Here is a 72,089-nt window from a genome sequence, read left to right as displayed (position 1 = left end):
TGGGCCCCATATCTAAGGAAGAATGTGCTGGCCTTGGAAAGGGTCCAGAGGAGGTTCATACACTTGCAAATCCCCCTGACCCGAGAAACAAAATGGCCACAATAAAAGGACCTCCATAAGCTCCGGAGATAGATGTTAGACATTTATCTCCTCATTAACCCTTACTGATGGAGCGCCCGAATCGCACCTTGACGGAGCATATCTGTTTTGGACCGAATTTGGGATTGGCGAACGTGGTTGTAAAGGGAGATGACCCGTTAAGTCTGTTGAAATGTGTTCAAATGCATTTAAATGACCATTGTGATTGTTACGGCTGTGGTCCAGATCACAGCCATTTTCAGGCCTTGGTAAAGGGGGAACCGGTGCGGAGGCAGTCATGGATCACGCTACTCACCTCACGCCCAACACTACCAAGTTTACGTGCCTGAAAATGGCTGCAGCTCAATGGTAAAATTGGGCCATAAGAAGAAATTTAGCATGGCCAATTCACCTAACCTATACATCTTTGGGCAGTGGGGGGAAATTGGGAGAAATCCGGGCAGACACGGGGAGAATGTGCAAACTCCACACAGACAGTCACCCAAGGCTGGAATCGAACCCGGGTCCTTAGCTCTGTGAGGCAGCTATACTCCTTTTCTTCTTTTCTTGCCTCTCCTTCCTATGGAAATATACATTTTTCCATTTTCCCACTCGACAAGGAATTTAGCTCAAAGGTCAAATGCTTCAAGAATAGTGCATGCGCGTAAGCCACCCCCACATGCTCTCAATGATAGTACATTTATTTAACTGGAATGTCAGTTTAAATGTACCCTTGCAGTTATCAGATTGTTTCATAATAATTCCTTTTGCTGTACACTATTAAATACGAATAATGTTCCTTGAATAATCCAGCTGTTGTCAGCCTATGCCATTAAAATTAACTAATGTTTCTGGAAAATATGGAAAAACAGGTTTTACCAGTTTGTGGGTTGGGGTGTTAAATTGAGTTTCTTGGCAAGTAATCTTTTCTCATAGTTTTCTAATGTTCTTAAGCAAAGAGTTGCAGATTATACAAATTAGAAGGGAGGGTGTTAAGGGAAGGGGGGGGGGAATCATATTAACAAAGTCATTAAGTCAATGATTAGATGGAAAAAAGCACAAGAAGGAATTACATTTTTCTTGCAAGAGTTGACAGCTTTGCCAAAATTCCCTCTGATGAGAGAGTTTGTGCAGAATGCAGTCCTCTGCTGTTTCACAAATATTCCCAGAGAACTGAGCAAACTGCACAGCTAAAATTACAATAGCATAGATACCAAAGTGAAAGAAATGGTTAAAGTTTCAAATATATAAATAATAAAAATACACATGCTTAATGTCACACGTATCTCTGAAATGTTTAATACTTTTAAGTTTGGATGTAATGAAAACATCTACATTTGATCATGAAATCCAAAGCTACAGAGATAATGGCTCCGATACTAATGGGAGGGTTTTGTAAAGCACATTGGTAATAAGTGAACCTGACAAGGCTGGTGATGTGGAGGCTCAGCCTATTGTAACCCACTGCAATTGGGTGTAGGAGACCTGCCTGCGATCAAGGTGAAGGAGCATGAGTTGCGCTTGCTAGGGACACAACCTGGCCAAACTCAGGGGAGAATGGGATCAGGCAGTGAACAGCAAATGAGGATCTGGCTATGATTGAGACACAGAGGGATCTGGCTGTGTTCAGGAGAGGGGGGGATCTTGTTGTGTTCAGGAGAGGAGTATATGGATGTGCTTGGGGGAGGGGGGATATTATGTTTACAGGGAGGTGATATGGCAATGTTCAGGTGAGGCGAGTCTTGTTTTATTTAGAGGAAAGAAGAATTGGCAGTGTCGGGGGAGTGGGGTCTGGCTCTGCTGGGTTTGGGGGTTAGTGATTTGATTTATTATTGTCACATGTACAGTGAAAAGTATTGTTTCTCCTGTGCTGTACAGACAAAGCATACCATTCATAGTGAAGGAGAAGAAAGAGTATAGAATGTGGTGTTACAGTCATAGCTAGGGTGCAGAGAAAGATCAACTTAATGCAAGGTAGATCCATTTAAAAGTTTGATGGCAGCAGAGAAGAAGCTGTTCTTGAGTCGGTTGTTATGTGATTTCAGACTTTTGTCTCTTTCTCCCGATGGAAGAAGGTGAAAGAGAGAATGACCGGGGTATGTGGGGTCTTCAATTATGCTGGCTGCATTGCCAAGGCAGTGGGAAGTATCAATGGTTAGGAGGTTGGTTTGCATGATGGATTGGGCTACATTCACAACTTTTTGTAGCTTCTTGTGGTCTTGAGCAGAGCAGGAGCCATACCAAGCTGTGATGCAATGAGAAAGAATGCTTTCCATGGTGCATCTGTAAAAATTGTTGAGTCATAGCGGACATGTCAAATTTCCTTAGACATCTGAGAAAGTAAAGATGTTGGTAGGCTTTCTTAACTATAGTGTTGGCATGGGAGGGCCAGGACAGGTTGTCGGTGATCTGGACACCTAAAAACTTGAAGATTTTGACCATTTCTATTTTGTCCCTGTTGACGTAGGCAGGAATATGTAGCTGTGCTCAGTGAGGGGGGATCTTGTGTTCAGGGGATTGGAGCTCAGACTGGCTTCAAGGACAGTAGATCTGGCTGTGTTCTGGGAGAATGGATTTGGCTGGGTTCCAGAGAGGGACATTGAAAATATAACTTCTGGGCATATTCTGGCCCAGAACCAGGCTCTCAGCAGATTATACCTGACAGGGAACCTGATACTGTGTCCACCAACCCCGTCCTTGCCCAGTGCCACACTACAACCCACTCCTTCCCCACCCACTGCCACACTTCGACCCCCACCCCCGTCCACTCACACACTACCACCCTCCCCCTCCCCATTGCCACACTATAACCCATCCCTTCCCTGTCCACTGCCCACTGCCACACTACCATCTCTGCCTCCCCCTGCCCACTGCCACACTACCACCTTCCCCTTCTGTCTGCCCACTGCCACACTACCACACACCCCCTCCATTTTGCCCACTGCCACACTACCACCCACCCCCACCCCCTGCCCATTGTCAGAGTACCATTCCTTCCTTCCCCTTTATCACCCCTCCCAACCTACCTTACGCTGTACTCTTAGAATCTTCAAATCAAATTGACTGATTTAAAACAGGAGTTTGATTTATTCCTGTAGCTGCCCTGCTGACCCGCTCAAACAGCAGGTCAATGTGAAGACTAATTGAACAGGGTAAGTGAATGTCATATTGTAACTGTGTTTATTTCTAAGTTTCCTGCAGTGGGAAACAGTTAAAATTGGCCTTGAGCATCCACAGGCCATGATCTTAACCATTATGCCAAAAGCATGCACAACATTGCCTTTCATGGGGCCAGTGGACATTGACACCACTGTAGGTGCAACTATGCGGTTGAAAGCTCTGGTACTTGGTTGCCCTTTGATGGGGTATTGGGGGAAGAGTAGAAAGATGCTCAGAGCTGCCCTCTCCCAGAGGCTCTACAATTCTCCACCCTATCCCTGTGTATTACAATAGCCTTGTTTAGTTTAGTTTTTAATGAATTTATTAGTGTCACAAGTAGGATTACATTAACACTGCAATGGAATTATGGTGAAAATCCTGAGTCGCCACACTCCAATGCCTGTTCGGGTACACTGAGGGAGAATTTAGCATGGCCAATGCACCTAAGAAACATGTCTTTCGGACTGTGGGAAAAAAGCACCTGGAGGAAATCCACGCAGACACGGGAGAAGGTGCAGACTCCGCACAGATAATCACCTAAGCCGGGACTCAAATCCTGGCCTCTGGCGCCGTGAGGCAGCAGTGCTATCTGTTATCTCCTGGTAAAATAAATGCTAATTAAACTGCAGGCATCTCGGTCCCTTCCCAGGTTCGGACTTACCCAGTCAAGGCCACTTATGCCCACCTTTGGCACCAGTCCTTTTTTGCAAAGCCATCATCCCTTGGAAAGCTGGATAGTGTTGCTGAAGGTATTTAGGCCGCAATTCTTCCAGAAAGAAAATGAGGAAGTATTCTGTGACTTTTGTGCAGAAAGTTCAGTACGGGCTATTGAATTAGCAAAGCTCTTAAAAGAAAATTAATTATGGAACGGGCTAATGGGAGATTATCCCTGCAATATAATGGCCCTTTCTATCCTTGGGTATTGAGGATGCTGAGTTCTCAAACCAAAGAACTAATCCTGAGGGCAGACATGGTAAAATGTGATCCAGTCTGGCAGTGACTCTATATGTAGGTTATTGGAGCAGAGTAAAACTTACGATCAGGTTTAGGCAGCAAGGCTGAAATACAAGATTCATTTCTAGGATATCTGTGCAAGTGAGTTAGCTATTAATCATCCTGCTTAAAATGTCCTGAAACCTCAGTGGAATTGAAACTCTGCTGAGTGCTACTTTTTGCCCGTTTATGTAAGACGCTTGCATAAAATTCCAATGTGTGTTATTGTAATTAAATCGCTAATCCACTTTAAACAAGACTGGTTCAGCAAAACAACCACGCTCATTTAAATTTTAAATCGGAACTTCTTCAACAAAAGCACTGAGTCCAGATAACCATCGTGGTTAGTGCCAGGGCTGTAACCCTGAGAAGTTGGATGCAGTGTGACAAGAAGTTCAATAACCTCACATGAGTGGTCAAGATCAAATGGCTTTATAAATCCATATCTTACCAATTGCTCTATGATCATTGTGTGACACCCATATCACTCATCCACCAACAATCTCAATCAATCACAATCATGGACGATATGGTGGCACAGTGTTTAGCACTGTTGCCTCAAAACACCAGGGACTTGGGTTCAATTCTGTCCCTGAGTGACTCTCTGTGCGGAGTTTGCACATTCTCCCCATGTCTGTTAGGTTTCCTCCAGGTGCTCTGGTTTCCTCTCACAGCCCAAAGATGAGCAAGTTAGGTGGATTGGCCATGCTAAGTTGTCCCTTAGTGTTCCAAGATGTGCAGGTTAGGTGGAATAACTATGGTAAGTGTGTGGGGTTACGGGGATAGGGCAGGGGAAGGGTCTGGCTGTGATACTCTGTCAGAGAGCGGTGAAGACTAGACGGACTGATTGGCCTCCTTCTGCACTGTAAGGAATCTGTGATTGCCTCAGATCCATAGCTTCATCTCGACTTCACACACTTAACACTGTTGCAAGCCTCTTACACACATCTCACAGATTGAAGACACTGTCTGCTATTCAGCTTGGACAACTGCACATCACAAGCACATTATGCCACTGCCACTGACATAATTTCCACTCTTTTATAGGACAAGGTGGCACATAACTGAAGGGACAGGCATGGTTGCATGTACCCAAAGGCAGCAATATCTCACTGGTGAGAGCAGGTATGGTAACGTGCATTGATCCCAATGGTGGAGAGGGGCGCAGGGCCTGATTAGGATATTATAACCATGGCCAGTTGTGGGGCTGAAATTATCGAAGGTGATATTATGCTTATAACTAATCCTCTTTCTCACACCTCATTTCACCCTGATCCCCTAACCTCTTTGATTTACAAGTTGCAATGGGGAAAGAATGCACATCTTGCTTTTCTGCCACTCTCCTCACCACAAGCTTTCTTCTGTGTTTTCTCCTTTCTGATACCCAAGAAAAGCAACCTGGTTGGGGAGTGCTGGAAAAGTAAGACATGGTAGTGGGGGAAGACAAAACAAGATGCGGCAGGCCTTCTGGAAAAGAGACAATGCATGGCTCTTTAGTTGAGACTCCCCTCACCTCCACAAGACTCTACCTCTTATTTGAGTTTACTGCAGCATAACTTGTGCAAACTTACCTGTAGCAGAGTTGACACCTGTGCTATAATGTCCTCCTGGCCAGGCTGCAGGTCACTTACCACATGCAGATTTTCCCTCTACGTTACTCCCGGAAGTATACACAGTGCCATTATCTGAATTGGTGGCTATAATTGTCCAATCAACAATGGTGTTATTTTCTTCCTCAGTCTCTTTTCTTTAATCAACTTCATTCTTTTGCAACACTGCCTGGCCAGGATGTAGTTTTTGGGTATCTGAAAGGATAGAGGTACAACGATGAAGGTGAGGGAAAAAGGTAAAAGGAGGAGGTGCATGCGCTTACGCCATCTGCAGAGATTGTGGGGTGTGAGAAGTTGATTTGGGTAGGAACATCCCCTATGACTTCAGCACCACTTCTAGCCACAGATTATTATGGGAGGCCATGGTTGAGTGGTATTATCGCTAGACTGTTAATCCACGAACTCAGCTAATGTTCTGGGGATCTGGGTTCAAATTCCGCCACAGCCAATGACAGAATTTGAACCCAAGAAAAAAATATCTGGCATTAAGAATCTACTGATGACCATGAAACCATTGTTGATTGTCCGAAAACCCCATCTAGTTCACTAATATCCTTTACGGAAGGAAATCTGCCATCCTTACCTGGTCTGGCCTACGTGTGACTCCAGAGCCACAGCAATGTGGTTGACTCTCAACTGCCCTCTGAAATAGCCTAGCAAGCCACTCAGTTCAAGAGCAACAGGGGATGGGCAATAAATGCTGGCCAGCTCGTGATGCCTATGTCCAACAAATGAATATAAAACTTAGTAGCCAATCCAATGATGGCTAGCAGTGCCTTCTCCATGGGGTGAGGGCATGCTATTGTGCCTGTGTCTACAAAATAAGTCCTGCTGCCCTAATTATGGACCATCCTCCCCTGCAAGAGAAAGAGAAATGTGCCTGTGAGTGTGGGAAATGTGTTTGGGTGACATGGCTGTCATAGTTGAATAGCTGTCAATGTGTACAGGCTTTGAGATGTGGGTGTGAGTCTCGTAACAGTATTAAGAATGAGGTGGGGTGAAGCTATGATGCAAGATTGTGCTTGTTAGATATTATTGGTATATGAATGAAGCAGTTGTGATAAATGGAGCAATGTGTGAAACTAGTGGTTCACTTGTAAGGACTTTGTAAGGAAATGCATTCACCGATCTTGACCCCTTATGTGAGATCATTGAATTTTTCAAGCCACTACATCTAGGTCTGTAGGGGCTAGACTAATGACCTTGACTGTGAAGGTTATGTACTCCTGCTGTCATTATAATGTCTGTCTTCACCCTTAAGGGAAGCAGACCTCTCTCCATCTGTTTACTTCCTGCACTGATGTATTGAAGAAGCTTGGGATATATTCTCCGGCCTGTTGCAACATTTCCAATTCTCTTTCAGCTCAGAGACTCCATCGTAACCAGTCCCAGCATCTGCTGCAGCCAGAACGCATGTTATGGGTTGGCTTTAGGTGATACCAACATTGCATAATCCCGTGCCTTTGCTGAGGCGTGCACATATTCAGCAGCATGTTTAGCATTTGGCTACATGCTATTAGTTCTTAGCAATTCCCACGAAATTTACAACCACTGTGCCTATCCAACCCAATCTGACTTCTGCCACTTTATGTCTATAAGGTTTTCCTTCAAATTAACCATAAAGAATTGTAGCCCTTCCCATTTCCCAAAATTTAAAAAAACTCCTCAAGTCTGATGCAGCTGTCAACCAAATGCATTTAGCAAAAACAGAGGATGTCAAATGCACAGGATGTTTTCTGGTCAACAAAATCTCTGCCAATCCTTTAAGCTTGAGAGAGCTGTGATTGCAGGAAATGAATACCTATTCAGAGAGCCGTCAAAGCTCTGCTTAGACAGAATAGTGCTAAAGGCTCTGCAATTCACCGATGATTAATCTGTCTTTTGATCAACAGGAACAAGCTGCAGACACATTTAAATGCCAACTTATTTCCCTCGGTTTGTTGAATCATTTAATTCTGCTGAATGTTAATACTCTGTATATTGAGATCATGATGTGCAGATGCTGGTGTTGGACTGGGGTAAGCGTAGTAAGAAGTTTCACAACACCAGTTAAAGTGCAACAGGTTTATTTGGTAGCACAAGCTTTCGGAAGGTTGCTCTTTCCTCAGGTGAGTGAAGAGTTGCTTTCACAAACAGGGCATACGTAGACACAGGCTCAATTTACAAGATAATGGTTGGAATGCGGGTCTTTACAAGTAATCAAGTCTTTAAAGTACAGGCAATGTGAGAGGAGAGAAGGTTAAGCACAGTTAAAGAGGTGTGAATTGTCTCCAGCCAGGCCAGTTAGTAAGATTTTTTTAAGCCCAGGCAAGTCGTGAGGGTTACAGATAGTGTGACATGAACCCAAGATCCCAATTGAGTCTGACCTCATGTATGTGGAACTTGGCTATCAGTTTCTGCTCAGCGGCTCTGCATTGTCGTGTGTGGTGAAGGCAGCCTTGAAGATCACTTACCCGAAGATCAGAGGCTGAATGCCCGTGACTGCTGAAGTGTTCCCCGACAGTAGAGAACACTCCTGCCTGGTGATTGTTGACCGGTGTTCATTGATCCATTGTCGTAGTGTCATCATTGTCTCGTCAATGTACCATGCCTTGGGACAGCCTTTCCTGCAGCGTATTGGGTAGACAATGTTGGCCGAGTCACAGGATTATGTACTGTATACCTGGTGTTCTCATGAGAGATGATGGCACCCATGTTGACGATCCGGCACATCTTGCAGAGGTTGCTATGGCAGGGTTGTGTGGTGTCGGACAATGGTCCATTTGAGGTTGTGCGGTTGTCTGAAGGCAAGAAGTGGGGGTGTGGGGATGGCCTTGGTGAGGTGTTCATCTTCAGCGATGACATGTTGAAGGCTCCAGAGAAGATGTTGTAGCTTCTATGTATGTAAATGATTTGGAGGAAAAAGTAACTGGTTTGATTAGTAAGTTTGCAGATGACACAAAGTTTGGTGGATTTGCAGATAGTGATGAGGAACATCAAAGGATACAGCAGGAGACTTGGGCGGAGAGATGGGAAATGGAGTTTAATCTGGACAAATGCTTTGTGAGTTCAAAATCATGTCTCACAAATTTGATTGAGTCTTTTGAAGGAGTAACCAAGAAAGTAAATGAGGGCAGTGCAGTTGATGTTGCCTACATGGACTTTAGCAAGGCCTTTGATAAGGTACCGCATGGTAGGTTGTTGCATAAGGTTAAATCTCATGGGACCCAGGTTGAGGGATCTCAATGGATACAAAATTAGCTTTTTGACAGGAGCTAGGGGTGGTTGTAGAGGATTGTTTTTCAGACTGGAGGCCTGTGACCGGTGGTGTGCCTCAGGGATCAGTGCTGGATCTATTGTTAATATCATTTATATTAATGGGTTGGATGAGAATATAGGAATCATGGTTAGTAAGTTTGCAGATGACACTAAGATTGGTGGCGTAGTAGACATGAAGAAAGTTATCTCCAATTGCAAGGGGATCTTGATCAACTGGGCCAGTGGGCTGATGAATGGCAGATGGAGTTTATTTAGACAAATGCGAGGTTATGCAGTTTGGTAGATTGAACCAGGGCAGTACTTACTCAGTCAATGATAGGGTGTTAGGGAGAATTACAGAACAAAGAGATCTAGGGGTTCATGTTCATAGCTCCTTGAAAGTGGAGTCACAGGTGAACAGAGTGGTGAAGGAGGCATTCGGCATGCTTGGTTTCATCGGTCAGAACATTGAATACAGGAGTTGGGACATTTTGTTGAAATTGTACAAGACGTTGGTAAGGCCACACTTGGAATACTGTGTGCAATTCTGGTCACTCTGTTATAGAAGGGATATTATTAAACTAGAAAGAGTGCAGAAAAGATTTACTAGGATGCTACCGGGACTTGATGGATTCAGTTATAAGGAGGTGCTGGGTAGACTGGGACTTTTTCTCTGGAGCATAGGAGGTTGAGGAGTGATCTTGTAGAGATGTATAAAATAATGATCAGCTAGATAGTCAATATCTTTTCCCAAAGGTAGGGGAGTCTAAAGCTAGAAGGCATAGGCTTAAGATGAGAGGGGAAAGTGACAAAAGTGTCCAGAGGGGCAATTTTTTCACACAGAGGTTGGTTAGTGTCTGGAACAAGCTGCCAGAGATAGTAGTAGAGGCGGGTACAATTTTGTCTTTTAAAAAGCATTTAGCTAGTTACATGAGTACGATGGGTATAGAGGGATATGGGCGAAATGCGGGCAATTAGGATGAGCTTAGGGGTTTTAAAAAAGAAAGGGCGGCATGGAAAAGTTGGGCTGAAGGGCCTGTTTCCATGCTGTAAACCTCTATGACTCTATGGCTCTAAATGTGAGGTAATGCATTTTGGAAGCTCTAATACAGATAGGAAATATACAGTAAATAGCAGAACCCTTAAGAGTATTGATAGGCAAAGGGATCTGGGTGTACTGGTACACAGGTCACTGAAAGTGGCAATGCAGGCAGAGAAGCTAGTCAGGATGGCATATGGCATGTTTGCCTTATAGGCCAGGGCACCGAATGTGCTACCAAATAAATCTGGAGATAAAATTGGACTTTAACCTAGTATTGTGAGACTTCTTACTATATTGTGATCAACAGGAAATAATTCAATAAACAATCCATTGTAGACTAAAATGCTTCACATTTGTCACACCCTATATGGAACAAGAGTTAACTTGTATGCAATGATGGGTGTACACTAACCTCAGCATGTCACGTGAAGAGACCAAATTTCTTCTCCATGTGCTCCCAGTGGAATAGATCTGGGGAGATAGAGCATTCATTTTCACTCATGCAACTTGAATCTTTGTTTTAATGGGTTAGTATGATGTGGAAATGCTGGTGTTGGACTGGGTTGGGCACAGTAACAGGTCTCGCAAAACCAGGTTAAAGTTCAACAGTTTTATTTGGTATCATGAGCTTTCACAGCACTCTGAAAGTTTCCAAATGAACATGTTGGACTTTAACCTGGTCTTGTGAGACTTCTTAATGGATGGAAGGCTTGCAGCTTCAAGGAGAGGCTCCTTTGCTGCACTTCTTTCATCAGAACTTCAAAGTACTTATTACAAAATGTGGAAATCTTCTCCACTTTAACACATCAAATCAAGGCAACAAGTGGAGCAGAATGGGATTAGCAATTTAAATGTGGACCAATTGTAAAATAAAACATGATTATTCTGCTCTGAGAAATGGTAGTGGATAGCAACTGGTTCATTTGTCGCTCTGTTTTTAAACTTATTTGCATTAAAAAATAAAAGGATGCCACCTAATAGGATTGGATGCTTTCCTTAACTTGGGGATAGATTGGAATATCAAAAACATTCAATCAAAATTATGTATTATATAGAATAATGACATTACACAATGGAGAAAGAGGCCATCCAGCCTATCTTTGCCGTGGTGACTCTCTGTAAATGTTACCAATTAGCTCCCACTCCTCTGTCCTTTTTCCTTAACCATGCATTTTTTTTTCCCTTTTAAAGTGAAGATTTAATTCCCTGTTGAGAGTTGTAACTGAATCTACTTCCACCTCAGGCAATGTAATCTAGGTGACAACTCATTGTGTAAAACATTGGCTGAAAATTTCCCATCTAGCCTGCCGTGGGAATCATAGCATGAGACAGAAAATTCAGCAAACTGTTGAAAGGTCCTATGAGCTCGCATGGGAATTTTTAGTTTTCAGGAGCCCATGGCCAGAAAATCCCACTTTGATTTGATTTGATTTACTATTGTCACATGTATTAGTACATAATGAAAAGTATTATTACTTATGTGCTATATAGACAAAGCATACTGTACGTAGAGAAGGGAAGGAGAGAGTGCAGGAGGTAGTGTTGTAGTCAAAGTAGGGTGTAAAGAAATTAATGCAAGGTAAGTCCATTCAAAACTCTGACAGCAGCAGGGAAGAAGCCGTTTTTGAGTAGATTGTGCGACCACAGACTTTTGTATCTTTTTCCCAATGGAAGAAGGTGGAAGAATGTATGTTTGGGATGCGTGGAGACTTTAATTATGCTGGCTGCTTTTCTGAGGCAACAGGAAGCGTAGACAGTGTCAATGGATGGGAGGCTGGTTTGAGTGATGAACTGGGCTTCATTTATGACCCTTTGTAATTTCTTGTGAGCAGAGCAGGAACCATACCAAGCTGTGAAACAACCAGATACAATGCATTCTATGGTGCACTGTAGAGGTTGGTAAAAATTGTAGCGGACATGCCAAATTTCCTTAGTCTCCCGAGAAAGTAGAGGCGTTGATGGGCTTTCTTAATTCTTGTGTCTGCATAGAGTGGCCAGGACAGGTTGTTGGTGATCTAGACACAAAAGAATTAAAGCTTTCGACCATTTCTTCTCTATTGATGTAGAGAGGGGCATGCCCCCCACTATGCTTCCTGAAGTCAATGATTTTCTCCTTCATTTTTTTGACATTGAGGGAAAGATTATTGTCGTTGCACCAGTTCACCAGATTCTCCATCTCTTTCCTGTACTCCGTCTCATCATTGTTTGGGATCCGACCCAAAACAGTGTTGTCATCAGCAAACCTGAAAATTGAGTTGGAGGGGAATTTAGCCATACAGTCATGGGCGTATAAGGAGTGCAGTAAGGGGCTGAGGACACAGTCATGCGGAGCACTAACGTTGAGGATGATTGTGAAAGAAATATTGTTGCCCATACTTACTGATTGCGGTTTGCGGGTTAGGTTGTCTAGGATCCAATTGCAGAGCGAAGAGCCGAAACCCAGGTTACAGAATTTGGAGATGACTCTCATAGGAATAATGGTGTTGAAGGCTGAGATGTAGCTCGATGCATCCACTATCTTCTCATTTTTCTCCTGACTTTGTATCAATTATTTTAAATCCTTTTCCTTTGCTGCCAATCCTTCTCGAGTGGAAATGGTTTCTCCCTATCTTATTCCATAAAATCCCTTCGTAATTTGGAACATATATGATAAATCTCCTTCAATCTACTCTGGTCTAGGAAGAATGGTTACAGCTTTGAGAGATAATTAAAACACACTATCCATGATGTAATTGTAGTAAATCTCCCCTACACTCTAAAGCCATTGCATTCTTCTCAAAGTCATGATGCTCAGTTGGAGAGCTGGTGCAGACATAATGGGCCAAATGGCCAACTTCTGTACTGTAACCGTTCTATGATTCTGAGAAAGTGTGGTGTCTACAATACTCCAGCTCAGGCCTAATCAGTGACTTACAAATATTTAGTAAAAGTGCCTTGTTTTTGGATAAATTAAGTTCTATTGTCTTTCATAATTATTTTTCTCAAAGTGCACCACTGCATAGCTTTGTGTTAAATTTCATTGTCAATGTGTTTGCCCATTTTATCTGGCTACCTATGTTCTACTGAAGCGTAAAAACATCATCCTCATCGTTCACTACACGTGGAATTCTCCCATCCAGGACTAGGTTCTGTGGCAGGGCAGGGACAGGGAGTGATTCCATGACATAGGCCAATGAAAAACCATGACAGATCTTCCGGCCCCGACCTCATTAGTTATGCATCTGGGTGTTTTGTCCTTGTAAAAAGTCTGACAACACCAGGTTTTAGTCCAACCTATTTATTTGATAATATACTCACTAGCTTTCGGGGTTACCCCCTTCGTCAGGTGAATGGAGAGTTCTGGCCTCAGACAGAGCATATAAAGCACAGACAGTTTAGAGATTACTGATTAAAATGCGAATCCTTACACCTAACCTGCTGTTCAAGACCTGAAGTGGCTGATAATGTGAGTGGAAGGAGCACTGATCACAGTTTAAAGAGATGTGTATTGTCTCCAGACAGTACAGTAAGTGAGGTTTTGCAAACCCAGGCAAGTCATGGGGGTTACAGATAGTGCAACATGAACCCAAGATCCCTGTTGAGACCGTCCTTGGGTTCATGTCGCACTATCTGTAACCCCCATGACTTGCCTGGGTTTGCAAAACCTCACTTACTGTACTGTCTGGAGACAATACACATCTCTTTAAACTGTGATCAGTGCTCCTTCCACTCACATTATCAGCCACTTCAGGTCTTGAACAGCAGGTTAGGTGTAAGGATTCGCATTTTAATCAGTAATCTCTAAACTTTATATGGTCTGTCTGAGGCCAGAACTCTCCATTCACCTGACGAAGGGGGTAACCCCGAAAGCTAGTGAGTATATTATCAAATAAATAGGTTGGACTAAAACCTGGTGTTGTCAGACTTTTTACTGTGTTTACGCCAGTCCAACGCCGGCATACCCACATCATGTTTTGTCCTTGGCAGGATAAGCTTGGTGGCATGGGTCACACCATCATATTTGGCTGCCATGCTTAAAAAGCGGCTGGAATCCTTACTGGCAGCACTTCTCTTTTGAGAGATGGCGGGAGGGGAGGTGAATGTTCGGCGCCCAAGTTTAGTAACACTTCCCTGCACGCCCTCCTTGACCATCTCGAGGTCAGGAGGGATATCCTCTACCAAGCTGGTGATAGCAGAAAATCCAACAGGGAGTCAAATGCAGCAAGGGCACAGGTGGCTGATGCCATAAGTGACCAGGAGATGCACAAAAGGTTGGCAAAACAGTGCCAACAGAGAATGACAAACCCTATTCGCTCCACCAGTATAAGTCTGATCGATGGTTGCACACAATGCCAGGGTCCAAGGACTGGTGACAATGGCATGTCCTGCCTCACAGCCCCACTTCTGTGCACCCAAACTGACCACTGAGTTTCCTTCACTCTTCAGCAGACATGTTCTCCGCAAGAAGTGGGAGCTGGGAATAAATATTGTTGGGGAAGAGGGGGAAGTAGGAGTGGGGGTGCCTGGTGTAAACGTAGAGGGAATTAGCGACCCCCCTTCATAAATCATATGCGCCCCTGAACTTTCACAAATCATATGCATGTCTGAACCTTCCCATTGCATGTGGCTTGAGTTGGCTGGTATGTGACCTCAGACTTTTGTATCTTCTTCCCGAAGGAAGAAGGTGGAAAGAGAATGTCCCAGATGCATGGGGTCCTTAATTACGCTGGCTGCTTTGCCAAAGCTGCGGGAAGTGTAGACAGAGTCAATGGATAAGAGGCTGGTTTGTGTGATGGATTGAGCTACTATCCAATCATCGGTTCAGTGCAACCCTGAGGGTTGAACCTTGGAGGCAGCTGCTGCTGTCATTTGCACACAAATCTTACTCACTTACAGATGCCTCCAGAAGACCTGAAGAGGAGGAGCGCTCCTTTTCCAGCCCCGGCTGCAGCTTAAGATGCAGTGGGGCCAGGGTAAAATGAGAGCTCTAAACCGTTCAAGGCATCACCCTCTGTTCAACTGCACGCTCCACCAGCTCAGGTACAAACATCTCGGTGGGGATTAATGGTAGTTTAGGTAGAGTCATACAATCCGGTGTACACGGCATGGACACTCGTCCACAGCAGGAGGGAGCAAATTCAGCTGGGCTCCTCAGCTCTCGGAGGACAGTTGGGGAAGATGAATCTATGATCTCCAATTCCGCTGGTGAGCTTCTGGAATTGGCCGTTATGGAGCAGAGTCAGCAAGAGGCCGGGGAATGTCAGGCAGAGCTGTTGGAAGCCCTCAGCAGAACAACATGTGAGTTGGGGCTGTCCTTCTGCTGCAGTCTGTGGAAGTGGTGCCGACATGTGCACATCTCCAGATCTCCATGGAGAGGATGGAGACTCTCGTCCAGCAGAGCACCCAGTTTCTGCCAGAGATGCATGCACTCCAGCACCATTGCCGTGGATTAGTTCATGCAGTGGCAATGCGAGAGGTGAACAGGGCACCTTGACATCCCTCCCAATGCCTCTTCCTTTCAAGGAGTCAAGCTGGCACCTCAATCACCCAGCGGGTGGAGGAGTTTGATATCCCTGGGTCATCCACTCAGGACTCAGGTTGTTTGCTCCCTCTGAATCCTCTTGGCCTGTGACTCCTTTGGCCTCATCCTCTGTCACTGCAGAGGAAGCAGTGGGCCCAATGGTGGGAAGCCAAAGTCAGCTGGGACCCTCCAAGCATCAGCTCACAGAGGACAGCCACCAAAGTCATCGAAGGCAACAGGGCCAGGGGTTCCTCCACCCCTGCTGCAGCTGTCCTGACAGCTCTTAGACAAAGCAGTAGGTCACAAAAAATTCAGAAATTTTGATCACAAGTGGTTGCACAAGTAAACAATGTCACGGTATATTCACATCCACAGCATTTATTGCCCATCTTTAGTTGTCCTTGTTCAGAGGGCAGTTCAGAGTAAACCACATTGCTCTGGCTCTGGAGTCACACGTAGGCCAGGTAAGGATGGCAGATTTCCTCCCCTAAAGGACATTAGTGAACCAGATGAGTTTTTCTGACAATCGGCAATAGTTTTATGGTCATCATTAGATTCTTACTTCCAGGCTTTTTTTTATTGCGTTCAAATCCTCCCAATCTGCCATGGCAGGATTTGAACGAGTCCCCAGAATACTGGCGGAGTTTCTCAATTAAAAAACCAGCGATAGGACTACAAGACCACTCGGCTATCGCCTCACCTTTGGCCCCCTCACTCACCAGACCTTCCTTCCATGCCCACCCTCAGTTTGCTTCCCAGGAAGCCATCATTGACATGACAAACCCTTCCCTCAAACATCACATGGATATTATTCCCTCCTCCACCCTTACCCCTTCAACTCTCCAAATCCCCTCCCAGTTTCAACCCCTCCAATATTCAGACCCCCCCATCTTCGCCCCTCTCCCATTTTCACCCTTCTCCCATCTTCACCCTCCTCTCCGCATCACCCTCCTTCCATCTTAACCCCCATCCCAACTTCACCCTCCTCATTGCTTCACCCTCCTCTCTGCTTCACTCTTTCCCATCTTCACCCTCCTTTCTGCTTCACCTTCGTCCACCCTCCTCCCTGCTTCACCCTCCTCCCCTCTTCACCCTCCTCCCTGCTTCACACTCCTCCTCACTTCACCCCCCCTTCCCATCTTTATCTCCCTCCCTGCATCACCATCCTCCCAGCTACAACCTGCCTGATACCTTAACCCTCTCCTTCAGCTTCACCCACCCACCACATCCATCTCCCGCTTCCCAGCTTCACCTGCCTCTTCCAAAGAACTTCCTATTCCTCCCCCCCACTTCTTATCCTTACCAGCGCAAGGTGAAGAGCCTGAAATTCCAAAGCTAGACTGACATTAGTGAGGAAGCTGTTGAGCGGGGACCTCTCCCTTTAGAGAGCTGTTTTACACCAGTGCCATTAACATGAATCCACTATTGAAAGGGTTATGTGTCCTTCCAGGGACACATGGTCAGTAAGAATCTAATGATGACCATAAGGTGCTGCCCTCCAGCTTCCTCCTATCCTTGGATATCCATGATATGAGCTGGGTCCTGAAGGTAAGACCCAACTTCTGCACATCATGCTGGTCCAGACATTTTCTGGCCTGGCATATATTACCGTTGGAGTACGGACGAGCTGAGCATGATGGATAATTCCTGGTGCACCTTCATTTGCAGCCAATTAGCAATATGCAAATCTGTTTCAAGCTGGCAACCAACAGGATTTCTGCCCTGCCGTGCCGGGCACCAGCAGAAGATCCTGTGGGAAATTCACATTGGCGCAAAACTGATGTTTGGGGCCTCCCCTCTCCCACTGCCTACCACTAATGAGCCTGCCAGTGGGAACATGGAAGAATTCCGCCCTCCATTTCCAAAATATCTTGGTAAATTAAGGAGGAATAAATGAAAAATTCCACTTTCAAAGGAAATTTTTGCATTGTGGTTTTTGTATTTGCTCTACCTTTATAAATTTGACTTTGATGAACAACCCTGAATTGGGGGCATTTTGCAATCAGACTATCCATTGTGTGACTGGTACCTTTCCCATAGCTCACGAGTCAATGACCCTGAAAGTTCAGGGAGAGATGTTCCAGCCAAAAAGTCAGCTGTCTCTCCAAATTCATTTCTATTAATGTTTATTGTATATTGATTTCTTCCTGAAAGAGAAACACTGTTGGTCTACATGCAGAAAATACCATTAAAATCTCAGTAAACAGTGTAGAGTTTTCCCTGCTACCATCAGATTTTTGAATGGACCTACTTCATATTAAGTTGATCTTTCTCTATATCTTAGCTATGACTGTAACCTTACATTCTGCACTCCCTCCTTTCCTTCTATATGTATGGTATGCTTTGCCTGTATAGCATGTAAGAAACAGTGCTTTTCACTGAATACCAATAGGACAATAATACCAATGTGACAATAATAAATGAAATGAAATCAAATAAGCTCTGTTGGATAATGTCAAATCTAAATTCTAATATTTGTTAAATGCTTATCTCATCATATTAACCAGGATATTTCTCAGCAACATAGCCAGTAAAAGAATATACATAAGCCAAAGTTATTCATTACTCTATTCTTTTGTTGACAATAAAAGTATGAATCAAGACAAACAAGAAATTTTGCAAGTTAGTTTCATGTGGCACTGGGTTGTTACATGAAGCTTGAGGTGGGATAACAAATTATTGAATAGCTAAGGGGCCCAGTGGTTTGCAATGCTGCCTCACAGTACCAGGGACCCAGGTTCAATTCTGGCTTGGGGTGACTGTCCGTATGGAGTTTTAATGTTCTCCCTGTATCTGTGCAGGTTTCCTTCTGGTGCTCCATATCCTCCCACACTTCAAAGACGTGCAAGTTAGATAGATTGGCCATACTAGTTCGCCACCCAAGATGTGTAGGCTGGGATGATTAGTGGGGTTAAAGTGTGGTCTTATGGGGATAGGGTAGGGGGTGGGCCTGAGTAAGATGCTCTATGGGAGAGTTGGTGCAGACTCAATGGGCTGAATGGCCTTCTTCTGCATCGTAGGGATTCTATTTTGAAGGCTGGAGAGGGAGATATCTGTGCATTTCAGTAATTTTCAGTTGTTTGTTTAATGTTGAGAGCAATGTTTAGTTTAATAAAGCTTCAGTGTAAGCTTATAGCGTTCCATTCCAATGATGTTTGGGCCTGTTGACCACCATGATGATGATATCAATACAGCAAGAGTTCTAAATGAAATGTTTTCCTTCCAAACTCTTTTTGGCCACAGGAGTGAAAGCATTAAACACAGCAACAAAGAGAAACTGAACAATATTGAACAATTATACACGTCTCCCATTCAGGAATTTGTGACAATTCCGTATGCTACCTTTCATTAACTTATTTTAAAAACCAAAAGGAAATCACTGGTTTGTAAAGTTTCAAGATTATATTTTGAGAGAATCAAGGGTGACATTAAATTTTAGACACTGGAGACCTAAGTGCATGTTACCTCTACTGTAAATCACCTTTTCGTGTGTGCGTGTGTGCGTGCATGTGTGTGTGTGTGTGCGTGTGTGTGTGTGTGTGTGAGAGAGAGAGGGAGTGAGAGAGAGAGAGAGAAAGGGTGATGTCGCAAGTATATCTGGGAGTTGAGGAATGAACATTTATTGAGTATTTCAAACTTATGAGAAAGCATGTCTTTTGTTTGTTCTGAGAGTTATGGCCCTTCAGGGTTTAAAGTACTTTCTTTTCTCTCTTTAAAACATTTTTTTTGGATAGCTGGAAATAGGAGGAACCATCTCTCCTTAATCTCTAACAAAAGACTTAAAGTCACCGTGAGGGAAAGTTTCCTCTGTGCATTTTATGGGCTGAAATGATAAATTCATCCTTTGTATAAACAGGTTGACAATTTTGTTGCATATGGTGTATAAACAAAAATTCTCTCCTAGCTAGTGAATCAGGGACACATGTCATTCCAGGATGTATTGTGCTTTACTGAGACTCCAGCATGTCCTCTTTGGGACAGTCCATTTTTACAAATGTTAGCAATAATAAACAATTCTACGGATTTGTGTGAGTAAAATCACACACCCAAGGTATTAAATTTACTGAAACTTCAATGGTAAGAAAATGTTTGTTGTATATTTTATATTATGGAACTATGCAGTGATGATACCAGTTCCCATGAATGACATCTTTTGGAGGGTTTTGAGGGCATCATCAACTGGCTGGAAAGTTGACAAGAGATCTCTGCTACCTCCTTTGGGAAGGCCCGCTGAATACAAGCCAATTGGCAATAACAAGGCTAATGGAGGAACTCTTCCTGGAATCAAAACTCTTGGATCAAAGTCTTGTCAACTAAGAGCCACCAACCAATTAGAGGCCAGCACCTCTTGTGCTCAGCAGCTCCAGTGGCTGCACTTGAAAGGACAGGCACTGCAATCCCCAGATTTGAAGCAACCCAGCCACAGGAAAGTAAAAGTAGAGAGGGTGGTTGTGAGGCTACTTATGCAATCTTTGGGAGAGGTGGAGTGAGTTGCAGGGAGAGTGATGCAGGGGCTTGGCAGCAAGCTAAAGGTAAAGGGATATTTCTGTTGGACACCCCTTCCAGATGTTCAGTCCCTCCATCAAGAATTGAATGCCTTTGATCGAGGGACCCACCCCAGAGGTGACATACTAACCATGCATGCAACATGGCGATAAGTCCATCTGCATTTGTGATAACACTAGCAGTGGTGAGGTGAGGCCCTTAAGTGGCATTAATTAACCAGTTAAGGGCTTTGATTAATGACAGAGCTGGAAGGTCGAACATGGGCCTTCCTATGCAGAACTTAATTCTGCCAGAGGTAAGAAGGCAGCAGGTCTGGTATGCCACCACCCCACTTAATTACATCATTCCTGCCACCAAGCTGGCCTGATGTGGAGACGCCGGCGTTCGACTGGGGTAAACACAGTAAGAAGCCTGACAACACCAGGTTTAAGTCCAACCGATTTATTTGATAGTAAACTTATAAGTTTTCAAGGTTTACCTCTGTAAACCTCGAAAGCTTGTGAGTTTACTATCAAATAAATCAGAGGTAAACCTTGAAACCTTATGAGTTTACTATCAAATAAATTGATTGGACTTAAACCTGGTGTTGTCAGGCTTCTTACTGTGTCCAAGCTGGTCACCAGGGGAGTAGGAGATTTTGCCCTGTGTCTGTAACAGGTTTTATAGACAGTGTTTTAAAAAGTTTGCTCCATGCTTCCAGCTCTTCCAGCAACTTCTACAAGTTGTTTCTACACCCAGTTTTAACAAATCTAGCATTTGAGCATCAATAATAAATAGACACACATTAACCAAACACAGAACAATTGGACAACTGGATATCACAATGTTGTAGCAGAAAGCAACTAGAATGAACTCCTCTGTTAAACTGAAGCAAGGCCATATCTGTTGCAGCAGGAATTACTTTCACTTGTAATAGAGTTTTAATGAAAGGACCACACTTATTCATTCTCTGAACATCAACAATTCTACCTGAACTGAGAAAGGGAGTAAGCTGTTGGAATCCACTTCTAATGTATCACAAACTTGTTGATATAGCTGGTATTTAGCAGCAGTCTTGTGATGACAAAAACTTCAATTCCTGGTGGTTATTGCCAAACTTTATAATAGTCTCTCATCAAATCGATTCTCTGAGAGAGGGTTTAAATTAGCCAGGTCAGGCAAATTTTAGTATTTATCTAAGTTGAATTAAGTTTATTCATTAAATTGTTTGAGAAAGTATTAAGATGGGTAAATGAGGCTTTGATGTGGATTTTAGCATGGTTTTTGCCAAGGTCCAATATTGTAGACTAGTCAGAAAATTAAAAACTTGTGGTGATTCTAATGATTGTTCCTTTAAGGGTAACACAGATTAAGAGAATCACCTAGCTTGAGGGACCATCTGAGACTGAGGGTAGGCCTTTATCTCAAGGATGGAGTCTTCTCTTAGGCAGAAGACTGATAGAGGACATGCAAGGCTTGGGACAGCCAAGTGGGCTGCCAGCCTCTGTACAATTCTTCCTAGTTAATAAATATCTTCTGTTCTCCTGACAAAGTCTGTGCACGTGCATCATTACATTGGTGATAAAGATAGGATAGATTATGAGAACACTCCCTGTGGCCCGACACCTTTGAATATCCTGTTTTAATCAAAGTATGAAGGAAACAAATACTCACCTGAACACCTGTCTTTTGGCAAACAGGCTCAGTGACATGTTAAGATATTGCCAAACCCTGAGGAGTGGATGCGGAACAAGCTTGGATTGGCTGCCACAGTCAAAAGTTTAGAAATATATACAAAAAATATGAAGACAAAATGACCCTCAGAAGGAAGTGTCGTGATTTTGCAGTTAAGGAAACAATAGAACTTAAGAAAGAAAGGCAGTGGCTGCAGAGTTTTTTTGTCGAGGGACAGTAAAGAGAATATGGAGCAGCTTTTGGGTGTAAAGCGAAAAATGTCCCAAGGAGCTGCAGGACCTGTCCTGGAAGTGGGGAAAATGAAGAGGCCGAGATTGCCAGGCTCCCAATCTGAGCGAATCCTGCACGGAGCCCGAGTAATGGCCCCTGTATTGAGGGACTGCAGGCAGCGAGGTTTCAAAGTTCTGGGAAGAAGTCCCCAAACTGTTTGAAAGAAAGAAGTTAAAAAGTAAAAAAAGGTTCAAAAAGAAGCAGTCAGGATTCATGCCAAGACTCCAAAAGCACAGGGAAAACATACAGAGAAGCTGCTGAAAGCTCGGTGAAAAAATATGACAGTCTTAAAACAGTAATGTATTTAAAGCAGTAATGCATTTAAAAAGGTAATGCATTTAAAGCAGCAGCCACGAGAAAAAGCAATGAACAATGTCCATAAGCAATGAAGACCTCAAGGAAGAGGCAAGGAAAGATCTCATAGCAGGTAACAAAGACCTCAGGAAAGACACGAATGCCCCAGTAGGAGGGCAATGAAAGACTGCAAAGGAAACACAACAAGCAAATTGCAGAACTGAAATAAGTCAACACTGTGCCAGGGGCATACCTGACCAACAGTGAAGCCAGAAAGGGTTTGTCTGAAATTAACAAAGCAGAAATGAAGGTTCTACCTGTGAAGTGTTTATATCTCTTAAGATCATAATTGAATTTCCTTCGGAAGAAATGCAGAAATTAAAGACTTCAAAAGAAACTATTGAACACTAACATTAACATTTGAACACAAAGTAGAATCAACAAAATGAATTAAAGCTTGAGAAAAGACATTAAAATAGCACGATGAAATGCCTGACAGCAAACTTGGGGAATAAGAAGTTGCAAAAAGTTACAAAATGAAGTGAAGAAGCACGAGAACTTAATGAGACAATGGAGGATAAGCTGAACTCCATGAAAAAGCAACCAGGAAAAAACAGCAAGTCCAGTGGAGAATTGAATGAGGAGAATAAGAATTTGAGGAAGGGAAGCTTGGCAATGAGAAATTAACTGAAGAGGTATAAACATTGAAATTGACAGCAGAATCGGCAATTCAAAGTGAGAAAGAAACAGATTAGGTGCCAGAACATGATTGCTGAAATGGTCACACAAATAGAAAAGCACAAGAAAAAATACAATAAAATGGTCGATGAAAAAGATGCTGAATTGAAATACTGGAAAGAGGAGAAATTTTACCATACAACCTAAGTACCCGAAACAGAATACCTGACCATTCCTTCACAGATGACAGACAAAGATTGTGAAAGAACTGTCAGGATATTAGTTTTTGTTTGTATTGTGATGACATGTGTCTGCATGAATTATAATGTAAGATGCTCAACTGCGCAAAGTTCAACATGGCACTGCCCACAGAGTGAATGGTACCACAATATGAAACTTTGATAGCGGATCAAGTTAAGTTCCTGAAATTAATTGTCTCCTGCCATACCCAGTAGACATGGAGGGATGGATCATTCGCAAACGTATGGATCACTTGAGGATTCGAGAGAAATGTTCCAGCAGTCAGTATTGCCATCAAGAAATGTTTTTGAACCCATAAGTACTCAAGAATTGGATCAACCTGTGATGAACATATCTGGTATCTTTGTGAAAGCAAATAGCAATGAATTGCCTGTACCAGTTTTTCCTTGTTAATAAATACCTTTTATGTTCCTGACGAAATCTGTGCGCGTACATCGTTACAAAGCTTCTTTGTGAAAAGTGGCAAGTTGGATGTACAATTGACTTAGTGGCAGGAGGCAAAGGGCTCTGGTTAATAGGTGATTTAGTTACAGGAAGGCTGTTTTCAGTGAAGTGTGATGAGCCCCAGCTTTGGGGCCCATGCTGTTTGTTGTACATACCAATGATTTAGACTTTTATATACAAGTGTGATAGAGAAAATTTGCAAATCATACAAAAATTGGACGTAAGGTTGTGGAAGGGTGGTGTAAACTGCAGGAAGAATTCAGGAAATGGTTGAATGAGCAGCAAAGCAGCAAAGGAAATTCAATTCAGAGGTAATGCATTTGGGGAGGAAAGACAGGGAAAAGGGAATACACGATAAATAATAAGATTATGTCAAATATAGAGGAACAGAGAAGCCTTGGAGTGTGTGTTTATATAATATTGAAGGTAGAATGTAGCTAGGTCAAGAAGGTATATAAGATACGTTCCTTAATTAGATGAGACCTAAGGTATGAGTAAGTGGAAATAATGCTAGCGCTACATAAAACACTCATTAGATTGGAGTACTCTCTACAGTTCTGGTCACCGCATTACAACAAGAATATTGTTGGGGATAGTATATTAGCATGGATAGAAGATTGGCTAACAAATAGAAGACAGAGAGTTGAGATAAGAGGGGATTTTTCAGGGTGCCAACCCATCACTAGAGGACTGCCACAGGGATCAATGCTAGGGCCACTATTATTTACAATGTATAATCAATTACTTGGATGAGAGGAGTGAATTTATTATTGCCAAGTTTGTGGATGGCACAAAAATAGATGGGAAGACAAGTGGTGAGGATAACACAAAGGGGTGGAATTTTCCCATCCCTCCCACCAAGGGAGTCAGTGGGGGGGCGGGGGGGGTGGGGGGAGGGTGCGGGGCAGGCCATGCAAAGATCCATTGACCTTGGGAGAGATTTTTTTCAATCTTGGGCCGAGCGCAGCCAGAATATAGACAAGTTAGGTGGATGGCAGATGAGATATGATGTACAAAAATATGAAGTTATGTAGTTTGGTAGGGAGAATAAAGGAGCTGAATATTGTTTAAATGGAGAAAGATAACAGCACAGTGGGATTTGAATATTGCACATAAATCACAAAAAGCTAGCATGCAAGTTCAGCAGTTAATTGGGAAGGCAAATGGAATGTTGGCCTTTATTTCAAAGGGAATGGAGTATTAAACTAGGGAAATTTTGCCGAAACTATACAAGACACTAGTTAGACCACACCTGGATTAGCGTGAACAGTTTTGCTCCCATACTGACATTGGAAGAAGTCCAGAGAAGGTTCACTAGGCTGATCCTGAGTACAGAGGGATTTTCTTATGAGGAAAAGCTGAATGGGTTGTGTTTATACTCATTGGAGTTCAAAAGAATGAGACATGATCTTACTGAGACATTAAGATTCCCAGAGAGTTTGACAGGGTAGATGCTGAGAGATTGTTTGCCCTTGTTGGACAGTCTAGAACCAGGGGGCATAATCTCAGAATAAGGTGTTGCCCATTTAAAACAGAAATGAGGACACTTGCAAAAGATGTCTTTCATCCAGAAAAAGGATATATCTCACTTCAGCCATGATGCCCTCTCTGCCTTGATCACAGCAATGAGGGCACGTAGGAATGTGTTATATCCTAGTGAGAATTCCAGGAAGCACACCAGCCTCACCACTCCGGCCTGGTAAACCACCAGGAAGGGGGCCAGTGCTGCTGCCAACCGCACCTAGTGAAGGAAGAGGATATATGATCAAATCTGCTCCACAAAGATACATCCTTCAAATTCCTCTAATATCAAACTCTCATCTGGCATCATTTAATCAAATGATTACCCTCTTCAGAAATCTCACACATCCATTAGCAGGGGACACATATCAACTCAAATGGACAGATCAAACCTTTCACATCACCATCATCCCATTTGTCATGCCCCAAACTCTTCATCCTCAGACCTGCTGGGGATGGCTCATCACACACAGGGGACTTAAATCTTTGCAAATGTATGCTCCATCCCTTCTCATCACATTCTTGTGAGTTCATTCTGGTAAGATTGCCTGCGACAGACTAGAATGATCCCACACTGGGGAAGACATTGCCGACACCATAGACCCAGTGAATTCAAGAGCCTGCAGCCAAGGTCATTGGGGAAGAGGACAGGAACTGCTTCTGTGGGGATAGGTTATCAGATTATCTCAGCAACTTAGTGTGGATCACATCTCCAGCAGTTCACATCCTGACAATCGCAGTGAGTGACATGCAGATTTCTCATCCTCATGTTCATCTTCTGAAATTCCATGCTCTATCTTGTAAGCACCAGCAGATTGTGACTTTTAAGGCGCATCTTGATAAATACATGAATAGGATGGGAATAGAGGGGTATGGTCCCCGGAAGGGTAGGGGGTTTTAGTGCTTTTGAGCAGCATGGTCAGTGCAGGCTTAGAGGGCTGAAGGGCATGTTTCTGTGCTGTAAATTTCCTTGTTCTTTGTTATATCATAGAAACGTCTCCTATTTACAAATAAGTGAGAGACAATGCTGGGCATGTCTGTGCTTGTCCCAAAATTGTCAGGTGTGTCACATTATCGTGAAGAACTGACATCATGAGATTTGGAGGGTATAACTTGCCTACAAGAGAGACCACCAGAGCGCCCTGAACCACAGTCATATTCAAGGAAGAAGATGATGAAGAATCATCACAGTGCTTACCCACACCCTCCAGCAGGGCAGACATACACACTTTGCTGGGGCACAGGTTTAAATTAGGCCGCAGATTATTTTCTGGAAAACACCTCACTGACCCATTCCCACACCAGTCATAGGCAGAGACAACTATATCTTTGCACTTAGAGGGCTGTTGGAGACTAGCCACCATCAGTCCCAGTCAGAAGATGTGCCCCCAGATGCGGCAGTCAATGCAATGCTGAATGTACAACTACAGGCAGTGATTCAGCATTCACTCAGCAGACTAGAATGAATGATGGAGAAGTCTGTCCACATTCTGTCTGATGTTATGGACCGACATGTGAGTGCCTTGAGGTCACCATGGGAAGGCTGGCGATCGCCATAGAGACCTTGGTCCATCAGGTCTTTCCAGATTTGCGCTCAGCCCCGTTCACACTGGTGGGCACCATCAAGATGTAGGTGACCTGACAATGAGGCACCTTTATCTCTCTGTGGTCAAATGGACAAGGCCTGAGAAATTAGGCCCAATATATCCTGGACATTTTAAATTAATACAGCTCAAAAGTGCTTCTATGAGGTTACCACAAGTCAAAAGCCAACAGGGACACATACCAGAACTGTTTGGCATATTGAACTGGCAAACTTCACTTTAACAATAGGGAAGTCATCATGACCTGAAACCAGAACACAGACCTTTTACATATTGAATAGAGAGGCTCAAACTTTACAATGAAATTGTTGATGTGGCCTGAAATCCATCAGGAGTATTCAGCTAGAAGACATTATGATTGTGTATTCCCTAGTTTCAGCCAGACTCCCTGCTATTAAAGATCTATGTGCTGACATTTCAGAACCTCAGGATCTTCATTCTTCAATGAGCTCTCATCCTTCTCCAGTTCATCCTCTGGCAATGGATCACCACTTTAAACAGATAGCTTGTGAAAGGCCCATCACACGGTGCTGATGCAGGAACCCTTTCAGGAGTATATCGTAGTGGGCCACCTGAATGTTCCAAGCATCTAATATGCATCTTCAGAAGACCTATGGTCTGATGTCTTAGCCAATGTGTGGAGATGTGAACTGCATTGTACCTCTACTCAGAATGGCTTTGAGGGCAACACACCAGTGGCATATGCCAGCATTTTACTGGATGCCCCTTATTCTCAAGCAACCATTCCTGCAAATATACTGGCCCTTTAAAAAGCTCAAGAACCTGGGAGTAATTCAGGATGTAGAAGTCATGGTAATTCCCAGAGTACCATGCACACAAGTGCCTTATGTGTTCAGTCAGTTGTACGTTGATGGAACGGTAGCCATTATAGTTTATAAAAATGAAGCATATTTGTTATGGAGCCCATATAGCCAAATAACTGCAATCTATTACACACTGCACATTTGGGAAATTAGAGATGAAGCCTAAAATGGTGAATCTTGCAGCCTGCCTATCTTGGTCCAGAGCAAACCTAGTATAATGATGAACCTTCCTGTAAAGGGAATTGGTGGCCTCCTTTATACAATGATGTGTTGTGGACTGAGTTGTCACACAGGTCCTCAGTGGATCCCTGGAGAGACCCAGAAGTAAAGAAATTGAGCATTCTAATCACCTCCAAAACCATTGGCAAGTTATACCCTCCAGATCTCATGATGTCAGTTCTTCACAAGAATGTGACATTCCTGACAATTTTGGGACAAGCACAGACATGCCCAGCATTGTTTCTCACTCATTTGTAAACAGGAGACTTTTCTATGGTATAACAAAGAACAAGGAAAATTACAGCACAGAAACAGGCCCTTCAGCCCTCTAAGCCTGCACCGACCATGCTGCCCGACCCCTACTCTTCCGTGGACCATATCCCTCTATTCCCATCCTATTCATGTGTTTGTCAAGATGCCCCTTAAAAATCACAAATATATCTAAATTACGATATATCCTAGTTCTAGTGATTGCCTTTGTTACCAAGGTCTCTGCTCCTGACCCTCTTGCTCATACTTTGGCTCCCTTTAACTCTGTCCCTGATGCAGCAGGAACAGTTCTGATTGGAACTGTACTTAGCATCGCCTTTCCCTCCTTCTCCTCCTCCATTGCATTAGGATGTACACAATGGCAGCATTGAGCCCTGGATTATTTGTCCTTTTGCCTTCTGTCTGAAATGAAATAGTGAAGAAACTAATGATTAAAGGATCACGAGGGTGAAGCACTGGGTATGAAACCAATGGCAATGGTAAAGACCTATAGTTTTTGCTGCCTTACTTGCATGCTGGCTAATGCGGCCTTGTCCCTGAGACACTGGCACACACATCCTGGTGACCAAGGTAGCATCCCAGCTATGTGACATCTGGAGCCCAGAGTGGGAAGATAAGATTTACCTGACACCTAGTTCTGTTGTGGCATAGTAATGAGCAATCAGTTCCTCATGGTCAATGGATAGATGGTTTTTCTGACAATTCTGGTGAACACATGACTGGCCTCCTTTGATGGAATGCAGTATATAAAGCAGCCGTGCCTCCCTCACCATCACCTGCATTCCCAAATTCTTAATTCCTATGTGTTATTCTTGAGTTAAAGCAATTATGATATTAACAACTGCTTTCTGAGAGTCCCTTTAACAGCACTAATGAAGGCATTGTCCTTCAGTGGCTTTCTTCCCAAGGAGGTGGTCTTCTTTCTTCGTTAGCAGACTTCTGTTTGCTCTTGCCAATGAGTTAGAGGGCATATCCTGAAACAGCCCTTTAGCCCAGCTGAGCACATTGCCTCAGAGCCCTCCTGGTTAGATTTGCTGGCACTTTTGATTTGTGGTACAGCTAGCTTTCACTAAATTACTTTGAATTGTAATTCAATGCTCCCTCTATCACTGTTAGCGTGCCAGATGTGTAGCTGAGAGGAGAGAAAGGGAAAGGAATGAACGAACAAAAAGGAGGGAAGGAAAGAAAAGAAGGAAGGAAGGAAGGGAAGGAAGGGCAGGAGGGAGGGTTTGTAGTTAGTAGAAGCGTAGTCACTATTGTAATACAGAAAAATGCAGCAGCCAACTCATTCACAGAAAGATTCAAAGCAGCAGTAAGTTAAATGAGCAGTTAATATGCTCTTGTAATATGAGGAACCTGCCTTGATTAACTGATTTTCATGGTGTGAGCCTTTTGACTGATTCGGCCATGAGTTTCCAGTGCAATTAGAGAGTAGGAGCAGGAATGGAGGCAGGTCAGGTGAAGCAAGAGTCTTATTTTGACTCGCCACGACAGTCTTCACTGAGGCTGTTGCCTGTCCTATGGGAGGTATTTGCTAAGCGCGCCAAAGTCTTCAAGTGGACTTGAGGGAAGCAAGATGCCACAGGAGAGCTGAAGGCTTGGCGTCTGAGGCAGACCCACGCCCCGCTTCACCATTGCTGATCTAGATCTAATGCTGGAGGCTGTGAGGGAGATCCTCTTCCCAGAGGGTGGCAGGAGGAGGCCACCATGTTGCACGGAGCGCTAAATAAGTTGTTGGGAGCATTTTTACTGTCTCCATCTACAGTTTTCCTCTGGATTTGCACTGTGTAAATTATTACACGTTAAGGCAGACATCTAGGACTTTTATTGCTGTCATGACAGGAAAAGTGCGAAGAGTTGATAAAAGAATGGAATTGACTGGATTATATCAATCCCAACAAACCCGTCCTTTCTTTCTAAACACTGGTCTAGGATGTAAGGATACATGAAGCTGTCTGGTGGAAGCAGGGCCCAGAATTTTGTTTCCTAATGGTAATCAATCCCAGGGAAACCAGTTCCTGCACAGAAAACAGCAAGTTTAAAATTAGCAGGATTTTCAAACTTTACAAATGCCATTGGTTGCTGCTTGTTGCCACATCTCACCAGGATACCAGCATGCCCAGCCCGATTCCAGTGACGGTTGAGGCTCGAAGAATGGCATTCTCCATTGGCTCAGGCAGGATTGTACGAACCTCGGGCAGACTTGCTGGTACAATTCTGCCCGGAGTGACCTAAATGTTTTAGCAAAGAGCTGATCCAGACGCAGTTGAATAAATGATCCTGTTTTTTGTGCTGTAAACCTCTCTGCTTTGAAGATTACAAATTTAAAGATGGAGGGACCAGTTGAAAAACATGTTGAAGACAGCGTTTTATCTGCATCTTTGAGAGAGGTCTCCAGTGGCCCCTTTAAAGACCATCAGTTAGGCCCGTACCAACAGGAGTGAGTGGTTCAGTGTTGTCAGTGGCCTCACCTGGTTTGGGGTTGAATTAAGTCCTAGCATTTCTGATCTCAGGTAATCACTAGAATTGTGTTATCGAGGGAAAAAGGATGGCCTTTTAGTATCAGTCAGTAGATCACCAAAAAAAAACACCTGACACAAAGTAACACATGCAAAAGAGAAATTTTGACAATTCATTCAAATGATTTTAATTCTAATTAAGGGACTATATGTTGTTGCCATTTTTGCAAGAGGTAAAATGTTACTTAGCAGCTTCCTGGCCTGAAGCACAGAATCTACACATGACTGATTTTGGCATGATCATCTGTCTATCCATATATTTCCTCATGCAAGAACAAGCAAAAGCACATCTCTCTGAGCATGTAACACTATTACATGCAAGGACAAGTAACAAACTGAGTTAATATTGTACTCAAAGAGTATTTGCATCACTCAAATCAGAAAATCTCATTGAAGACTAATTTGGTACAAAGTCACAGATCCCTGTATTGTATATTTAAAGTTTATTTATTAGTGTCACAAGTAGGCTTGTGTAACACTGCAATGAAGTTAAAAACCCTTCAGTCACCACACTCAGGCGCCTGTTCGGATACACTGAGGGAGAATTTAGCATGGCTAGTGCACCAAACCAGCACGTGTTTCAGATTGTGGGAGGAAACTGGAGCACCCAGAGGAAACCCACGCAAACATGGGGAGAATGTGCAGACGTTGCACAGACATTGACCCAAGATGTAGCACTTGGAAGAGTAAGCTTAAGACATGGTGAGCACAGGCTCTTCACAGGGGTCTTCAAGGTGACATTTGTTCATACCTTTGATGCAATGTATTGTGTTTGTGGAACTGTGGCAAGGACATTTTGCATTGTTCCTTGATTGTATTTTGGGAAAAGTAGGAAGGTGAGTGTTGAATCAAGGCTTTCCTGGTGTCCTTATCTTTTTGAGCGACTGGTATTGGTGCTCACTGCTGGAGGCAATCTCTGGCCCAATCATGTGGTAAAAAGTCTGACAACACCAAGTTTCAGTCCAACCGATTTATTTGATAGTAAATTCACTAGCTTTCGGGTTAGCCCCTTTGTCAGGTGAATGGAGAGTTCTGGCCTCAGACAGAGCATATAACAGAGCTAACCCGAAAGCTAGTGAATTTACTATCAAATAAATCGGTTGGACTGAAACCTGGTGTTGTCAGACTTTTTACTGTGTTTACCCCAGTCCAACGCCGGCATATCCACACCAATCATGTGGCACAACAATGCCATGTTGAGAGACAGAGCTTCCTAGACCCCAGACATATTGAGGTAGCTGGAACACTGCCTGGACACTCTGGCAGCAGGATAGTGTCTTCTATGTGCCATCCGCTTCACTTTACCTGTTGGCCCTAAGCACCTTGTTCTTGCATCTCCCCTCCCTTCAGTCTCTCCCTGTGACACTGCCTGTAGATCTCTAGTTTCCTCGCTTCCTCCTCAGACGAGGTGCCCCCAGTAAGGTACACAATCTCCACCTGCTGAATTGCAGATGGCACTGCCCCGTGCCCTGAAGGCTGCAATGGGCAAAAATGCTCATTGACAAGTTGGCAAGACAAAAAAATCCTTAGAACGAAACCAATAAAGTAAATATTTCAGATGAAAACAGAAGAAAAAGTCTGAAGTCTCAAGACTAAAGCAACAGCAAACTCGCATCCAAACTCCTAACAACTCAAGCAGCCGGTGCTCCAGCCCCCTTTTACCCCACCCTTGGATGGGAAAGTGAAAGGATGGGGTGGCCATCTGCCCATGTTGCCCGTGTGCTGACCTCAAAATCACACGGGAAACATTAAATTCCAGAAGATTGTGCTTATAATTGCCCTAATTGGCTGATCAATTGTTGAAAGGTGCATTTCTGACTTGTATGTGTACCCATCATGTGTGCACACCATGTGTGCCCAGCACGTGTGCCCCGGTGCGCCCACCAAGTGCACACATCCCAAAGTCTGATCATTCAATTTCATGTTCTTCCAGGTCGGCAGTGTGCCTGAAAATAACATGTAAAATTCAGGCCCATGACTGTTAAAACCTGACCCACCATTCCTTGTGGCAGCAAGGCAGCCATTATAAGCCAAGTGTGGCACGGGTGCATGGGTTCCCACCTGGAATCATGAGCCATGTCAACCCTTGTCACTCAGTTATCAGCCTTTGTCTTGCCATGCTGAATCAAATACAACTGGCACAGAGGACTGCCCCAGAATGAAGAAATCGTAACTCCTGCCAAGGTTGTGAGCATTTACCTGCATGATGCACTGCATGTGGTCACACACCAGTTGCATACTGAGTACAGAGTTCACATCGGCTCATGAAAGCGGCTGAGTTCACATGGCAATGTATGCAAATCCTTGAGCTAGCCAAGCCAGCTTCTCTTTGTATGGAGAGCCTCAGTCACAACAAGCAGTGAAATATTGACCACAATTCTCCCATTGTGACCCACAGCTTTTCTGGAGGGCGGGGACTGGAGGTGCACTTGTTGGCCATTTCACGGGTTCCCTGCCAGCTGTTACGACCCATATGCATTTTTCAGCTGGAGAAAAATGGCACCATGGGAACCTGCAGAAAACTGGTGGGCCGCTGTTTAGCATGAGTTGACATACCTTTACATGCCATTATCGGAATCCACACAACAAACCCTGTCCACGTCTGTGTCTCCCAATCCTTTAGCATGATGTAACACTGGCACAAGTCAGAGTAGGTATTTCAAAGTCTCAACCTGGTGTGGCAGCCTTGAACTGGCCTGAGGAGGTAAGTACTGCAAGCGGAGCGTGGGGGGATGTTGCAGGCAGGCCCTAGAGATGCCAACTGGTCTTCCTCCTGCTGCCTTCAGGTGTTGCCCCATGGACCGGTGATATCTGGAGTGGGAGGGTGAGGGTCGAGTTTTGGGAGGGTGAGTTTCTATTTCCTCACAGCTCTCTGGGTGAGGTTCCATCAGTGAATACCCCCCCATCCTGGGCAGTGCTGTCAGGCACTGTGGGAAGCACCTTCCAGGGCTCCAGATATCCCCGCCCTCCCCCACTCAGGCAGTGCAGGAGCGCAGTGAGGGAGGCAGCCTCGAGGCTCCTAATCACCCTTGCCTTCCAGCACACTTTGCAGTGGTGTTGTCTTGCTGCAAGGCTTGGTCAGGCACTCGACTGAGTGCTGACATTCCGGAGTGGGGGAGGAATGCACCATGTGCTGACTGAGGCCTAACCAAATTAAGGAGCCGCTGCTCTAGGCCGGAGTGCGGAGATTCAGACATGGACTACATGGAATCTGCTGTCATTGGGCACACATCAGGTGCTGATTTGCAGTCTGTCCCTGCCCTGTGACACAGACCATCAACACATGCCTATAACGGATGCTGCAGTTGCACACATAGCAATGGCTCAAGGGTGCGCATTGCCCACGGCTCCACACCAACCTGCATAATCTATGCCAGCATTTATCATGATGGGAATCTCACACAACCCTAGTCAGGCCAGGCACGGCACCATGGATTGTGTGGTGTTGCCAGCACCCACAAGTGGGGGTTCTGGCCCAAGTGAGGGGTTGGGGTGGTACTGGGTCTATGCAGCTGATGATAATAATCTGAGAAGGAGGAGAAGGAAAAGGAGGAGGAGCAAGGGGGTGAGGTAGGCATCCCGCCATACGAAGAGCCAGAGGAAAGATGGTGGGAAGCAATGGCAGGTGTCCGGCAAGGAAGGACAGTGAGGGAGGCCTTGATTGCAGCTCGCTTCACCTAGCTGGTGCTGTGCAGTGAGGAGGGTGCAACAACACACACCCACCACACCCCAGGAGCAAGTGCAGCTACTATTCCCCCTCCAAACTGGCTGGAGCCCTCAAACCACCACTTCACATTTCCCCTGCTCCTGTCATCCCACCACCCTATCTCCCAGAAACATCCAACCCTATCTATGTGCCTGGGCTGGCAATGGTTATGAATCTTGTTTGAAGGATGATGATGACTCGCTGTTGTGCACACTGGGATCCTGCCCCTGATGTCACTCAAGTCTGACTCCTATCTGTACTCCAAATGCACACTGCCATCCTGACCCACATAGCTGTAAGTGTTGGGGACACATGTTTTTTGGCCAAAGTGGGGGTGGAGGGGCTGGGGGGGGCGGGGGGGGGGGGGGGGGGTGGTGCTCTTGCACCAAGGGTCTGGTGGATGTTGGGGAAGGTAGGGCAGGCACTCTGAAACATGGGCTGAGTCTGCAAGGCTCAACAGACAGCACCTCTACGTTTGGGAGTCGGGAACACTGAACAGTGGGAAGGGGACAGAAAGAGAATCAGAGACACATTTATCACAGCGTGATGTGAAATTAACACTTTATTGTGCTCTTAACATAAATGATTACCAAACGCTGACTAATGCTGACTTTCACCCGAGCCCTCTAGTGAACTACAACTTTCTAGCTTTATTTGCTGTTCACTGCTTCTTCTAGGTACTACCCTAGGATGCGCATTGGAGGTGGAGATGTCCAGCTGTGATGTACACCCCATTGCCTGTGATGCCCTTGGCAGACATGCCCTGGGTGGCCAGGACCTGAAGGGCCCCGGCTGAACTTGCTTCTGCCACCTCCCCCCGCAATGCCATGACATTGGGTGAGGCCCTGCCCGGGGAACACTCGATCATGTGTCTCCTCCGCAGCATCTAGCAGGTGCTAATGATCAGCCTCTGAAAATGTGAGTGCAGGCTTGTGTGCACACAGTCAGTATGCCCATTCCTGCAGCTTATATACAGCCCTGGCTTATTAGGGGAGTACAAGTGCACAGAGTGTGACCAGTCAAGGGCTCATTGGAAACAAATCCTTGTGAGAGATTTTGAAGGCTGCATTTTGAAGTCCAGTTTCTCCCTCCAAATCTCTTGATTTGAATCCTCTTGCATCACAGGTTTTGTTAGCTTTATCCCATGTATAATCATGCATCCCTCAGGGCTGATTGGCTGCCATTCAATAGGCTGCTGTGTCCAGGGTGGGTGCAATGCTCGAGGCTCCCATTCAGGAGTGGGAATGATCACAAGCTGGGGTTGTGCATGTCAGCACAATACTAACTCTCTGCAGAGTAGCAGTGAGGGCAGTATGCACAAGGGATGGAGGGATTGGGTACCTGCATTATCCAGATCCATGGGGGCATGAGGTGAGCAGGCAGCCATGTCTGTGTCTGGGGGGAGATGGGGGGGGTGCCATCAATGATGCCAGAGATGTTTTTGAGGGTGTTGGGGGGGTGGGGGTGTGTGAACCAGCAATGAGGCCAGTGATATCTGTGTGGGGAGGTTATGGGTGCTAGCTATGAGGCCAGCAATATGTGTGAGGGAGTTGGGCAGGCCAGCGATGCAGGTGTGTGTGTGGAGGGTAGGGGGTGTTGTGGGAACCAGCGATGTCTGTGGTGGGATTATGAGGGCCAACACTGTCTGTGACAGGATTGTAGGGGCCAGCAATGCCTGGGGGGGGAGGGTTGGATGGCAGTGATTTGGGTGCTAGGGGGTCTTTTCAGCGATCTCCCTGCAATGTGCGCACGCAGAGGTTCCTCCCTATCCTGCTGATTTCAGGCTGTTTGGTGCAAATTGGCCCCTCCTCCCCACCTCCGGGTTTTTAATAATATTCATGATTGTGACCTCTGCAGTGCACAGGGGGTGGAAATTTGAGCGAGAAGCTGAACTGAGAAAACAGTCGGGATCTGGAACAGTTTTCCTGCCATTTCAGCACTTTTGGGAGAATCACGGCCATTGCTTCTATCACCAGAAACTGCCTGGAAGGAATTAAACTCATAAAGGTTAAGGACCCTGGGCACCTTGACCATCAGAGGCAATGTTGTCCTTGCTTTACGTTGAAGTTGTAGTCATAGCTAAGATTGACATAATTCAGATAGTGAACATATTTGTGAAATGAAGATGTCTCGTGTATAGGTCCATGCTATAGTTCAGGTAAGAGGTTTGTTCCCTATCTTGATAAATATGGTTCCTTCTGAATGGCCTTCTCCTCATTTTGTTCTGGGCTGTCTCTTTTCATTCGCTCGGTCACGCTCAATTTCCAGCAGCACCTATGTCAGGAAGCAACAATTTTCAGCACAAACTGTGAAATTGCCAGAAAAGTACTTCAGTAGCAGACCACAAACAAGTGACCTTACCAACCTTAACCTTAAATATAGAGAAGCTGCAAAAAAAAAACACTTGTCCTGGTAGTTGGAAGGAATAATCTAAAACTGAACATGTAAGTATCCCATGATCTTTTTAAATAGCACTGGTTAGGCTTTGTGCAGCTAGGGAACTTTGAACTTCATTCTGTTCGAATTGGCTGCGAGTGGCGGCGATGTGGGCACAAAATCACACAAGCCCCAGAAAATGAGAATTTTACTGGTGAGATCTCATTTTCCAAATTTCCCCGTCCCTCACCGGCGAGGGCAGGGACTTCATTTCCTGATATGGCGGGGAAGCCCACTAACCATGTTACCTGCATCTGCCCACCTGTGGAACACCCCCTACCCACAACTTCAGTCACCCACCCCCCGCACCACCACCACCTCCCACCCCCACCCTCACATCACCCCCTGCTGATTTAATGCCACTTTGGTGAGATTTACAACTGCTTTTTCCAAAATGTGAGAGAGTCAAAGGGAACCCTCTGGGGGTTGGGGGGGGGGTGATGGGGCAGGGGAGTGGGAGCGGAGAAATGAGACAAGGCTGGGAGGCACCCTGGCACCCTAGCATTGACCCCTAGCACTGCCAGAGTGCTGCTCCTCTGGTGAGCACCACTGCGGGAGGCAGGGGCTTTCCCTTATGAATGGGAGGGTGGGGGGAGTTCCTTTTTTTTATATTGGAGTTTGGGGTGCCCTTTCAATGTCTGGATTCCCAGCTGCTGGCATTTTCTGACCCTGCCTCGCCAGTGTGACAGCGTCAGCCACACCTCCGGGATTTTTGTTTCAAAGTGGGGAGAGTCGGCAATGCTGCGGGGGGAGCTGCACATTGTTGTTCTCGCCCGAGACAACACTTTGAAGGAAAATGGGAAATCCGGCGGATTGTGTTCGGCTGTGCCAGGTTTTGACTGGGGTTGGCTGGAATGTACAGTTGAAAAACACTGAATCAGTGTTCCACACTGCAACATAATCTACCTACTCTGCACATTGCCACTGATTGTTATGAGCATGTGCAAACTCCTTCACCAAGGTGGGACTTCATATTCCCCATCAGTAGTGTCAGCATCTCAGACCCTATTTTCGAGTCTTACTTGTTTGTGTAGCATTTTTCTTAAAGTCCAACATCTCCCTCCAAATCTCTTGGTCACCTTGATTTGAATCCTGTTGCATCACAGGCTTTGTTGGCTTTACCCATGTACATTAGTCCTCTCCAAAAGAATACCTGTTGAATTATTTCCTTACATTGCATCCCATGTAGACACAATGTGCCCTAATTCACTACCTTAAACATTGCTCATGCTATCCTGAATATAATCTCATTAGCATTTTTTATTCTCTGTTATTCTTTACACAGCTGTACATTTGTCCCAAACATCAATATTTTGTTAGATCACATCGCTGGGAAATACTCTTTTCTAAGTATGAAAATGTGCCAGCTGTACCTTCAGGGAAACTTTTCAATTATTAAAAAATCCTCATGACCTGGGACTGCTAATGTTCCAGAGCTAACAGCAGTAGTGGTGTAAAGTTACAGACCTGTGATTTTATGAGTGCCAGTTACCATCTGTTTCTCACCTGAAATCACTGTGATGGCAGTTTCTTGTAAGCACAATAGTGCTCTTGGTGTCCATAAAATTAATTCAATTTGTTGTCGCCAGCAGATGGAAAAAAGGATTCACGTTCATATTCCGCCTTTCACACATTCAGGATGTCCCAAGCACTTAGAAGCCAATGAACAACTTTTGAATTGTAGTCTCTATTACAGGCAAATACAACAGCCAAGCTGCACACAAGGTCCCACACATAGCAATTTAATGATGATTAGTTAATTTGTTTTTGTAAAAGGACAAATATTAGCCAAAGAACAAATAGAACTTCCCTGCTCCTCACTAGATAGTGGCATTGTAGCTTTTGTGTACATCAGAATCAGTGATAAGGTTTTGGTTTAATGCAGCTTGTCTAAGATTTTCACTGAGGGGGCCACATTTGGATATTTTTCTCAATGGAGCCAATGAGAAAATTTCAGAAAGATAACATTTGGCTTAACAGTAAACTGAATCTCAAAAATAGTTGAGGTGTTAAGGAAACAATTTCTAAGCAAATGTAAAGCAACATCAGGACATGAATTTGTTAAATTGAAAAAGAATAATTAATAAAGGCGACCAGGTGAGAGGATCAACGTGTGTGTGTGTGTGTGTGCGTGTGTCCAGCTCACTCAGTCTCTGATGCTCAATCACTCACCCTTGCCCACTGTGAGTATGTGTTGATGTGCTGAGAGTGAGTGAGAAGCCTGTGACTGGTAGTAAACCACACTGTCTTATCCACACACACACACACACACACACACACTTATTGGCCCTCCACCACACACCAACACATACACACACTGCCTCCCTCCCCCTGCCAACACTCACACAGCCCCTCCCGTCCTCCACACACACACACACACACACACACACACATAGACAAATACACTCACTAGGCACCCTGTCCTCCTCCTGGCCTTGCCAGGCCCACTGCAAAGAAGTCCCTATCCAGTCTTGCTGCAAAAAGGACTTTCCTGGGCCTATCTGAGGCCTCCTGGGCACACATAGGACACCTGACCTCCATTCTATGTCCACCAGCCTCCACCCCTAACTCAGAGTAAATTAAATTGGAGGCCACCGGATGCCTCCTAGGTCTGGCTGAGCCATTTCTAATCATTGGTTCATTCCCCACTGGTCTGTTACCGCTTCCCTGAGCTACCCACGCTGCATCTGATAGTTCAAACTTACCTGTCAACTGACTGTCGTTGGCTCCATCAATCGCAGGCTGGCTCCTCCCTCCACTGCATGCTGACTGGGTCACTAGACAGCCAAAAGCATGGAGAAATCAAGCCACTGATTGAATGATCAGACTTGCTGTAATCTTATACAAATGATCTCTGCTATCTTTATTTGAAGGTGAAGAATTTGAGCTCAAATATTCTCCTCTGTTTAATATGCCACTCAGAGACCTGGAGTTCCCATATTCCTCAAAGCTGACCCATCCTTAAACAATCTGATGTTTAAATCTTACAGCAGGCTGTAATTATTCTTATTCAGGCCCATGGAGGGGAGACACTGATGTTGTGGTAAAATCACTGGACTAATAATCGAGATGTCCAGGAAAATCCTCTGGGCAGCCAGTGGAATTTAAATTCAATTAATGAAGTATGGAATTGAAAGCTAGTCTCAATAATGGGGACCATGAAACTATAATCGATTGTTGCAAAACCCATCCGGTTCACTAAAGTTCCTTAGGGAAGGAAATCTGCCTCCTTACCTGGTCTGGCCTACGTGTGACTCCAGATCTACATGAATGTCATTGACTCTTAACTGCTCCATGAAATAGCCTTTAGAGATGGGTAACAAATTTTGGCATTGCCAGTGACACAAACATCCCAAGAAACAATACATTTTAAAATCTTTATATATCTTTAAATCTATAAAGTGCAGAAATCATAGACGGAATTCTCTGATCTCATCCATTCCTGCTCCATTGCCAGCGAGAATTGAGGATTTGGCACTCAGCCAAAACTCCAATCACTGCAGTGGCACTGAAGTGTCTGAGTCGTGGGCAAGGTTGCAGTTTTCAGCAAGTGAGTCTCATGCAATCACTTGGATTATTTCAAAGCCCACAACTTGAAACAACACTGCAGATGACTGAATTGGTCAGAGGTCATATTGTGGTACAGCCCCTCAGGTCTCCAGATTCTTCGCCATCTGCTGCACACCTGTACCTTTTAAAGACGTCTCACAATAAAATGAGAGAAAAAAATGGAGAACGTGACGATGCGAACTAATGGGCAAAACTTCTGTGTAGCCTACAAGAGTTGTGCCTGAGCCACTAATATAAGATACATGTCAATAAATGTCACAGCAACACAATTCATTACAAATGAGATCTGCAAAGCAACTGTGCTCAAATCACCTATTATATTTTCATTCTCAACTCTTTCAGTACTATCTATTGTTAGATTACATTGTGCTCCTGCTTTATTGGAACCAATAGAAAGGGCACTTACTGTATCCATGTTTTGATGTGTTACTGTTATTGACACAGCACAGTCCTTTTGTGTTTGTGATTTGTTTCAGTCAATACCAAACCCACTGCTCTTTCGTCATGCTCTTTACAAACATGTGGATATTGGATCTTAGGGACTGTAAGAAAATACTTTGTGAAATGGTCACAAAACCTGACGTGATGGCTGCAACTTAAATTTGACTATGGACATTTAAACCATGAACAGTATTCAATTCTAAAGCCAACATTGAGTTAAACATGGACCTGAACAATGGCTTTCTTTGCAGGCACTGTGGAGCTAAAACATCTCAATGTTTAAGGATGAACCAGCATTTGAGGAATATGAGATCTCGAGATTGCTGGTCTCCAAGTGTCAGATTGAACAAAGAGAATACTTCAGATCAAATTGGGGCAGAGATAAAGAGAAAATGAACTTTGTCAACTGCTATTGTGTCATGTTGGTCTAGACCCTGGAACTATTAAGCCTGCAGTCATGTGACTGAAACTAACTTCATAGAATCATAGAATCCTACAGTGTGGAAGGAGGCCATTTGGCCCATCATGTTTGCACTGACTCTCTGACAGAGCATCTTACCCAGGTCCTACCCTTGTATCCCTGTAAGCCCACTAATCCTCCTTCACATTTTGGGACATAAACCACCCTGCACATCTTTAGACTGTGGAAGGAAAAGGGAGCACCTGGAGGAAACCCACACATACACAGGGAGAACATCAGACTCCACACATACAGTCAACCAGGTCCCTAGTGCTGTCAGGCAGCAATGCCAACCACTGTGCCATCATGCCACCTAAAGTAATGGCACCCAATGACAGGCTACAATTTACTACTTCCAGGAATTGCAATACCCTTAACAGAGCAAATTAACAGCAGAGAAACATCAGAAACAGCTGAACTATCACAGCTGAAAGTCTTCTAAGGTAGCCAAAGTACTGGAGGTGTTCCAGCTATTTGTTCCAGCTTCCAAGTTCACCTGAGAACAAATCTCCTGGCTACTTGTCTAGAAGAAGTTTCACAGCTTCAGAGAATCCTTTGCTTCTAAAAGGCATTTACTCCCACTGAAGCATCAACTCAACCAAGAAGACAACAGACCTGCATAGACAGACTGCGTTATATATTCCATTTCTTTCATTCGAGCTTTACCTTCATCTGTATCCAATCTTTTGCACGTGGTAGTGTGAGATGAGATGAGAGATTGAGACGAGGCTTCTTTATTGTCAAAATCACAAATAGTCTGCTGCTGGAATTTATTTTAAATTATTAGAAAAAAAATCACACTTAGCGTAAGGAAATACACATACCTTAACCACAAACATCCTGATTACGGACTGGAAGAGACCACACAAATTCTGTCTGTAACATTTTCAAATGATTCTTTGGGTGGCTATTGGCTAAATGCATGTTTTCTTTCTGACAGATAGCTGGGAATCTGGTAGTCTTCTTGGACTATGCATTACTGGGACCTGCATCTTAGTCAGTCACATCGAGTACAGTAGTGAGTAGCTAGTTTTGTCAAGTTTCTATCACTTTCCCTGCTGCCAGATGTTTGTGGAAAAGCTAAAGGGGCTAAATTGCATTCATCCATTCCCCAACAACCTGCAGAAGGGTTTCCAGTGATCAGGTATTCAATTTGATTGTTCTCTTTGAAATCATATTTTACAGCAAATTTAATCAATTAACATCCATGCTTAGCATCCCACTGATAACTCAACTGCAGCAATTAAATGATGTAATTAGCATGTCGAGTCTAACTTTTAATACAGAGCAGCATCGCATTTGCTGATGTTGACCTTTACCTGTCCATAAGCATAGATGTCCACGGAAAGCACATTTTTCAGAGTCATTAAACACCAAATATGATGTATTTTTAAAACTAAAATATCATTTATTTTTCCTGACACATTTAATTTAGAGTGGAGATTGAGAGCTTGTGCTCGCAAAATGGTTATGCAATTCGTGGGAGTGCCTTGGACTTCTCAGTTCAAACAGATAAGTTACGTCTCCTGTACAGGCACATAAGGCTTTCTGAAACACAGAAAGGTATTTAACAGGTAAATCAATAAACTTAGTGTAAATATAGGCAATTGATTTATTGTTTTGGCAATCAAGATTTGATTTTAATTGAGCTCATAGTCTGTCATCTGGTGACATTTTGGGACATAATAAAGACCTTGCCATCTGTTAAAAATTTGCAATACATTGAAGCAGCATGTTGGCACAGTGGTTAGCACTGCTGGCTCACAGCACCTGGGACTCAGGATCAAATCTGGCTTTGGATGACTGTGTTTGTGGAGTCTGCATGTTCTTCCTGTGTCTGTGTGGGTTTCCTCCAGGTGCTCAAGTTTCCTCCCACAGTCCAAAGATGTGACATTAAGTTGAATGGTCATGCTAAATTGACCATTAGTATCAAGGGAGATTAGCAAGGTAAATACGTGGGGTTACAGGGATGAGGCCTGGATGGGATTGTTGTCGTTGCAGGCTCAATGAGCTGAATGGCCTCCTATAGTTTTTAAAACTTCAAAATAAGAGTTTCTCTTTTGGGGCAACTGGAAAACTGCATTCAAAATCCACTTGAAATTGTGTTAGTTAGGTTTCAGCTAACATTCATTGGCCATAATCATAAACATTAAACCTTCCACGGACCAGCACAATTGTGCAGTTTAACAGAAAGGAATTGCTTATTCATTACATCCCAAGGCAAGCTATTTCTCCATGTATTTAACAGCAGTAACCTAGTGCAGTTTCATCAGTCCAGCGGAAAATGAGTTCATTTCTAGAAATGAACAGTTACAGTAAGAGAATAAAATATGCCATGTGAGGACCCTGATTTAAAATCACTCAGCATGACTATTAAAACTGAAGCATTTAAGTTTCATTGACTTTGGAACCAGTCAGTTTAATATTTTGTGAAGGCTTTTATAATGTGCTGACTAGTGCCTGCATACCAAGTAAATAAGACTAATTCGGAGAGCCTCCTCCAATCAGTGCAATTGACGGAACCTCGGAGGGATTATTTGGCTGGGCTTGCCCCAAATCCAGAAAATCCTGCCTGAGGTCAATGGACCTTTGCATGGTCTGCAACCTCCCCCGCCCCCATCTGCTACGATTCCTGTGGTGGGTAGGACGGGAAAAATACCGCCCATAATTTCAAGCTGGAAAGGCTGATTCGAGCACATTGAGTCTTGAACTAATTCAAAAGATCAAGAGGAATACGAACATAAGTGGATTGGGAGGTAAGTCTTTTATGTTCAAAATACCGTGACCTTTTGTGCTGGTTTAACCAATTCCACCCAGATTGCATTGACATTTTTCTCTGAGGTTTCAAAATACACTTGACGTGTTGCAAGCGCTAAATTTATCAAGGTACTAAAGTCTTAATGCAAAAGAGTTTGACCTTGGGTAGTGCCGGCTGTAAAATGGGTGATAGCAGATCAGCCACCTGTTATATATTGTTCCCGCAGGGGGGAAGATGTATAATGGGAAGCTAAACAATAACTTTATATATCTGTCGGTAAATATAAACAAATATCTTCTTGGCTCCACATAACTTATCCAAAACAATAATATCCATCATCAGAGTCATCTTTGGATTCCTTATTGATAGATTCATTGTTAAGTGAATCAGTCGTCACACATCCGTCTGAGAAAGGATCAAAGTCTGAGGGTGTGCAGTGACCTGGCAAGTCATCCGCCAGTGTGTCCAGGTAACTTCCGACTGATATTGCATCAAATCCATCACTGCCATCTTGCAAGCTGTTCCAGCTGCCCCGGAGTGAAGTGTTCTGGCTTTCCGCCAAGCTGTACAGGCTACTTGCCAGGCTGCTTCCCCTGCTGGCCAAGGTGCCTTTCTCCTCCATCACCCACTTGATAGACTCAATACCTTCATTGATAGACAACAATTGATGCATCAACTTGACATCGATTGCCCTGAGACGAGCCTGAGGTAGAGAATGACAAATAAATTAGTCAGTTACATGAGCTTGACTTAAAGCTATATACAGCATATAGTTTGACGTTCCTAAAGTTAAGGTTTTATGCAATAATTTTCACATGGCATTTTCAACTTTCAAAAGTTTATGTTTGACCTTTGTTTTGTATTTTTGGCATGATTTCCACTCAGTGCTGTGCAATTCTATGGACAGTAAGAAGTCTCACAACACCAGGTTAAAGTCTATCCAGTTTATTTGATACTAACCCCACTGACACCACAATCCTGTGGAAACAGGGGTGACTGCAAACAATAATGCAATGCATGTTATTCACAGGGTCTGACAGGGTTTATTTTCCCATAGTCCATAACGAGTGCTACCATTTTTCCATCTACTCCCTCTTCAAGGAATCACTCCATTGAAAAATGTTTAAAAGAACAAAAGAAAAGTACAGCACAGTTTATTTATTAGTTTCACGAGTAGGCTTACATTAACCCTGCAATGAAGTTACTGTGAAAATCCAGCAGCCACTACACTCCAGCACCTGTTAGGGAAAACTGAGGGCAGAATTTAGCATGGCCAATGCACCTAACCAGCACATCTTTCGGACTGTGGGAGAAAACTTGGAGGAAACCCATGCAAACACAGGGAGAATGTACAGATTCCGCACAGACGGTGACCCAAGGTACGAATTGAACCCATGTCCCTGGCACTATGAGATAGCAGTACTAACCACTGTGTCACCATACCATTCATATTATATCTAATCTAAATCTGCCACACTCTGGTGCTTATTTGTGTACACTGAGGGAGAATTTTGCATGGCCAATGCTCCTAACCATCCTGTCTTTTGGACTGTGAGAGGAAACCGGAGCACCGGAGGAAACCCACACAGCCAATGGGGAGAATGTATAAACTCCACACAGACAGTAAACCAAGCCAGGAATTGAACTTAGGTCCCTGGTACTGTGAGGCAGCAGTGCTAACCGGTGCTGTCAAAGACACAAATTAAATTTGAATCTAACATCTGCTTATTTGTTAAATAAAATATATTGGGCTAAAATCTCAAGCCTCCTGCATGCTGGAGATGGGGCAATAGCACCTTAAAACTTGTGAGCAATGACATGTCCTCCACCAGAGTCAATGTCACTGAGCTTGTAACATTGTTCCCTTGGGGCTTTCATAATGAAGCTGCAGCAATCTTTTTTAATCTGCCACAAGGGCTATTTAAGATGTTAATCAATGTACAAAAGATCCTAACAGTGTTTTTGTATTGAATTGACTGGAGTGTGCTTCACTGGTGCCCTTACTGACATAATACATTGTGACTACAATACTGAACTATTGTACTGTGCTGTGAATGGTGCCAATTGATCTATACTGATCATGTGAGCTATTGCACAATCCGATCACTGGCAAGAAAGACGTGTTGGTTAGATGCATTGGCCTTGCTAAATTCTCCCTCAGTGTAAGCGCTGGAGTGTGGTGATCAGGAATTTTCACAGTAACTTCATTGCAGTGTTAATGTAAACCTACTTGTGACACTAATAAACAAACTTTAAAAACTTATTGTTTGTCGTTCATCAAATATACAGCGTATACTCAAAACTGGGCAAGCAAGGTGTGCCGTGGACTATCAGCAGCAGAAACATTGCACTTTACCACAATCTGTGACCTTATGACCAGCATATCCCTCACTCATTATCACCAAAGGTAATTATCATTAATCTACGATCAATGAGGGAAGCAGCAACAGGGTAACCAAAAATGAATTGGCAATCTGATGAAGATACAGCGCAGGAAAGTATGCTTGCCAAACAGCTGAAGTTGCATGCTGCAATCAGAGTTGGGTAATTACACAACAAATGGATCAGATCAAAACTCTAAAGTCCTTTCACTTCAGTTTCAATGGTGGTGGACAAATATGAATAGGAGCTGGAATGGGCCATTTGATCCTTTGAGTCTGCTTCAACATTCAAGAACATGATGGTTGATCTTTTACCTCAACTTCACTTTTCTATTGTTCACACATCTCTTAATTTCCTTCATAGCCAAACATTCTACCGGCCTCCGTCTTGGATGTGTTCACTTAGTGAGGAAGCATGGTGGCACAGTAGTTAGCATTGCTGCCTCACAGCTACAGGGATCTGGGTTCAATTCTGATCTTGGGTGACTATCTGTTCTCCCTATGTCTGCAAGGGTTTCCTTCAGGTGCTCCAGTTTCTTCCCACACTCCAAAGCAGGTTAGGTGGATTGGTCATGCTAAATTGCCCCTTCGTCCCTTAGTGTCCACAGATTTGTAGATTAGGGGGATTAGCCATGGTAAATGTGTGAGGTTATAGGGATGGGAGTTGGGGGGGTGGGGGGGGCACCTAGATAAGATACCCTGTTGGAGAGTCAATGCAGGCTTAATGGGCCAAATGGCCTTCTCTGTAGTGTACAGCTTCTATGATGAATGAGGATTCACACTGGTGTAGAGAATTCCAAATACTAACAAACACTTGAGTGAAGAAATTTCTCCTCAACTCATATCCTGACACTTGTTCTAGTTTCCACAGTTAAGGAAAATATTTTCTTAGCATCTACTCATTCTTAACCATTCAGATTTTTATGTTGTTTCAATTTGATAATCTATCATTCTTCTAAACTCTGGGGAATATAATCATAATCTACCCAATCTCTCCTCACTGATTGATCCTCTCAACCCAAGAACCTGGCTCGTCAACATTTGTTACACTCCCTCTAAGGCAAGTATTTCCTTTGTGAAGTAAGGAGGCCAAAACTGCACACAGTACTCCATGTAGCCTGCACAATTGTAAGCAAGGCCTCTTAACTCTAATATTTTATCCCTTTACAATAAAAGCTAATATATCTCTTGTGTTTCTCATTACTTCATGTACCTGCACATTAGCTTTCTGTAATTCATGTACAAGGGCATCCGGGTCAAAAAATTATTCTGCTTTTCTTTCCATATGAAAGTGGATAGCTTTATACTTCAGCATATTCTTTTCCATTTACCGTGATCTTGCCCATTCACCTACCAGGGCCGTATCTGTCTTCAGTCTCTTTATATTAAACATTACGTAGAAACTAGAAATAGGAGTAGGCCATTCAATCCTTCGAGCCTGTTCCGCCATTGATTATGATCATGGCTGATTATCAAATTCAATGTCCTGATCTCCCCTTCTCCCCACTCTGCTCACCATCTATTTTCCCACCTAATATTGCATCGTCAGCAAATTCAAATGTGTCATACTCAGTCTCCTTATCAAATGTATTCATATAAATTACAATCCGCTAACCTAAAAATGTCCCATTTTAGGCAGCATGGTGTCACAATGGTTAGTACTATTACCTCACAGTGCCATGAACCAGGGTTCAATTCCTGGCTTGGGTCACTGTGCAGAGTCTACATATTCTCCCAGCTTTTTGCATGCGTTTCCTCTGTGTGCTCTGGTTTCGTCCCACAGTCCAAGAGGTTGCATTAGCCATGCTAAATTCTCAAAGAACAAAGAACAAAATCAGCCCGGGAAACAGGCCCTTCGGCCCAACGAGCCCGCGCCGCCATCTCAACACCACCGGTCCCCCTCTCCCCCCACGACCCCTGTCTAATGTTTTATGGCCATCCAGATTCAGGGAAACTGATTTAGGGACAATTTATTCCTGCCAATCAGCCTAACAGCACATCTTTGGGGTGTGGGAGGAAACCGGAGCACCCGGAGAAAACCCACACAAGCACAGGGAGAATGCGCAAACTCCCACAGACACTGGCCCAAATCCATGTGTCTGCACAGCAATCAGCGATAGTCACTGAGCTGTCGTCTTGCCCAGTATCTGGTCCAGTTTAGGCACACACTAACGACATGAAGCACTAGGCCAATCCTGAACAACCAAGAGCAGCCCCAGTACGACCCATCGCGTGTATGCCCCTCGGACACGAGGTGGACCGACTTAAAACCTGTGAATGAAAAGAGAAAAACATTATTATCATACCATACCCATTTACATTACCAGGGAAATGTATCCCTCAATGTATCTGAACAGATGCCACAGTGTGCTGACTAGGAGACTTTCACAGTAACTTAATTCAGGCGGCAATGTAAGTCTACTTATGACACTAATAAATAAACTTTAAACTTGTTTCTTTAGTCTACTTTCTGTCCAATAATTAATTCTCAACCCATGTCCCCAATCCCATGAATCCTAAGTTTGTCTAATAAACTCTTGCAGCCACCTTCTCAAGTTGTTTCTGAAAATCCACATCGACCACACTCACTGGTTTCCCTATTTCTATCTTATCAGTTACATCCTCACAAACAGAACTGTAAAGCCTGATTTTCCTTTTATAAGTTTGCATTGACTTTGTTGAATCACTTTATGATTTCCCAAATGCCTTTTACCAGATTTCTAATGATGGATTCTAGCATTGCTCCACCACTGATGTACGGCCCATTGATCTATATGACTCTTCATTTTCAACTTGCCCCTTTCTTGAATAGTAAGGTTGTGTATATTGTCATCCAACTCTGGGGGATTCTTCTAGAATCTAAGGAATTCTGGCTGATCAAAACTAATGCATCTGCATTCTCTGCAGCTATTTCTTTGCAAGGCCGAGGATGCAGGTGGTCAGTTTCAGGGAGACCATTATTTCTTTAGCTGTATTGATTTCTTGAAGTACATTACTCTCTTAGACTAAACACTTTGAAAATTTTTGTGTTCTATCTTGAAGACAAATGACAGATACTATTTTCTCGTGTTTCTGCTGTTCCCTTACTCCCCACTATACATATATATATACATATACATGTGTGTGTATTTTATTTATTTACAGAATGTGGGTATCACCAGCTTTTATTGCCCATGCCTAACTGTGGTCCACTTTAGGGGATATTTAAGTGTCAACCGCATTGTTGTGTGTCTGGAGTCACATGTAGGCCAGACCAGGTAAGGACAGCAAACTTTTTTCCCTATAGGAGGTTAGTGAACCTGATGGGTTTTTACCATAATCAACAATGGTTTCATGATCATTATTAGGCTTTTAATTCCAGATGTTTAGTGAATTCAAATTTCACCATCTCCCATGATGGGATTTGAACCCGGGTCCCTAGATCTTGCAATGGGTCTGTGCATTACTAGTCCAGTGACAATACCTGGGTGCTGCTGCTTTTGCAGCTGATGGACCAACACTCACTTGCATTAAACTCTTCTTGTTTACATGGCTATAAAAACATGTACAATGTGCTTTGATGTCTCTTGCTTGTCTACTGTGATATTCCCTCTTTTTCCTCATCAGTTTCCTCCTTTTTGAATTCTAAAATCCTTTTAATCCTTACTATTCATTTTGACAACATTAGAAGCATCCTCTTTTAATCTAATATTTAATTCCTCTTGGTTGCGATGCTTAAATCATATTTTGGTAGTGTTTCTCTGTCCTCATTTTTAATGCTTTCATGTGTGTTTTAGCCAAAGGCAGTTCTGATTGGCTGATTGTTAGATGATGCTTCACCTTGAACCATTTTCTTGTTCGTTTTTGGCAGGAGTTATGTGCCATTGCCTTCCACTCTCAGGGGAAGAGTAAATAGGCAGGTCTCAAGTCCACTTCATTTGGAAAAGGAATTAAATCTGAGCTGCTAGTGTTATTCTGAACCACACTAGCCATCTAAGCTAACCACTTGTGCCTTAAAAGGAATATACATTTGTTGCAATTTATGCATTAGTTCTTTAATTTTATTGCTTGTCTCGTGTCTTATCTTTTAGTACAATTCCCAATGTACCTAACTGATACCTCACATCAATGTAGTTTGCTTTAGGTAGCTTCTCGATCCTAATTTCTGATTTAATGGAATCACTTTCAAATTCAGTATAATATTCTTCTATATTCGGATCACTGATCCTGAGAATTCCAAGGTTATTAATTAACTATTTCTCATTGCACATTACTTGATCCAAAACAGCCTGTTGACTAGTCTGTTCCCGAATGTACTGATCCAGAAAACCACCTTGTAAACATTCCATGAACATGTCCTCCATAATATTCCAGCAAATTTGCTTTTCCCAGTCTATTTAGAGACATGGAAAATCGAAGCAGCAATAGGCCATTTGAGGCTGCTCTGCAATTTAATATGATCATGGCTGATCCTCCCTCAACACCATAATCTTGGAATTTCCGCATACCCCTTTAGACACCTTTAGAGTTTGCAAATCCATCTATTTCCTTCTAAATATCCAATGACATAGCCTCCACAGCCTTCTGCAGTAGAGAATTCCACATGTTCACTCAGTCCTAAATGGCCTACACCATATCCTGAGACTGTGGCCGTTTGTTCCAGGTCCCACCCACCAGTTAGAGGAAACAACGGGGGCGATTCTCGCCCCAAAATTCTAAGTGATGAATTTGCTTGAAAACTGGAGTAAATCCTGCTGTTTCTTCAGTGGGAGTGTAGAGAAGTATCTCCTACACTCTGTGCACTGTTGAGTGCCTGTGTGGGTTTTCTTGATAAGGAGATGCTGGCAAAATCAGAACAATTTTTTATGATTATGTGAAGATTACTCGTTCATACTCGGGGCAAGGGCATACTTTTTGTGCATGGATATATTGCATGACAATCTTTTCAAATACCAAGTTTCTCACCATATCAAACTCAACCATGTCATGACTTGAAACTAGGTTATGAGCCTAACTTTGAGGTACTTGGCTCCAAAAGAAAACATGTTTGTGTCTCAGCAGTGCGAGTTCCTGATAGTCTTATAGTCAAATTCCCTTGCCTCAGATTTTTGCTGTTGTCTGGACTGTTTAATGTGCAACTCCACGAACGTGATGATTCAATCAATGGAAGAGACACCCCAGAAATTTCACACATGTCATCTGTGACTCTTGGCTCTGAGCTATGATTCGTACTGGCATCAATTGTACACATTGACTGTACGTTCTCTTATGTTCAAATACCAGCTGCTGCTGCCTCACTTCAAGTTCTCAGATGACAGTTCACTCAAAACAGATAGTTCTGCACAGACTCATTCACAGAAACATACTATTACATCCTGTTGTTACACGCAAAGATGTACGTCTTAACAAAAATTTGTTAAATCAGTATATATGATGCACTAATGGTTTGAAGCTAGATCACTATCAACACCTATCTACTGGCCAAACAACTCAACACTGCAGATATTTCAGTTCAGCCCAATTTCTTGCCAGTTTTTTCTTCAGACTTATACTTTGCACTGATGGTTTTAACATGGCGTGGACTCAATACCATTCTCACAATGGTATCAAGCTGGAAATATACATTCATTCAGAGAATCTGTTACCATCCATATCCCACTGGATAACATTAACAGCCTCGGAACCTTGCTGGAGATCTCAAATGCTTTGTGAGCAGACGCTCACTTTGGCCAGTGGTGAGATCACTCAGTCCAGCCAAGGTTCCAGCAAAGGCACACATCTCGATCAGACCAAAATCCTTAGAATGTGGCACTACCTCAGCTTCTTCAGAAAGAGATGATGGCCAACACAAAGTTAACATCTGGAATACATAAACAGCTGCCACAGCTCAGACAAGCAGCCAAATGGGAGCCTCACTGAGGAGGTCCTCTTGGAGTCCCCTGTAAGTCCAGGAGAAGGGCCACCAGAGCAGTTTGCTAACACCCAGTGTGGTGCCCACAGTCTCCTTATGAATGAGGGAGAGATTGTGAGGAGTGAAGTGTTTCACACCAAGGCCGACAATTCCTTGAAGGCTACAGGGCTTCAGTGTTAACTGCAGTCACTGGAAGGGGCTGGGGTATGGGGGAGGGACGGGAGGGTTGGGAAGGGGGAGTGTGGAAGCACAGTGTACCACCAATTGATCATGACGTGTCGGGTCATAGCGTGGTTGCCCAACTCTTTGGAGTTTGCCAACCTGCCTGGGAGATGATGATATGATGATTACTCAGGAACTTCCACCATTCTTCCTTCCTTGCCTGTGACACCAATTTATTCCCCCCTACAGCTCATGCCCTCACATCTCTTTGCTGAGGGTAACCGTGCACAGTGACAGGAAACTCGTTGTGGATTATGGCAATAATTTAGCAGTGCAAGTGTATATTTTGTGTCCCCTTTTCCCTAACTTATATAGTGATATTGCACCTGTGCCAACTCAGTGCTCCGACAACTTCTGAATCATTCTAGCCCTCTGGCTCCTTCTAGCTGTTCCCCCAGATTGCTAATGAGAAGTGGAGGTGGCTTGTTGCTTTCCACGCCCTTTGGTCTGTGATTCCTTGCCGGCATTCTCTGGAGGACCTGGACCTGGAAGGTTGACATCAGGTGTCACAGGTGACATCATGTTACCCTCTTCTGCCCACATCTACTATGGATGCAGTGTTGGCCTGGGTACCATGTAATGCTGGTACTATCACCTGTGTGAGGAAGTTTCCAGATGCCTACAGATGGCCTTACACTAACTAGTAGATTGTTGATACCCCTTCCTGTAAAGCCTCGCTTTGCTTTTGTATCTGCACTTGTGCTGAGATGAGCTTATCCAGAAGATTTGCCTTGGGGGCAGCCTGTTCCTGGGAGCCAGAGTCCTCTGAATGGCAGCTCACTTGGAACTTCCTACCTCCAGTTGATGTCTGACAGTAGCTGTATGGTGCTCACCAGAGAGTGCCCCAGATGCCTGTCCGCTGTCATGTTGCACCGTGGTGAGTGTCTCTGGGCTGGTGGAATATGCTGGTGAAAGCAGTGATATCACTGCATCTTCTGAATGTACAAATGGCCACTGATTCTTTTGAGAGTTCTCCAGTCTCCAGTCTAGCATGTCCAGTAAGCCTCTCTAGACAGGCTTGAAAATCGGCAATTATAAGTCGTGATAAATGCTTCTCATCTGATATCTCACATAAAAAGTACTTGGAACTCATTATATATTCTATTGTGCATTTACTGATATCACCTTTCTACAATAGAATGGCAGCTCTGGAGAAGTGTTAGACATTGCAGGGTCACCTCTCAAGGTGAAGAGGTGAAAGGATGGGCATTATTGCTTCAGTGGAATGAATCCTACTTTAAATAATTGGTTTCAATTTCTTAAAGATTTTGAAGCAAATATGAAAAGTCAGGAAATTGTTTCTCCCGCACCTGAGGTGAGCTGTGCCACTGTTTCCATGTAAAGACTCAGATAATTAAGTGCTGCTCGAGACAGCCTGGTTGCTATGTTGCCAGGGTTGGGAGTTTATATTCTGTTAATGAAGCGTTTCAGTGGAGATGTGAGGATGGATGCATATTGTGGAGTTTGATCTGATGGTATTTGGCAATCTGTGAGTTTTGCACAGAACCTCCCACCTAAAGGGTGTGGTAGCATTCTTGCAATGCTGGTACTATCGTAGTGCAAATAGAGTGCAGTTTATGGGATGAACAATGTTTTCTCAATCTATGTTTCTCATTTTCTTAATAAATGCATCACTACAAAGATGAAAGATTTAAGTGTCAAGCTTTCTGAGAGCTTTGAATTTTCCAATGCAATTATCCTGTTAATCTACTAGAAAATCTGTTGAAAAATTGATTACATGTTTAATCAAGTACCAGGATTTCCACACACACACAAGTGAAGATGTTATGGAATAGAATTAATGGGAACCCACTGCAGTCTTTTAAGTGGCATTATTTTAATGAATCTATCTGTCTTTCTTCAGGGGCTGCCCACCCCACCTTTTTTAAAAAGTGGGCCTGGAACTGACTTTAAATAAGGCTCTCCTGCAATGATAACACAGTGCAGGTAGAAGTATCTGTGAGTGGGACTTTCTCCCTCAGTGGAAGGAAGTCCAGTCAGCAGCTCCTGCATTCCCAGCAGTACCAGAACTCAACAGTGGACTACAGGCAGTTCCAAAGAAGCATGGTGACCAGGCCCAGCTAAGTCCTGGGTATTTTGGGCCGTGAGGGATGTGGCCCCAGAGTGAGGGGGCATAGTTTTGGAGGCTAGTAAAGGAGGCCCAAAGGGGTATTATGAGCTCAAGAGGAAAGCCCGTGATGAGAACAAGGCATCCCGCCCACCCTCCCTTCCCCTCCAAAGGATGTAACCTCCACCTTGGTTGTGAAAGTGGTCTTCTGACTCTCACCAGCAATATTGTGGCAGTGGAGCAGATTGAGGGCCTTAAGTGGGCAATAATTAGCCACTTAAAGACTTCAGTATGCTTATGGGCAGGTGGGCTCATGGGTGCCTTACCCACCACCATGTTATTGGGACCGGGTGGGTGAGAAAGCGGTGGGCTAACCTTCCAATATAATTTACATGCTCTCAGCTGAAAATATGCCTGGCTGGGAAGTCACAAAACCCAGTCTATATTATCCTTCAGGCTAATATTATCCTTCATGTGGTATGTTACAATACTGGCTCAGATGTAAATTACACGTTGGCAAGTTCTTAGGTTATTTGATTCTAACGAAATGGAAATCAATACATAATACACAAAATTACAGGTGCTGCCTACTGAACTCTATACGCTTATTAAAAATTTTATCAGCAAGAAAGTTTTTTTATTAATAGTTTAGACAGAAGGAGTGGTATATTGATCAATAATCATCACAAGATTGGTTAGTGAGACTCACGTTAGTCTCACTACTGTTAGTCTTTATACAGTGAGGCCTCTGAATGCTGCACCTTGTGTGGATACAGAGAAAGTGCACTTTCAAACAACTTTTTATTTCCTTTTTTTAATTGAACCTCTTTCCGTTTCCTCGAAGACCATAAGACAGAGGAGCAGAATTAGGCCACTCGGCTGTACTTAGTCATTATTCTTAGGCAGGGCCTTGCAGTCCCTCTTTTGGCCACTGCAGCACAGTGCCTGGATGGGCTGGAGAGCTGTTGGCCAATCTCATTGCACACAGCTGTTATCATCACCAAATTCCTGCACTGAGTGCAATCTGGATTGAGTAATGGCAATACATAAGAGCACTAGAGGAATTCCACCAGCAATGCCCACACCATAGACTCAATGGTAGAACTAACAAACAAATGCTAGCACCTTTCTTGAAGCCAGCTCTACAACGATTCAGGTAAAACTCCTGAGAAACCAGATACAACGGACTGGACACTGTGTCTGGATAACCAAAAAACATCTCCTTTGCCAGGTCCTGTATACTGAATGCTCAAATGTTCAACAAACTACAGAGGAAGAGAAATGCTATAAAGGCACCTTGAAGCTCTCTTGAAGGGCAGCATCATTGACAATAATGACTGGTTGCAGCTTTCTATTTATCACGCAAAATGACAACAACTTGTTCATTAACCTTTGTTAAGTTTTGATCCAAACAGCTCAATGATGCAGCTGCAGAGGAACGAAAAGGAGTCAGATCCTGTATTCCGAATCCCACTATTTCGTGGGACATCTTTCCCAAGTCCCCAAAGTTGAGAGTCAGCCTGTTCAGTCACATGAAGATGCACAGTCCCTGAGGAGACGTCATTCTCGACAGAGGGACAGCCACTAATGATTATGATAATAACATTCTTGAACAATATGACAACGTCTATAAAATCTCAGCTTGTGTGATAAATCATTAGCATACTCTCAGTGAAAAGTTTACATTAACTTTGTGTGACAACCATTAAATACTCACCTCTGAATTACAAGGTGATGGATGCATTCAGGTTCTTAAATCAAGGGCCCATCTGCCTGCCAGGGTGACTATAAAAGGTTCCATTACACTATTTCAAAGAGTTATTCCTCATAACCTGGTCAATACTTATCCCTCAATTACATTAAAAAGAACAGATTTGTTTAAATGCAACATTTAGCAGATGCTGGAGGTCGGAATTGCTGGTAAAACTCAGCAGGATTGGCAGCATCTGTGGAAAGAGTTTAAGTTTATTTATTAGTGTCACAAGTAATCTTATCTTAATATTGCAATGAGGTTACTGGGAAAATACCCAGTCGCCACACTCCGGCGCCTGTTCGGAAAATTTAGCAAGGTCAATGTACCTAACCAGCACATCTTTCGGAACCGTGGGACGAAACTGGAGCACCCGGAGGAAAACCATGCAGACACAGGGAGAACATGCAGACTCCGCACAGACAGTGGCCCAAGCCAGGAATCGAACCCCTGTCCCTGGCACTGTGAGGTAGCGCTGACCACTGTGCCACCCTGCCATTCAGAGAAACAGAGTGTACCTTTCAAGTTCAATATGAGTGCTCTCCCGAACTCAACACCATTCTAAAGAAAAGTCATATTGGACTCTTTCTCCACAGATGCTATCACACCTGCTGTGTTTTTTTTTGCAACTGTTTCTGTTTACATTACAGAAAACAGCTTATCTGGATGTTATCACATTGTTGTTTGTTGGGGTTTGCTGAGTATACATTAGCTGCTGTGTTTCGTATGTTACTACATTAATCAAAAATGACTGCAATAGCTGTTAAGCACTTTGAGTTGCGAAAAATACTATATAAATGGAAATATTTCTTTCAAATTTTGTTTTGAGTTTTTACGAGTAATTCTCACAATGTTCTTTGGTACTGGAACTCAGATAAAGACGTCAAAGAAACCTTAGCATAAAAGTAACAAACTAGCCTAAATTGGTCAATTATAACTTGTCATTTTATTTGCTTGTCTGGTTGAATGGTGGCAATTCAGATATAAATTGAAAACATTTGTATTTTTGCATATTAAAACAGCCTTAAGCTAGAACTGAAACCTGTCCTAACATTTTATTTTTCAATAAACACTACTTGTCTATTCTTGAACCCTGTTCTGAAGACATTTTGGCATTTTGGTGGCACACTCAAAGTAATTGGAAACTAGTTTTCCTCAGAAAGTCATAATACACTGATTTCTTGTAAAAGATTCTCAGTCTATCCTAGCTGTGTGCCTTTAAGGCAACTCTTTGTCGGTTTTCTTAACACCTACATTTGTAAACAAGATATTAATCAAAGTCAACGGACTAGATCTAGGGCCTATGACTTTTGTCATTGCTGAATCTTTTCTGTTTAACTAAAAGCCCTATTTGCTTCTTGAGACAGCCCTGATAGTATTTATTTAGTTGGAGTTAATTCTATTTAGAAGTGAACGTCATCTGAAGGAACTTGATATTTCACATTCTTCCACACCTCAATGCTAGAAAATCAAACCAGCTCCATCAGTCACATCCTGATAATTTTACTCTATGCTTTGGGAGAAGGAGAGAAGGCGCCACAATCTCATATTTAGGTTGCCTTCACTCTGTTAGTTTGAGTCCAATCAAGGATATTTATTTTTGCTTGTCCCATTGAAGAACTCCAGTCATTCAGAGGAGAAAATTTAATATTTGCATCTATTAGCAGCTTCAAATGCTAATAGATGGAATGTAACAAAATCAGTTGCAATTCTTCCCTTCAAATATCTGATAAGTAATGAAAATGATTTATTTCTGGCTCTAGCCCAGAGTGGTGTCACTACCAATGGTTTCACAACTCTCCAAAGGTCCATACAAAGGTGTCAAGGAGTCAGGCCATTGCTCTGTCTCCACATAATTTAAAATAAATATAAGGGTGAAACCTTAAAGTTACTTTAGTCAGTGTTTTACATCCAATCCTAAGTCATCAGTTGGCACCAGCACAGTGTCAGCTTAGTCTTCGGTCTCAGACCTGCTCAGGATGCGAGGGACTACAAACTGCTGCTTGGCCCCAGTCCCTCGTGGCCATGGGTGCAGTGCTGGGTTGTCATGGAGATGACATCTAGCAGGCATGTTTTGCTTACACACTAATATCAGACAAGAGGAGAAGCTGATACGGTTGTCAATACCATCAGGCTCATCAACACTTCATCAGCTCCACTGACAGTCCACTAACTTCCCAATGTCAACCTACGAATTTAAGCAGAACTGACCTAGAGTAAAATAGAACATGATATACATGTGGGCTTGTTAAAGATATCACCAATGTCCTGACAGAATTATTACTCAGCACCAGATGCAAATTTTACATTAAGTTAAAGGAAAATAATAATTTTATGTGTTTAATTGCATAATTACATTTCATACTGAAAATGTACGGTGTTACAGGAGTTCCTGGAATTTTTCAAAACAGGGGAGGGATCTAGAAGCAAAAAAGTTGAGAACCACTGAATTAGATCAGTTGGGATAATGTGTCCCTAAACCTCCACATTATTTTTCTATTTATTTGTTTGTGGGATGTGGGTGTCATTGGCTGGCCAGCATTTATTGCCCAACCGTGAGTACATTCAAGAGTCAACCATATTGCTGTGGCTCTGGAGCCATATGTAGGCCAGAGGAGGTAAGGATGACAGATTTCCTTCTGTAATGGACATTAGTGCACCAGATGGGTTCAACACTGGTTTCATTGTCATCATTGGACTTTTAATTCCCAATTTTTATTGAATTCAAATGTCGCCATCTGCCATGGTGGGATTTGAACCTGGGTCCCCAGAGCATTACCCTGGATCTTTTGACTACTAGTGACAATACCACTGCACCACTTTCTCTTCATTTAGCATTACTATTACTTTATTGCTTTCAAAAATAAACAATCTTTAAGACTTCACCAATTGCGATTGTTGAATTAATATTTTGTGCTATGACTCACATTCAACGGGATTTCAATTGGATCTATTCAAACATACTTTAATCAGAATGTTTAATAGCCATCAAAGAAAGCAACAAAGGGGCACAGGCTCAGGATTAGCATTAGAAGAATAAAGGGAACACTTTTTCTATATAGTAGGTGCTACAGATTCAAGTTGGTCATGAAATTCCCTCAGGTTTAATAACATCCATGAATTGAGCAGCTTACTTTTAGGGTGGTTAAATCATAATACCTTCTGAAGTTTAAACTTTATTTATTAGTGTCACAAGTAGTCTTACATTAACACTGCAATGACATTACTGTGAAAATTCCCTCATCGCCACATTCCGGTGCCTGTTCAGGTACAGAGGGAGAATTTATCATGGCCAATGCACCTAACCAGCATGTCTTTTGAACTATGGGAGGAAGCAGAGCACCTGGAGGAAAGCCACGCAGTTATTGACTAAACGTGCAGACTCCACACAGATTCCAAGCCAGGAATCGAACCCGGATCCCTCGTGCTGTGAGGCAACAGTGCTAACCACTGTGCTACAGTGCCGCTCTTTTCTATCAACTTGCATGCTAGAAGGATCTGTGTCTATACAGTCAGGTGCAAACAGAGAGGAGCAATTCTGATTATATTTCCTCAGTTCAATTGGCAAAACTTATTATTGAGTGATGATATAAAGATTACTGGATATGCTCCAGTACTATTTCCAATGAACTACCTCCCGTAACAGAATATCTCGTCCACATGCTGAAATTTGGGTCAGCCTTTCTCTGGGCCTTTTCGCTAAAGGTACAGCTTCTAATATAAAAACTGGACTATCCTTAAGTGTCCCTTATTCTATTTCATTTCTTAATTGTTTACAGCTCAAAAAGAAATCAAAATCTTCCCTGCACAATGGATATAAGGTACTTATCAATTTTGGAAACACATTACCAAAATACTTTCGACCAACCAGGAGTATCAAAACTATCTTTGGATCTCTCCTTCTCATAGAATGGTTACACATAGAATCATACAAACCCTATAGTGCAGAAGGAGGCCATTCTGCCCATCGCATCAACAACAATCTCACCTAGGACCTATCCCCGTAAACCCACATATTTACCCCTAAATCCCCCTAATCTATACATCACAAGACATTAAAGGGGCAATTTAGCAAGGCCAAAGTACCTAACCCGCACATCTTTGCACTGTGGGCGGAAACCCATGCAGACATGGGAAGAATGTGCAAATTTCACACAGGCAGTGACCCAAGCTGGGAATCAAACCCAGGTTCCTAAAGCTTTGAGAAGCAGTGCTAACCACTGTGCCACACATAAAGGCCATTCAGTCCATTGTGTCCGTTCTGGCTCCTCGCAAGAGCAATTCACCTTGTCCAACTCTTCCACCTTTTCTTTGTAGCCTTTCATTTTGCTTTCTCTCAGATAACTATCCATTTCCCAACTGAAGGCCTTGGTTGAATCTGCTTGCACCATATTCTCAGACAGCGCATTCCAAATTCCAATCACTGAGTACATTAAAAAATTTCCTTCATGTCACCAATGCTTCTTTTATTAATCACTTTAAATCATAGTCCTCTGGGGCTCTTGAGACTTTTTTTTACCTTAAATTATGCACTATTATTTTATCTGCTGCTATTTGAATTGTTGAATCAGCTGTGTTATTCATGTTTTATAATGCTTAAGGATGCATTGACGGAAAGCATGATGGAAAGAGACTTGATAATAACTTTCAAATAGAAATTGGAAAAATACTTGAAAGAGAAAATCTTTCAGTTTTAAGGGAAAAGGGCAGGGGAGTGGGACTAATTGAATAGTTCTTTCAAAAATCTAGTGAACATATAATGGGCTGAATGGTCTCCTATGGTATTTCATTCTATGTTGACATTCTATGTATTACTCTATGTTGAGTATCAAGAAGATTTACACTTTTGAGACTCTTTTAATTCACTCTTTGCTATTTCAACTCTGTCCACCGTGTATGTTTTCTAATTTTCCTGTTCAATGTGTAGGGTTAGTCTTTCTTAAAATTCATCTGATGCTGCTCTGTCCATGTGCATAGTTCTCCCATCTTATTCTTTACTTCCTGATATGCCTTCTTTAACACTACTGCTCATCTAGGTTTGCCCATTAGAAAATTTGACCAGTTGGCTTTGCATTTCTAAGTCGAAGGCATTGATGTAAGTTAGAAACAGCAGTGGTTTAATACCAATCCCTAAGGCAATCTGGACTTCTCCGCATCTTCCACTTGTTCAAGTGCCACTATTTTGTTATCAACCATACACAATCTACCAACCCTGTCAGTATTAAGTTTAATTGTTAACCTTCAGTGTAAAACTTCATTAAATGCTGTTTGGAAACCTAAGTGCAGCAGTTCCTACAGCTTACTAGAGTCGCCATAGTCCCAGATGACAACAGGCTGCTCTCCCCTTTGAGGAGGAGAGCTGACTGGTGGTGATTGTAATCTGAGGAACACCATGCCTCAAGAATCTATCCATCTATCTATCTATCTATCTATCTATCTATCTATCTATGTATCTATCTATCTATGTATCTATCTCTGTCTCAAATACAATCAATGACCTGGTCCCCACAGCCTTCTGTGGCAATGGATTCCATACATTCACCACCCTCTGGCTGAAGAAATTCCTCATTACCTCAGTTCTTAAGGGTCGTCACTTTATTCTGAAGCTGTGCCCTCAGATCCTAGTCTCTCCTACTAATGGAAACATCTCCATGTCCATTCTATCCAGGTCTTTCATTATTCTGTAAGTTTCAACGAGATCCACCCCTCATCCTTCTAAAGTCCTTCGAGTACAGACCCAGAATCCTCAGATGCACCTCATACATCAAACTTTTCATTCTCAAGATCATTCTTGTGAACCTCCTCTGGACCCTCTCCAAGGCCAGCACATCCTATCTTAGATTCGGGGCCCAAAGTTGCATAAATACGGGACCTTCCCTTTCTCAAAATGCCAAGACAATTGGTCTGTCTGAATCTGTTTGCTGCTGTTAACTAAATTAATATTGTAAAGATAATATGATTATTTTGTTCATTACAGCAAAATTGTTCTATTAAAAACAGATGGAACTATTTATCTGAGATGATAAGCAACACATTAAATAGTTGATCAGGTAAATATTGTGACGAATTGCAACCTGCAACATTGTGCCTAGGGAGCTGCACAAAAACTCTGCACAACCCTGTTTCCGAGTGTCTGGATTACACAATATCATGTGAATGTGAACCAGTGTGAGACTTGCTACTCCAGGCTCTATGGCATTCAGGACATAACTCGGAAATTATCTTGCTACTTCTCAATCATTATGAACCTGAAGCTGCACATGAAGCTGCATCAGATTGACACAAGGACGCAGTATAATTACAGGCATATAGTGTATGGTCAGGGAATGGGCAACACTGTGAATTTACATAATTACAAAACAACGAGAATAAGTCTGCATTTCAAAATTTAACTATCGGTTGCAAGGCACTTTCAATGGTCCTAAGGACATGAGCAATTAAGATACAAGGCAGCACGGTGGTGCAGTGGTTAGCACTGCTGCATCGCAATGCCAGGTACCCAAGTTTGATTCCTGGCTTCAGTCATTGTCTGCGTGGAGTCTGCACTTTGTCCCCGTGTCTGTGTGGATTTCCTCCGGGTACTCTGGTTTCCTCCCTCAAAGATGTGTGAGTTAAGTGGATTGGCCATGCTAAATTGCCCCTTAGTGTCAGGGGGACTAACAAGGGTAAATGCATGGGGACAGGGCTTGGGTGGGATTGTGGTCGATGCAGATTTGATGGGCCAACAGGCATCCTTCTGCACTGCAGGGATTCTATGATCTACTATATAAATGCATTTGTTCTTGTCGGCACGTGGAACTATACTCACTTCGTTCCATCCTTATCAGAGAATCACAAGCAGTTGCTTTTCTTCCCAAATAATAACCATTACTTCTGGTGCCCCAAGGAACTTTCTTTGCCCACCCCCCACCCCGATCCTATTTCTCACCTACAAATTGCCATGCAGTGACGTCATCCAAAAGAAAAGCATTAGTTTCACATGTACGCTACTGATACCCAGTGATACCTCCCTGCACCACTTCTGGCCCCTCTATTGGCTCAAAATGATCAGCATATGTGGCCAACATCCAGCACTAGATGAGAAGAGGTTCCCCCAACTAAATATTGGGAAAGCCAAATCTATTGTGTTAGGTCCTGTGGCATACTCTAGCTACAAACCCCATTCCTCTCCGTGGTGACGATCTGAGATTTAACCAGATTGCTCGCAACTTTGATGTTTTTTTGATCCCCAGGTGAACTTCTGACAACTTATCTGTGCTAGCACTAAGAATGCCTATTTTCTCCACTGTGACCTCAGATGACTCTATCCCTACTTCAGCTTAGCTACTGCTGAAACTCTCACCATACTTTTATTACCTCTAGACTTGATGATTCCAAGATTCCTAGCCAGCCTTCCATCTTCTATCTTTCATAAATCTGAGGCTAAACAAAGCATTGCTACCCATGTATTCACAGGCACCAAATACTCTTTGTCACTCCTGGTCTCTCTGACGTAGATCGGCTCTTGGTAAAGCAAATCTTGCCTTTAAAATTTGCACCCTTATTTCCAAATACCTCCATGGCTTCACTCCTCCCTCTCATTGTAAACTTTCCTTGGGTGGGATTTTCCGGTTTTCTGGCCCACTCGCTGCAAAACTGGAAAATCCCGCACAATGTCAATGGATCTTTGCATGGCCCTTCCCCCATCACCTGCTACAAGTCCCATGGCGGGCGAGATGGGAAAACTCCCCCTCACGAGTTTTATAACTGTCCAAGTTATCTGTGCTCATCTAATTCTGGCCTCTTCAGCACAGCCGATTTTTAAAATTCATTAGTGGGACTTGGGCATCGCTGACAGGCCAAGTGCTTATTGTCCATCTCTATTGCCTGAGGTCAGTCGAGATTCAACCACATTGCTGTGGCTCTGGAGTCACACGTAGGCCAAACCAGGTAAGGATAGCAGATTTCCTTCCCAAAGGGACATTAATGAACCAGATGGGTTTTTCTGACAATTGACAATGGTTTCATGGTCATCAGTAGATTCTTGCTTCCAGATTTTTTTTATTGAATTCAAATTCCACTATCTGTGGCGGGATTCGACTCCGGGTCACCTGGATCTCCAGAACATTAGCTCAGTTTCTGGATTAATTGCCTAATGATAATACCACTAAACCACTGCCTCCCCGATTTCAACTGTTTCATCATTAGACGCCATTCCTTCAGCTACCAAGACCCTAAGTTCAGGTATCCATTCCTAAACATCTCTTAAATTCCATCCCTTTTTCCTCTCGTAAGATGCTTTTTTTTCAACAACTGCCCTCGTAACATGTTATGTGGCTAAGTGTCAATGCTTGCTGCAAAACACGCCCATGAAGCAGCTTGGGATATTTTATTGCATTGAAAGGTGCTATATAAATGCAAGTTATTTTTGTATTTTATTTCAGCCCAAACCTAGCCAGGCCGATGTTTATTTTTGGCTGGACAATTTCATGACTATAAATTCAAAGCACAAAACTGTCACAGAAACCACACAAATAATTGCAACAGTATCCTCTGCTGAAGTTGGGGGTTAAGTCACATCCTTTAAATAAATCACCAAAAGACTTCATCAGGGTTTTTATAGAATCATGACATCTTTGTTGTACAGAAGAAGGCCATTCAGCCCATCGAGTCTGCACCAACCACAATCCCACCCAGGCCCGATTCCCATAACCGCACTATTTACTCTGCTAGCCCCCCCCCCGACACGAGGATCAATTTAGCATGGCCAATCGACCTAACTTGTACATCTTTGGACTGTGGGAGGAAACCGGAGTACCTGGAGAAAACCCTTGCAGACACGGGGAGAATGTGCAAAGTCTGCACATACAGTAACCTCAGGCTGGAATTGAATCTGTCCCTGGCACTGTGAGACAGCAGTGTTAACCACTGTGCTACTGTGCTGCCAAGTGTTTGACTAATTGACAATTTAACTCTGAATACCCTATGTTCAATTTTACTCTGCTAATGTCCCTTCACCTGAAATACTCCTTGTGAGCAAAAATAAGAATTTCAAAGGAAGTATTTTCGAAAATTCAAAATAACCAGTGCAGCTTTGCCTTTTTAAAGGGTATCTGTTTTTAGAAAAAATCCAGAAAATTAAACATTTCCAGAAACACACAAGGTAGTTAGGGAACTGACTAACCTGTAACCAAAATACACGATTTCTATTGCCCAAATAACAAAAGTATGTGGCCCCTCCCCAAAAAGGTATTCCAGAAGTTAATTGAAGGTATATCAGCATATAATTTTCTTCATAATTATATATGGAGATATTTGTGTTTTTTATAAATATTTTGTTTTGCTTTTCCACATCAAGCTTCTGACATTTCGCGTTGGGGTTAGACTTTGTTGAGTGGTGGCACCCAAGTAACAGGTTGCACAATTTGCGCTCAGATAGTGGGTAGACACCGGAACAAAAGTTTATTCAAAAGTGCACCCGTGCATTTCTTTTACTTTATTATTAAAGCGCGTTCGCTGACAACCATTCATGGGCAGTGCACATTGTCAGTGAAACCTCACACGTGCTCCAAACACTTACCATCTCGAGTTTCAGTATCTGGATCTTGGTTTCCAGCCTCTCCAGCGCGCTGGAGTTACTCAAGGTGCCTGAGGTAGACAGAGTTACTTTGTCGTCTTTGTGCCGGCCCAGCTGATCCTCTCTCAGTGATCGCAGCAGGCTTTCGGGAACCTTGCGTCCCATTTTGGTCTCTATCTCCTTCAACTCTGGCAAAACGCAATCCTCCATCCTCGCCAAATGGTACAAAACTGAACTATTATAGATAGTAACTTTTAAACATTTAAAAACAAAAACTAAGCGTGGGAAATGGAGAGACTTCAGGATAGACTCCACATGATCATATCAGCACTTATCTGATGTTTAGTCGATTCGCAACACAAGCGAATGAATTATTTCCTATATTACTTCCTATCACTGGGCTGTGGTACAGTCTTCAGAGATGACAAGTCGAAATTGTCTCGCTTGCTCGAGGTCAGGACTCAGCTGCTAAAGGAACAGTTGACATCAAAAGGGGACGAGAGAAAAACAGTCCAGCAACTTGATCTTCCAGCCATCCCTCTTCCGGCAGCTCCTGAATGAATTCGTCCTAGGAAGCAGAGCGAGCGAACAAGTGAGCCGGTTTACTGGAGATGTGGGAGTTTCAGAACAGCTCGCTGTGTGAGCTGACCTTGGCGTCTCTCTCTGTGTCTGTCTGTCTGTGTCTCTCCTACCTCCCGACCAGAAATACTAAAGCTACAGGTGAACCAGCCTCTTTACCGTAATCTGCAGAGTAGAGGGACGCCCTACCTCCTTTTTTTCCCCAGCTTTTCTCCTGGGATAGCAAGCTGGGTGGCAGTATTGCCGTTGTAGCAATGTTCATTGTCTGATTTCCCTTTTGGTGCTAACCGGGATTAGCGCTGTCACTCTGAAGGGGAGAGAAGCACTGGGTCGCTGCTACTGTATCTGGGTCGAAACACAGCTCACAACAAAACGTGAGCTATTCCGGACTAAACAGCGATCTGCCACGCACTGCGCCAAATGCAACGCAATACACCGGCCCTGAGTTGATAAAGAATGCACTTTACCACCAACCAGAAGGAACTGACCAAAGCAAACGAGTTAACCACCTGGAACCGGTGTACCAAAGCGGATTTTAAATGAATGAATCTCATTTCCAACACAATGGAACACGCCACATCATTGGTGTACCTCGCTTTCAGCCGTTTTGTTTTAATCACATTTTAAAAGCTTTATGTAGATATGGGGGGTGGGGAGTTGTGATAGGAGGATTTCGGTTTGGACCTGAACACATGAACCTTGAACCTCTTCCATAAACAGACAAATTATCTACAGACGGGTACAACCGCCACTGAGCACGCTCTGTTCTCACTAATGTTGCGGTTGAACATTCGCTTTTCATCCAATTCCCACCCCTTACCTTGACAACTTCGGAGCATCGATTCGACCAGGCTGAAGTAGTTTATTTGCTAGTCACAAACAGGCTTACATTCACACCGTAATGTAGATGTGTATAAATGATGTCCCCCCTTGATTAAATAAAACATGGATATTTGATTTGATTTATTATTGTCACATGCATTAGGATACAGTGAGAAGTATTGTTCCTTGCGTGTTATACAGACAAACCATACATAAGGAAGGAAGGGAGTGAGTGCAGAATGTAGTGTTACAGTCATAGCTAGGGTGTAGAGAAAGGTCAACTTAGTAGGAGGTAGGTCCAATCAAAAGTCTGATGACAGCAGAAAATAAGCTATTCTTGAGTTGTTTGGTACCTGACCTCAGACTTGTGTATCTTTTTCCCAAATATTGTAATTGTGGTTCCATTTTTCTAACGCTATTTATTGAAAAGTTATACCACATACAACTTTTATTGGTCCCACTTTTCTCTCAATCATTGGAATTCTACCGCTCCGCCCACCGCGGAATCTGAGTGGGCGAGGGGCGGACAACAGAAATGTCCATTGACCTAGGGCGGGAATTTCCAGTCTCGCTCCAACAAGGTCGTAAAATCCCGCCCAATATCTCCCAATCAGATTTACTATGTAAACTGTCACCTTGCAGTTGCCGATTCTCACCAGTAGATAGCGCCCTGAGGTAAAATTTTGAAGGCACTCCCAACTCTATAGCTGTTTAATTTTGGGCCATCATTTCCACCCAGCAGTGTAAAGTCATCGCCGACTGGAAGTACAAGAGTTTAAAATGGACTTATCTACTCTGGAGAGGTCAATTGAAACTTGCACTGGCTGGTGCTGTTTGGGACCTGCGGCAGGCCTCAGTGTCACCCAGCACCAGTGAGCTCAGTACTGGCTGTTGGAGAGCAGGTAGGTTTAAAGGGCCCAGTGAAATCGACAGGTCAGGTAGATAGAAGGCATCCAGGTAAGTGGGTGGGATTTAACAGTTCAGAGTGGGGGTGGGGGGGTAACTGAGCTTGGAGGAACAGGGAGAAAGGTGATGGAGGAAGATCCATGCAGCCCGGGGTGGGGGGGGCAGTTGGGGGGGGGTGGTGGTGGGGATAAATCCATGGTGGGGAGAGAAGGTCGGGAGAGGGGGGCTGGATAGGGAATACCCTGGGAGACGTGATTAGTCAAGGGGTGGGAGGTTTGGTGTTTGTGGGGGGGGCAGGGTGGTTCCACATGGATTCAGTCTGTGTGTTTAAAATGTTAACACTGAAGTTAGAAGTGGTTTCATTTCTTCTAACTCTTTCGGAGTAACTATTGATGGAAAACTGGCAGATTTGATTTGATTTATTATTGTCACATGTATTAACATACAGTGAGAAGTATTATTTCTTACACATTATACAGACAAGCCATACCGTTCATAGAGAAGGAAACAAGAGAGTGTAGAATGTAATGTTACAGTCATAGGTGTAGAGAAAGATCAACTGAATGCAAGGTAAATCCATTCAAAAGTCTGACAGCAGCAGGGAAAAATCTGTTGAGTCAGTTGGTACATGACCTCAGACTTTTGTATCTTTGTCCCGAAGGAAGAATGTGGAAGAGAGAATGTCCGGGTTTTGTGGGGTCCTTAATTATGCTGGCTGCTTTGCCGAGGCAGCGGGAAGTGTAGACAGAGTCAATGGATAGGAGGCTGGTTTGCGTGATGGATTGGGCTACATTCATGACCTTTTGTAGTTCCTTGCGGTTTTGAGCAGAGCAGGAGCCATACCAAGCTGTGATACAACCAGAAAGAATGCTTTCAATGGCACATCTGTAAAAGTTGGTGTGAGTTGTAGCTGACATGCCAAATTTCCTTCGTCTTCTGAGAAAGTTGAGGCATTGGTGGTGTTCTTAACTATAGTGTTGGCATGGGGGGGACCAGGACAGGTTGTTGGTGATCTGGACACCTAAAGACTTGAAACTCTCGACCCTTTCTACTTCGTCCCCATTGATGTAGACACAGGCATGTTCTCCTTTACGCTTCCTGAAGTCGATGATAATCTCTTTTGTTGATGTTGAGGAAGAGATTATTGTTGCCATCCAAAGTTAGCAATTTAATTGCTTTGTCAGTTGGTTTGCAGCACAGAGCTATTGTCCAGGGGCGGTTAATGATTCTGGACAATTCCAGTGTAAACCTTCCCCAGAAGAACACCCCAGCCCAGCTTTAAGGCATCCCCAAATCAAATGCGGAAGCCAGGAAGTTATGGGCCAATATAACCATTGAGACATTTGACCCTATTTTACCATTTTGATCCTAAGTGATGGGCGGACTTGAACCTGGGGGTGTTTCAGACCCGACTTTTAGACCTGCTCTGAGGCCCCCCATACGCACTCTGCCTGCAAAAATATCAGTGATTCCGAATCGCACTGCAGAAAACTGTGGGTGGGACTTAATGCATCCAAAACCCTTGCAGCTCCGATTGCCACTTCCAACTGCGCATGAGCAGAAAAAAGAAATGATCGAATGCTGCTCCCCTGCCTCATCCCCCCTGGACCGGGCCCCCACAGCCATTGCCCCACAACATTACTGACCCCCCTATCCCGCCCCCCCTCACCAGTCAGACCGATCGCAGGCCTGAAATTGGCCGCAATTGGGACCAGGCCTGAAACCAGAATGGCGGCCATTTAACTGCAATTGCATGCACTTAGATTGACTTAGTGGGCTGTGTGCTCAACTTTACCGGCACTTCCTCTTTACCACCATGTTCGCCCATCCAGAAACAGACATGCTCCATAGAAGTCCAATTTGGGCGCTCCAATTAGTGAAGAGGTAGGTGTCTAGTAGTGCCTGACATCTCTCTGCTTGAGATAGGTGGTGGAGGGGATGGTGGGGGAATGTGGCCCTGCTACTACTCCGTCTGAGATCAATGGTGGGAAAGGGAGGGTCTGCTGCCTCTCTGCCTGAGATCAGTGGATTTAATTACTAGTTAGTGCTTTGTTCATTGAATTTTCTGATTTGGTAACTACAATTGTCTTTATTATCATTGGGTTAGGAAAGGAATGAGCTAAGATTCCTGATTACCTGAGAAGAGTGTGTGATGATTTGTTACATGACAGAAAGATTGGGCTAGGATGACAAGGATGCTACGGGCTGAATAGCCTCCTTCTGTGACATAATGGGCCCGATTTTACCATCATGTTGTGCTCATTTGCGGGTGTGAAAATTTGGTATAGTCAGGCATGAAGCAAGTCGATTTATTAGCCAAGGTATAGAATATAAGAGCAGGGAGGTTATGGGACAACTTACTGTCTAAAACATTAGTTAGGCCACAACTTGGGTACTGTGTGCAGTTCTGGTCACCTCATTACAGAAAGGTACTAGAGAGGGTTCAGAGGAGTTTTACTAGGATGTTGTCAGGGCTGGAAAATCACAGCTATGAGGAAAGATTGGATAGGCTTGGCTTTCTTACCTTGGAAAAGAGGAGTCTGAGAAACAATTTAATTGAAGTGTACAAAATTGTTAGCGGCCTGGATAGAGTGGATGAGAAAGACATGTTTAATGTAGCAGAGAGGTCACTGACCAGATAATATAGATTTAAAGTGATTGGTGGAAAAATAAATGGGGAGATGAGGAAATCTTTTTCACCTAGTAAGTTATGGGGGTCACTGCCTGAAAGGGTAATGGTGGCAGAAATGCTCAACTCATTTGAAAGGTATTTGGATATGCACCCTAAGTGGTGTAATCTGCAGGATTGTGGACCAAATGCTGGCAAGTGGTGTGAGACGGAGTGGCTCGTTTTCCAGCAGACACAATGGACCAAGTGGCCTCCTCCTGTCCCATAAACTTCCTATGTTTCCATAATTCTAACAAGTGATTACTGATGACACCCACATTCTGTGAATTATAGGCAACTCCATAGGCAAGTTCGCTAGAAGTTAATAAATACTTACGCGTATGATCACTGATAGAAAGCTGTTGGGGCCATTTTGTTGAATTTGATCAAGTGAGAGCTGGATGTGGCTCTTGTGGCTAAAGGGATCAAGTGGTATGGTGAAAAAGTGGGAGTGGAATACTGAAAGTGTATGATAAGCCATGACCATATCGAATGGTGGTGCAGGCTCGAGGGGCTGAATGGCCTACTCCTGCATCTATTTTCTATGCTTCTGTGTTGATATTCTACTGCGTTACTGCAGATGAGAGACCGAGACCTGGCTGTTCTAGTCTTTCAGGTGAATGTTAAAGATCCTGTAACATCATTCAAAGAAGGGTATTAAATTGTCCCAGTGTCCTGCCAAAATATATTTCCTTCAACGAAACCACAGCAAAACATATTTACCGGTAATTCATATCTGCTGTCTGGCTCCCTCGTGTGCTTATGTAACCACAGTTACTGCATGACAAATGCATTTGTAAAAACAACTCTTGTATAAGGTAAGACACTATATAAATCCATATCTTTTTACATAAATCTGGTACTATTTTTTGACAATATCCAATTAATTGTTCTTCATAACCAGTGGTAGGGGATCATCAGGAAGAACCATCCCTGTGCAGAGAAGGTCATACACAGCTTTTTGATGTTCAAAAAGGAAGTTCCTGAAAGTCTGAAATGAATGGCATATGTCTAATGGAACCTCCAATAACTGATAGTAATGGAGCCCTCCAGTGGCCAATAATCATTTTCATCCATGTATAAATGTGTGCAATCAAAATAATATCTTGTTATTTCTGTTACATATAAACACTAAATTAATAATGGTTACCTTGGAATTACATCAGTCAGAAT

The 72,089-nt window shown here is 43.5% G+C and overlaps 1 protein-coding gene across 1 annotated transcript; it reads right to left on the bottom strand.

Annotated features, from left to right (window-relative positions):
* Nucleotides 1-42,046: 42,046 nt before the first annotated feature.
* On the bottom strand, nucleotides 42,047-67,459 carry LOC145342913 (leucine rich adaptor protein 1-like). Its single transcript, XM_080188514.1, has 2 exons — nucleotides 65,945-67,459; nucleotides 42,047-44,777 (listed from the first exon to the last, which is right to left on the bottom strand). Exons 1-2 carry the CDS (start codon nucleotides 66,149-66,151, stop codon nucleotides 44,388-44,390), a joined length of 597 nt encoding a protein of 198 aa, XP_080044640.1. The 5' UTR covers nucleotides 66,152-67,459; the 3' UTR covers nucleotides 42,047-44,387.
* Between the last annotated feature and the right edge of the window lie 4,630 nt (nucleotides 67,460-72,089).

Source organism: Carcharhinus amblyrhynchos, chromosome 5, assembly GCF_965287045.1.
Source record: "Carcharhinus amblyrhynchos chromosome 5, sCarAmb.v2.hapA, whole genome shotgun sequence".
NCBI classification, from domain to species: Eukaryota; Metazoa; Chordata; class Chondrichthyes; order Carcharhiniformes; family Carcharhinidae; genus Carcharhinus; species Carcharhinus amblyrhynchos.
This window is presented reverse-complemented; position numbering and strand designations above follow the sequence as displayed.

Bases quoted from the DNA above. Each gene is read 5' to 3' on its own strand.
- LOC145342913 (XM_080188514.1), bottom strand. From the start codon at position 66,151: ATGGAGGATTGCGTTTTGCCAGAGTTGAAGGAGATAGAGACCAAAATG. The intron at 44,778-65,944 runs GTAAGTGTTTGG...TCTCTACCTCAG, and splicing joins AGATACTGAAACTCGAGATG to GCTCGTCTCAGGGCAATCGA.